The sequence below is a fragment of the Ptychodera flava genome, chromosome 1, assembly GCF_041260155.1.
Source record: "Ptychodera flava strain L36383 chromosome 1, AS_Pfla_20210202, whole genome shotgun sequence".
Classification (NCBI taxonomy): Eukaryota; Metazoa; Hemichordata; class Enteropneusta; family Ptychoderidae; genus Ptychodera; species Ptychodera flava.
In genome coordinates, this window is record NC_091928.1 from 35,488,514 (window position 1) to 35,560,602 (window position 72,089).

General features: G+C 37.5%; 2 protein-coding genes across 2 annotated transcripts; one reads left to right on the plus strand and one right to left on the minus strand.

The window, feature by feature from the left end:
• Positions 1 to 232: 232 nt before the first annotated feature.
• LOC139136007 (bridge-like lipid transfer protein family member 3B) lies at positions 233 to 42,201 on the minus strand. Its single transcript, XM_070703830.1, has 16 exons — positions 42,048 to 42,201; positions 19,393 to 19,555; positions 16,776 to 16,814; positions 16,022 to 16,098; positions 13,703 to 13,811; positions 12,638 to 13,030; positions 11,780 to 11,942; positions 10,974 to 11,060; positions 9,112 to 9,708; positions 8,690 to 8,802; positions 7,544 to 7,642; positions 4,825 to 7,170; positions 3,927 to 4,077; positions 3,179 to 3,447; positions 2,789 to 2,864; positions 233 to 2,238 (listed from the first exon to the last, which is right to left on the minus strand). The coding sequence occupies exons 1-16, from the start codon at positions 42,089 to 42,091 to the stop codon at positions 1,916 to 1,918; spliced, it is 5,049 nt and encodes a 1,682-aa protein (XP_070559931.1). The 5' UTR covers positions 42,092 to 42,201; the 3' UTR covers positions 233 to 1,915.
• Positions 42,202 to 61,652: 19,451 nt separating this feature from the next.
• On the plus strand, positions 61,653 to 70,421 carry LOC139136018 (uncharacterized). The gene is made up of 7 exons (XM_070703841.1): positions 61,653 to 61,725; positions 62,823 to 62,883; positions 64,597 to 64,774; positions 65,013 to 65,168; positions 67,328 to 67,455; positions 67,964 to 68,134; positions 69,151 to 70,421. Exons 2-6 carry the CDS (start codon positions 62,868 to 62,870, stop codon positions 68,107 to 68,109), a joined length of 624 nt encoding a protein of 207 aa, XP_070559942.1. The 5' UTR covers positions 61,653 to 61,725; positions 62,823 to 62,867; the 3' UTR covers positions 68,110 to 68,134; positions 69,151 to 70,421.
• The last annotated feature ends 1,668 nt before the right edge of the window (positions 70,422 to 72,089 follow it).

The window sequence follows — 72,089 nt, forward strand, 5'->3', positions numbered from 1 at the left end:
GCATATTTGTTATTTCTTCCTCTGTGATGGACCATGGCAATGCCAGCACTGTAGTGAATATCCTAAATCAGAACACAATACTAATACAGTCTGGAACCACACATTTACTTTGCCAGTTCTTATCAGCTACACTGCCATGCTTGACCATTTTCTTTCAGCCTCAAATACATCATTCTCTTACATCCATTCACTGTTTCCAGTCACTACAAATAACAAACAAACATACAATAAGGAAGGTATCAAGAGTTTTATTTGCTCGTTCTCACGGAATAGCGCAATGATGGAAGGCAAAACAAGCGATTGAGGCTTGCAAGTACTGAGGTAAACATGTTTTGGAGTCATATTACCACTTTGGGAGATGCCATGGATTAACATATATGTCCATATGAGGGCCATGTTATTGTTTGGTTGTATGTTGGGTAATGCATACAATTCAATTACTGAAACTTGCTGCCTTGACAGTTACAAAATCTCATTACTTTTTCTTGCTATTTTCTCTCGGTGTTTCCCAAAGTCATACCCCACTTTGGGACACCAGTATAGCCTGATTTCAATAGGATTTCTACCACAGTACAGTCATTGGACCAAAAAATAAAGTACGAAACCGTCGATGTAAAAAGACATAAAAAAATAGCACAACAAATGGAGAAAAAATAATAACAGCACATCACGTGTAAAACCATCCAAAACAGGCATGCTGAATAGATCAAAGGATTCTGATTGACACCTTGTCCAGTCTATTCTAATGCTTAATTTGAAATCAAATGATACACTTTAATTATGCATGCTCTGCTTTGCGAAGGGGAACACAAGGTCAAAACATGTAAAGTCTGAATTGAACTCCAGTATGGACTTTATCAAACGTGTCTAATCAGAAAATTTCATGATTTCAGAAAAACTCCTGTAAATGATTGAGCACTCATAATTCAAGGCAGGCAATACTGGTATTATCAAGTATTTTCCTGACAACTACAAAATGATCATGTACTTATTTACAAATGGCATGTACCATTATTCACACTCACACATATTCATTATGGCTTCATTAGAAAAATAGTCTATCGTCCTTTGAAACTTATCATAATCAATTTACTTTCTTCCAGTGTTAACTAATCTACGATAAAGCGAAGTTCTTTTTCTATTTCAGGGTTTGGGGAAATGTACAACCTATGTACATATCACTGTACAATTATTTACTGGGTCCTTCAACAGCGCCCTCTATGGCTCTGCTAAAAGGAGAAACTTACAGTAATATTGAGTAGTTGCATAAGCTATTGCACTTGAAAACAAAAAGATAATATGATTGTTTCTTATAATACCTAGACATTGTAAAACACAAACAAGGAAGTTGATCACTTCAATTTGTAGATGGTTGCAAAATTAAGTTTCCACGGAATTGTGTACTTTAGAATAGCTTCTGCCACAGACAAATTAGGAAGAACTTTACGATAAGCCAAAAAGTTTTTCTGCTTTACTGGCTGAAGATAAGTTTTACTGTAAACAGTGACTGCGTATGGTACTTCAGACAAAGAGAGGAAGGCAAACACTAAAAGCGAATTCACAATAATTGTCACTTTCCTACCCACCCTGAAAATGATGTCTTTCATCAAGCAAATGTAGACAAGTATGATCCCTTTAAAGTTTCGAGTCGTCACTAAAATCTGTAAATTTGTCTTCTCCATTTTGTACTTAAGCACCATACTTGCAATGGGCAAAACCAAAAATTTGCAAGAAGGGCGGTATAAACAGAACTACACACAAACATGCACTGAAATGCATGCATTTCCATACGCGTTTATGCGCATTGGTTTTTGTTGGTACCTCCATAACATCAACTCATCAGCGTACTGTATCTGTGGAGCACTGCGCGTGCTTTTGTTCCGTAGTAGGCCCATTGTCAAATCATGTTTGGAGATTATTTGAGTGATAAGGTGGATGACGATCGCTTCAAACTCTTCAGTCTCACGACTTCTTGTCTCATGTTCTCTCGTTCACGCTCAACATCGATCAGCTCGTCCTGTAGCTTGCAGAGGGACTTCAGCAAGGACGCCCTCTCTTGTTCAACTGTGGAGAGTGCCGACCTGGTCATCTCCAGTTGCTCCCTGAGCTGTTGCATTTCCTCCAGGACTACACTGCTTTCGCTGCTTGGGGAAGTCACCTCGCTGATGCTGCCCTCCGGTGGTGAAGATGCAACAGATGAGGGAGCGCCCTCAGATGGTGTCTCCGACACTGTTGGAGCTACAAAAACGACAGAGGCAGTACCACCTTGGTTACAATGGTTATACTTACAGGATGGCTGTGCTTTTCAGAATGAGCCAACTCAACAACAAGAATGTCCTTCTAGTTCTAATCATTTATCTATACACCTCAATATACATCAAGCAAAAAAGTGAGCATTGTGCAAGCCATAACTTACAAATACCACACAGCAAGTTTCATAATACAAATTTTAACACTCAAATACGCTTGACAATTTCAAACAAAGTATGTTTGTGCATCCACAAACACACCTGAAATGTGTCACACCTGAAATGTGTTAGACATTTGATACTGATATGATACGCTCAACCCTTTCACCCCATTTATCAAAAGTACTTCAAACAACTGTAGCAGACCACAGTATGGTGGTAAAAAGTTTCACAATATAATGAGAAACGTTGTTACATCATAACCTGATGACAGACTACAGCATAGCAAAGAAAATTGTCTGTTGTATGCACAGGACCATACAAAGAAACAATGTTTTTTCTTTATAATGTTTTCAGCAATAAATGGAAACTGTGCTTACCTCCTTGTATCTCACTATGTTCACTAGGTATTTTCTGCGTCTCGCTGGCTGCTTCATTCTTTGCTACGAGTGAGCTCTGGAAAAAAATTGAAAATAAAAAAAATTAAAATGAAATATGTGCACCAATAAATGTTTCACACTTTCATCCCAGGGTGATATAGGACTTAACAAAAGACATTGATAGGAAAAGTCACACTACATCTTGTCACAGCGATGGAGTTGAAACACAAAGTACTTCACTTTGGTATTATGAAGTTCAGTAAACTTCCTGTATAACTTTTGGCATTACGGTACTCATGACAAAATTTCGAGATTTCGGCAAAAACAACAAAGATACAAGCACCTGGTAGGGCAATACTAAATTCTACATTGAAAAATTTCAATCCTCACCAGGAGTTTAAAGTTAGCTTGCGCAACTGAAACATCAATAGGCATTGGTTCCCCGCCTCCTGTTTCGCTGTCATCAATCATTTCAACCAATCCAGTCACTGATGCCATCAGCACCTGGGCATCAAGGCCGTCCACTTGCACACCGAGATGTTTAGTGGCACCCGGTGAGTATCTTTCCGCAGCTTCTCCCAGTGACATTCGTATCCCAGCGACAGGATTTTCTGATTTTGTCAGCGATGGAAGTGGATCTTCCCTTCTCCGATTGCTTTCTGTTGATAAACAAAGTAATGCAACTTATTTTCTGTTACACTTACACCATGCTTGAGTGTGTTTTCCACTACACTGTCTGAAAACCACCTCTGAAAAGTATAGTTAGTTATTGTTTCTTGCGTTGACCATCATCCATTAGTTTAAAACCTAGCTGGGTTCTCCTCAACACTGCAAACTTTTGTGAAAAATGTACATTATACAGTCAACATTCTTTACATACATATCTTCTTTGGACCTATGTGCAGTATATTCGATCTTTACTGAAGGAGAGCAGTGCGAATGACCCATGACCTTCATGGTGATGTATTCTCTTGCTCAATGATTAAGCAAAGTGGATTTCTCATGCATCCCATACGGTTAGATTCAACATGATTAGGTTACATTGTCAAGTATAAAAGTTGTTCTCTCACAAAAGCAAAATCTGCCAAGTTAAGAAAGCAGTAAGCAAAATAGCAAGGATACTGCAAAGTCTTATCACCTGAAATTCTATTTTCCAGATATTCTTGATAGTTGACGTTGCCTTGTTCATCCGGAACCACTTTTCCTAAAGTAAACTTGATGCCCGTCTTGTCACCAAACAGCTGTACACCAGCTTGCAAGTCACTCAATTGGACATTCATCACTGATACCTGAAAGGATACCAAGGCAGATTTCCATAATCACTTCTCTTTTTCTAGAAAATGTCCATGTTCCTGTCATGATAGTTGCCATTTTCTATCTCATCTGCAGTTAACTTTACACAAAATGGTCAAATAATTCGATGAAAAGGCAGCAGCAACCCTTTTTCCTAGTTTCAAACAAAGCAAATGTACAAACTTTCATTTGAATGACACATACTGTGGTATGAGCATTATGGTGTGATATGAGCATTGTGGTTGAGATGAAACCACATGACTAAAACAGCGTACAAGATAACGTCAATACTAAGCCTAATTCTTTACACACTGCACTTGTGCACGATATGAAATGGAAAAACAATCCATTTTAGCCCGGGGTGTGAAGCAATATGATTGTACAGTTGTATGCATCTCAAAAGTAAACGACTTAAACTTTTGCATAAACTTTCTTCTATGAAACTTTCAACCATGGTCTCACCAAAACAAGAATAAAAATCAGGCTCACCATGCAAATTCTGAAAACAGAGAAACAAATTACCTGACATTTACCGATATTAGAAATTCAAAATGGCTGCCATCCCTGTGTTAACTCTATGGACAAAATAACATTTTAGATTTTTGAAAAACCAAGATGGTGGAAATTGTTCTTACACCAAGAATTTTAAAATGAGGTCCCACAAGTTGTAGACCAGTAAAGTAATGAAAAAATTTGACAGCCCAAATATCTCTCTCCAAGAGGTGTATTCTTCCTCAACTTACTAAATCTGATGACTGGCCATCATCTGCATTCTGTTTGTCCTCATCATTGCCTGTCTGAGTTGTTGCATCCACCGTCTGGTAGCCTGCATCCTGTGTCCTTTCCACTTCCAACTCTGCCAGCAGTTCATCATCATCATCGTACAGATTCGACATACTTCCTGTCCTTTTCCCAACAGGACTGCCTATCGCATCACTGTCCGATGCCGACTCACTCATCTGTGATGCAGAAGAGGTAACAGTTCCCTGACTTTGGTTCATTGACTCCAAGAAGTCTTTGGGCGTCTTATCATTTGCACTGACACTGTCTTTCTGTTCAAGAGCGTTTGCATCATCAGTCGCTATTTCTCCTATATCCATACATGTATCATCATCTCCTTTTCTGTACCGTAGGACACTGCTTCCGGACGTTGAGCCATCTCCATGTGTTAAGTTACTACCCGGAACACTATTAATTGAATTGTCATCTCTGACCAAAGAGTCAACTGGTTTGCTCTGCGAAGGATCTCCATCAAACTCTGAATCCTTGCCCAAGGGTTCCGCAGTGTCTTGGAAGCTCAAAGTTGGATTGCCAATCTTAACTTCTTGGTCATCATCATCATCCAAATCTAGGAGCACAAACTCAGAATCTGCATTGAAGGATTGGTTTTCCTCCTGATCTGCTCCCTTGTCTAAGCTTTCTGAGGAAAGGTTCATGGTTGATTTCGATGGAGTCTCGTCAGTCCCATTCAAAAGAATTCTGCCAGTACTTTCAGCATCTGTAGCACTTTCAGCATCTGTTGTATTCTCTGAAAGCACTGATGGATCCTGCATACTTATCATGGAAGATTCTTCTCCATGGTTATTGCTACTGCTTTTTTCCACATCAGTCGCTATTTCATCTTTGTCGCTAAGGGTAGCATCTTTGTCGCCATCAGCATCATCAGCTTTGCCTGGCAGAGGTGGCAACACTAGGGTCAGCTCTGCTGCCTGCAGCCTGGCTGCGATGACAATGCTTGACACTTTGTCCGACTTCCCTTGGAACATCACAATGTCCTCCTCGATGGCATCAGACATCTTCACCAAGGAGTCTACCAGTCTCATCAGGAACAGATACTGCTGCCGGTTCAAGATTATCCTGAGCTTGCCTTTGGCCTCCACAATCAGATGTGTGTCTGCGATGTTCTCATCTCTGGAATCTGAGCTGTCGACGCTGTATGTGCCGGGCTTTGATATGGAAGGAATATGAGAAGCTGAGGTTGACATGGATCCCAAGGCACTGTCGGAAGTTAGTGAGGAAGAGTAGGAGCTCTCCATACTTCCAAGTCCCGGATACGATCCAACTTCACTATTGGACAAAGCCACTCCGGATGTTAACGAGCTACTCAGAGATGAACTGCTCTGGGACTGGGACATTCCCGAATCGTGAAGTCCTTTCGATGAGGGCGGCATATCTCCACTAGGGGTGCCAGGGTGAGAATGGGAGATCTTAGGAGGGGTAAAACTGCCACTCATCCCCCGGTTGTGCAGTGGAAGGGATCCGGTATCACCTTGTGACATGATGTACCCATGGGAACCAGATAAGGAAGAGCTTCTGAGTGACTGCTGACTTCCAGATCCAGGAGAAGACATCAGATCTGACATGGAAGAGCTGAATTCACCACTGACGTCACTCACTGTTGGTGACATTGACCTTCCTATAGGATAGCTCACGGATGCAGCTTTCCTGTGACCAAACAGTCTCCTCTTGTCTAGGTGCGAAGGTTCTGCATTTCTTGATTCAAATTTCTTCTGAAGGTCAATTTCTGAACCCTCCTTGGCACTGCCCTCCTTTGAGGGAAAGCAGGCCCACAACTCCATGGGGATGGATTCTACGAATGGAACAGGTTTATCTTTGGCAGATTCGATTCCAAGGAAATCCAACCATACTTGATCACAGTGAATACACCAGACATCTTCTGCTGCTGGTTTGAAGAAAGCTTTCTTTCCAACAGGTTCTTTCTTGTATTTTTCCACCGGGGGCGGTGTAACTTTTAATGGCACAGAAGGAGTCTGTGGACTGCTTTTTCCGTGGACAGCTATCGGAGCACTTCCGTTTCCTGCGCCATTTCCATTAGTTTCCTCATGTTTGTAGGCATGATTCCAGAGCATCTGTGGAAGGGCATTCAGATCCCATGGTTCATTAGGAAACTGCTGGAGATTTGTGAACAGCTTTCCGCCGTAGATGTTCTGCACTGCAGAAGCCAAATCAGAAATAGAGGACTGCGTTCCAATGCGACAGTTCGACAGCGTCACTTGTGAGAACTGTATTTGAAGGGCTTTGGGCCTCTCTGGTTCATCTTTGACCTCTTGCTCAGATGGAATGGTTATCTGTGAAAAAAGAAAGAAACGTGAAGAGGACCTATATTTAATATTTCATCTTAGTTTTTAAATATTTCTACCCCAACTTCTTATGTTATCAGGATGATTACACCTGGACTAGCATATTAAAACTACATCAAACTTGCTCATCGAAGCTAGGGTCTTGGATAGGGTTGCATCCCCTGGACTTCATCCTTGTGCACTACAAGACTGATTCTGCAGATATGGAATGACCAGTACATGGACTGTTTAAGTATCCAACAATTGACGTCTGTCATGAGTAGTTTATGCTATAAGGTGAATGCATATATCGTACTGGCTATGATGTACATAGAGTATACCGGGTATATCAAGTCTGTGGCCTTCAAAAGATCAGCCTTACCTTGGGCATCAGTGCATCGATGCGGATGTCCACGTGGTCCATGTCTGAGCCAATACTAGAACCAGTGGTTGAACTAGTCTCACTGTCACTGTCTGATTTCTGCAAGAGACAAATGTTCACATAGATGAGTGGCAGGCGAACAGATCAAAGAATGGTCTACAGTGTGGCTTTACTTATTACCGTACTGGCCTGTGAAAAGAAATCAAAAATGATGTGTTCAAATAAATTGATATCCTATCAATAAACTTGAATTTGTATTAATAGCTCTGTATGATCTTTCATGCAACTACTTTTCAACAAGAAACTCTAAAATATTAAAACGTGTATGTGATCTCTTTACATGCCTGGTTATACATATGGCAAGCCCTGCTTTTATGATTTCATTACAGATGAACATGCAAGTCCTTATACACAGTACACATACCCTCAAACTAACAACATTTCCGGACTCACAGGGTCAATTTTGGAATTTTTTTAGTTGGGCCCTCACCAATACATGCAGATTGAACATTTTCTTGACTTGGCAAGGACATTCTTAACCAATTTGGCTTAGCGAGTGTGTTTTTTTTCTGAATTGGAAATAGTATAACAATGGCCGATGAATTGCACAGGTTATTAGGTGGATACTTCAGGTACATGTATCTCAAACCATACACTCTGAGTTCCAAAACCGAGTCGTACTGACATTTCAAAGTACTGGTACTTGCATACACCCAGTAAAACTGCTTACTCAAACTTGTATACGCTGAGTACATGGCCTACTCAGACTTGAATGTGCCATGTAATACATGTACCGGTACCTATAAATACATGCATGTAATATACAATATATCTCTGAGCTAACAGATAACTCATTCTCATAACACAGAGGATGTCAGAACCTGTCAAAACAAGACCCGATCTTTCAAAACACATTCATTTTATTACTTACAAAGTTTACTGCTCGATATGTTGACCATCTGCACTTTAGAAGAAAAGCATTTCATTTTTACAGTATCTAGTAATCTGTTGCGCAATGTAAACAATCAGAAGTTTTTGAAGGAGGACTTCAGTCGTCCAAGGGCGACTTATTATGATATTTTGAAGTATGACACTGTGCAGCATTGTGCTGGTAGAATTGCTAAGAGCCTGAACTCTCTCCCTTACCGTTTGAACTCCTGTCGCCATGAGGTTGGCAAACTGATTGATCCACAGGATCGTTGTGTAGTCAATGTCTAGGCGGAGTGGGTTTAACTGCCAGAACATGTTAGCTTCAGGAACTGAAAGGAACCAGCAAAATAGTATTATGGAGATGTAATGATTTGTGGTAATTGGTATTTTGTACTTGATTTTGTGTTTGGATAACACTTGTTCAAGAGATAGTATTATTTATAATTTTTCCATTCGGTATATCATTGTATAAACTCATTATGATATTTGTATTCGACTGTAAAAGACTCTTAAACTTGTACCGCTGTAAGGGTTTCAACAATAAGATGAATAAATTGCAGTACCGGGTGTAAAACATCATCAAGAAACAAATCACTTAAGCTGTAAATGCAAGGAAAAACTAGATAAAGGTCAGTCACCTGGATATTCCAGACCTTCTGGAAAATAGTAGGAAGTGATTTCCATGTGGATGGATGACATTTCCGGTGGAAGAGAGAACGTTTCCTTATCAGAGTAAAAAAATTTCTTATTCGCATCAGTTGAACCTTCTGTAGACACGGCATAAATTGCAAAGTCCTCAAGACGCAAAATCATACAATTTTCCATCAACTTAGGCTGTCTTTTTTGCTTCCTTTGAGTTTGACCCATGATTTGGTGTTGACCTTTAATTGGCTGATTGGCTGGCTTGAGCTCGCTCTGACTCCGTGGTCTGTTGACCTGCACAACGTCCATATTTCTGTTATATCCAATCGTCTGTGGCCTTTGGATTTGTCTCAGAGCCTGCTGGGTCCCAAGTTCACTGTTAGTCCTAGGTCTTGTGACCTCTGAACTTTGACCCCTTAGTCCTCCCTGGTTTTGTATGTTATGTTTTATATCTTGTAAATATGGTCTCCCTTGCTCCCTGGCAATTTTCACTTGCTGTCTGAAGTTGGCTAGTAGGTGCTTGGCCCAGGTATCTCTTTTCTCCATGGTTTCAGAAAGCAGGTCATAATTTTCCCAGTGAGATCTGTCCGTGTCTGAAATCGAACGGCGAAATGAAAGTTGATCTTTGTGCCACAGATACATAATTATCCAAACTGAAAAGTTTAAACAGTAATTCCTACAGGAAATAAGAAACTTCACCAATTCAATTCTTGAAGTCTTGTCTAATACTGAATGAAGACTGTTGTGTAAGTCTTAAATTGAGGTTCTATTAGATACAGTTATATTATTAATGAATCCATATTTTGCATTAATTTTGACCTGTTTGTAAACTGTGCTTTCTTTTTGTACCCTGAAATCATGTCAAAATGTCTAACTTTTAACTTGTAAAAATTGTTAACAACTGCATTTTAGTCTGAGTTGAATTCATTTATCAGAAGCAACAAGCTTACCGTATATTGTATTCAATGTGTTGCATTTGCAATAATACTTTTTCTCCAATAAACTTTTACGCGAAGAAGACAATGTATTTGGTCTCAGGAGGAAAATGATCGAAATATTACCAAATCTTATAGCTATTGTCCCTCTACAGAGACAGATGTGCAATCTTGTGACAATTTCTTTTCAAAATGAGGCCCTCTTTATTTAATTCAGCCATGCTAACATATTGCTTGACAAAGCTACATGTATGGCTCTGTAAGGTATAGTAGAAATTTGAAAATGGCAGATAATAGGACGAATTTCTTCTACATTTAAAAATTATTTTTTCATGCTCTTATGTAATCTATAGGATATGAGCAGGACTGTGTTATCTGACACATTTCAGCATGTTTCAAAATCTACAACAATTCCTTTCATTCAAATACTGAAATAATGCCAAGAGATAACAAGTTTGTTTATCTAATACTCACTATAGACATGATAGAGACGGACATTTGGTTAGAAATCTATAGACAGATTTCTGCTTCTCAAAATAGACATAGTATTGATAGAAATCTAAAGTCAGATTTCTGATACACACAATAGACATGGTATTGATAGAAATCTAAAGTCAGATTTCTGATACTCACAATAGACATGGTATTGATAGAAATCTAAAGTCAGATTTCTGATACTCACTGTAGACATGGTATTGATAGAAATCTTAAGTCAGATTTCTGATACTCACAATAGACATGGTATTGATAGAAATCTTAAGTCAGATTTCTGATACTCAAATAGACATGGCATTGATAGAAATCTAAAGTCAGATTTCTGATACTCACTGTAGACATGATATGGATAGAAATCTAAAGACAGATTGCTCATTCTCATAAAAGACAGTATTGATGAAATCTACAGACAGATTTCCCATACTTACTGTACACATGATATGGATAGAAATCTAAAGACAGATTTCTGATGTTCAATTTCATGGCACCACCTTCTGTTCTTCTTTTGTATGTTTCTGAAAAACAATGGATGGATGTGTATTGTACATGTATCATTACAAAATTAAGCATTTTCAGGTGAAAGTTCATGTGTCTCTCTGCTATGAATAACTTCACGTAACGATGAAAATGCTTTCTGTAGACCAAGTTAAGGAAAAAGAAAGATTTGTTTCTGGTACCTGATATCAAGCAAAAATGATGTGGATGAACCCACGGATAGACAGTTCAAGTGCTACATACATGTACTCAGGGTATTTGTACAAATGCTTACAGTGTATTCAGCTGCCATCCCTCAGCAAGTCTGAGTGTCCAGAAAGTGGAACAACAGAATACACCGCAAGCCCAAATACCCCGAGTATGATGCGCTTGCAGTCTTGCTATGGGGTATTGCTATTATTACATACATGTATGTTACAACTGAAAACACAAATAACGACGCCTGGAACAAGGCATTTTGTTGACTAAAATTTGGCGGAATTAAACACCAGTATATCAAGTTCGCATTTATTGTCATCAGATTTGATATACGATGATGTCATCAAAATCTAATTGGCTGATCGCACTATACCCCCGTTCTGATTGGATAGGCTCTGATGAAGAACATTATTAAAGGGGGTGAAAAAAAAAAAAACCGTGCAGATCTCAAAGTGGTGAGGACAATGATCAGAAACAAGTCTTAACATTTTTGCATGACTGGTAAGTTCAATTCCTGGAGATAATTGCTCTAATTTGTTACCTTCTTTTCCCCTGTTCTGTTCATCAACAAGATGCATGTCTACTCTCTCTATTGATATGTGGTAGGAGCTCTCGATGATGTCATTCTCATGGAAATACTGCTCCTCTTGTGTCCGTTGTGCTTCTTGATTCTTAGACGTGGCTTGTTGTTCTATCTTCTTAGACTGCATGGCAAGAAAAGGTAAGAAAAAAGTTTAAATTGAGGTTATTTTGGTGACGCTGTAACTACAAGAAAAGGGGAAAGTCAGGTTATTATAATATCGTTAACTCATTGAGCTTCATGTTTACTGCCTAATTTATTTCGTCAGTGCACAAAGTTGTATCTACAAATTTTGTTACTTAGAGGTGTACCACAAACAATTGGGTAATAGAATAAAGTAGACACAATATATATGTAAAACATATACCTAAAATAAGATTGTACTTCATTGGAATTTTACCCTGTGTATGGTGTCACTCAAAGTCATTTCCAGAAGAATAGTGATTTTAACTAAATCTCTGTTGAGACCTTCTTTTACTGGTATGAACAAGTCATTGCTGATGACACAGTCCCTGCTGGATTATGGTGCACCATTAATTGACTTGCACATGAACACTACAATGAAATGTCTGTGTGCCAAGTTTGAATGAAATCTGTTCAGGGAGAGTTGAGTTATGGTTCAAAACCATGAAGAAAAAATCGCAACAAAATGGCCGCCCGGCGGCCATATTGGATCGCATCATGAAATAAATTGACCTCCACAATGCAAATCAGGATAAATGAGAAAGATCAAGGACAACTACATGATATCTTTCTCAATGATAAATTGATCTTGATGTAGATAATAAATAAACTTGTCAAATAAAATGTGTTTTTTACCTGAGACAGGATATTGGTATCAGCTTTGACTAAATCCTGCGCTTTCTGATTGAGACCACTCATCATCTGCAAAAATTCAACGGCAGCTTTCAGCTGCGAGTCCGTCAAGACTAGCAAGATGTCCGTCAGCACCACTTTCACATTGGAAGTTATCACCTGGCAGTCCTCCAGCCGTTTCTTTATCGCGAATCGGATCTTGGCGTCGTAAGTGATCACAAGAATCGGCGTCGTCTTTTCATTCCTCAGGGCATCTACGTTGATGCGCACCGTCTGGCATTGGGCCTCTTTGAAGTTCAAGAGTTCACCGGCAGTCTTGTCTCGGATGCGAGTGTCGTGCAGGTCGTTGGTGTACGACCAGTCCGGCTTTGTGCTTCGTATACTGAACTGGGACATCTACAGAAAAGTAAATTAAATATTTAAAAACTCTTCTACAAAATAAAACAAAATTACTTTTGGTTTTTATCCAGAGGATATGAAGGAAGTTTCAAAAATCTTAGCAATGCACTGTTTATGTTACAAATTCTTTACTTGACAACTTGAGATTTTTTTACAGATCCAAAATTTTTCGGTACAATTTTATTTCGATCTTTATATTTCTTTATTCATGTCTTTACTCATATTTCACAATCACACCCATGGCAACAAGATCGTTTTGTTTCTGAATGAAGAAGCATATACAGCCTACCCATAAACCTGCTAACCAAAATTGCACATATTTGAAAACAGCCTGGTGAAAGCTAAGTATGACAATTTTTCTCCACAAAAGCTTTCTGTCTGAGAATTTTTCAACCAAGACGTTACATGATATTCCAAAACTTGACAAAACCAAAACACAATGGCTTTCATACAACAAGCTAGCTAAACACACATACATCAATATCCCCGGTACTCCTTTCCCAACAAAGTAATATCAGTTTTGGTGTACAAAGTACAATGTAGGCTGACATAATTTACTTTTTTCTGAATATTTGCATGGTTTGGAGACTTCATGCAAGACAAAAATGTTTTCCATGTAATTTTGATTACTTTTTGTTTCGTGTGTCTTGAATGAAGCTTTTGACTTACCAGTATTGATGCGTGGAAGGCATGGGACTTGAACGCCATGGAAATTTCATTGACGCTGACATAGAGACCGTCTATTACCCTGTCTGAGAGACTGTACTTGCCTCCAGAGCTGTTGATTCAAAAGGAGATGAGAACATATCTTGTGAAAATTCACCTTGTTAGCTGGTATGCTGATGTGTCCATTGCATAATATGACACAGGTAACTCTGTGAATATTTTGTTCAAACAGTACCAATGGTAGCATATTACACAGACTTCATTAGGGCAATGTCTTATAGAGGTATCTGGTTTGGGCTTGTCTTGTACCTTTTGCAAAATTTTGGTGGTTATTTTGGAAAACAGTGCCACATGGACCTACACTGTAACTGTCTTGTAGAAATCTGATGGTACATGTACCGGTAGTCCCGTTGGACTGACTATAGCCCTGTAGTAATCCTAATGCATTCATGCACTGTATTTCTAGGAGGGGAAGATATCTTGTAAGTTGTAGATGCATTATAATGCTTCAGTTCAGAAAATTTCAAACAAATGCTAGAAAGATACTGCACACGTCACTTAAGATTCTATTCATGAACACCATTAAACCTTTTCCTGCCAAGTCGGTGAAAATCCGCTTGAAATTCGGTGTAGCTAGAAGCTGAGCAGCCACGGCCGTTATTCTCCTAAGGCGGTGGAAATCGGGCTACTTTTTGGTACCCCCTTTCCTGCCTAGTCGACGGCACTACGTTTTGCTATCCCCTGTGCGTTTAGGGGTCATCCGAGGACAGGTTTTCTGACAAGGAACGCCTTTTCCCCTCGAAATGGGTTCGCAGGGAGTCGATAGACAGGGAAAGGTGCAGAAACCTGTCCGCCAGTCCCCCACACCCGAGGGGGGCTGGTTTTTTTTTACCGCTTTTTAGCGGACTTGGCAGGATAGCATGGTGACGTTTTCTGGCGGAGTTGGACGTACTTGGCTGCCTGGCACTATAGAGATTGCTGCCGAACTTGACCAACTCGGCAATGCTAATCTAGAAGGCTACCTCTTGCAAACGACTTGGCAGATATGCCGATGGTGCGAGACGAAAGTCACTTATTCAGTTGTGCGTGACTGAAAATGAGAACGTATTTTTGACGGGACGGCTCGACTTGTTCCTCCCATGGAACGGATATGAACGACTCGGAAATACCATTACAAACTGGTGTCCGACGTACTAAGCTGGGCTTCAGCTCTGCAAGTTCAAGCCAGGCAACGTCCTTCACTGCCTGGCCGTGCCATTCAATGGACGTAGCTTTGGATTTTTTATTTATTCCACCGTCCGAAGTATTGGCTCTGGTTTGCAGGCAAACGTATCCTCTTGCCGACGCATTGGTAACTACGTACGCTGTTTGCGTACAGAGAATTCAAAAGGGCACATGAGGTCAATATGCTACATGTACGGGGATACCGCCTGCATTAGCAGGGACTGCTTTTGTTATGCAAACCAGCTAGCAGTACAATATGGCTGCCAGCATGTGGACACGTCGATGGCTAGAACAATGGAAGCATATTGCGTTGCACCCGTGCATCGCAAAAGTGAACTGAAGACTTGGGGGTAGTGACTGGTTATCACTGGTTAGCTGCAGCCCAAGCCATGTCGGTACAAACCCGTACCTGACTGAGGACCACTCGATTAAGTCAGTAATGAACGGTAACACTCGTAAGCCAACTCCCAACTGAGCTGGCAAAACTACGTAAAGCTGTGCTTCAATGGCTCAGCCATGTCGTTAATACAACGGCAAAAACGTAGTTTTTGTGCTACACTGCCAAGTCGTTGGAGGTACGTATTCAATTGACCCTACCCTGGGGAAACAGGACAGGTTTGACGGTGCTGCTGCACCCCTAGCACGACCCTCAGGGTCTCTGACTAACAGACGAGTGAGGTGATGTTTGTGCCTAGCGGACGTACGTAATACTGAAGGAGTTTATTTCCGAAAAAATAAACATGAAACGGCAATAAAATGACGCACTCCCAGGGGCAAACAAAGCCGGTGACCTCAATTTTTTTCTGCAGCAACCCTTGAGCTCCTTCCCCTGTCTACGGGCATGTAGAAATTATCGAAGTCTAACACGTATAAGTACGGCTAAAACTACCCTGAAAATGGGCGATTTCTGCCAAAATGGCTGGCAGGATAACATGCAGGAGAGCCAATCTTTGCAGGCACATATTATGGGGCGGTTTTCTACTGACTTGGGAGAATAACGGACAAGGGCGCTCGGCAGAAAAGGGTTAAATGTAACATCTCTGTCTTTCTATTCAAGGCAAATTATACATATTGAGGACTGTGATGGAGGTATCCTACCTATGCAAGGGGTTCTGTTCGGAAGGTGTGCGGAAATCCTGTACAACTCTCATCTCCACTTCAACTCTGTCCAAGTGCTGCAAAAAAAGATTCAATAGACGTGATCATTTTAGTTCTTAGTTCTTTCACAGTACAGATAATAGAGCTATTCAGTTCACCGAATTCCACACATTTGAAAAACAAAGGCATTTTTTGTTTTGTAAATGAGGGCGCACTCCAGTTTGAACTCCAAGAAGTAAATAGTGATTTCTTGCCGCTTAACTTGTACAGCAAGCAGCCTCATTAGTTTACATGTTAATACTTTTGTTTTTCAAATGTTGGGCAATTTATCAGAAAGTGAATTTATCATGGCATGAAACTTCTGTGGTTAGATGATTTCTCTATGATTTTTCTCTTTGATTTCTCTGTGGCTTAAGAATGACAACAGTTAATTAATTTAAGTAAAATTTGACACTTTAACTTATTCATGATGGACCATCTGACTTGATTCTCTTGAGTTTACTCAAAAATAAACCATGTATATCAGGGTGATTACCAGAATATTCTCCTGAAAACAACTCATATGAATTCGGTTAATGTAAACAAACACGTCAGATTCACATATGAAGATGCAATTAAATTTGCCATTGGTAAGTATGGTAATGGCTCTAAAATGTGTAGTGGTATGCTACAGAAATGCAAAGATGGTTTCTAAGAATATTCATTAACATTTCAGATATGATTTCATAAAAAAAATTGACACTATCATACTCACTATGTGTGCAGGAGTTGTCTTGAGTTTTGTCCAGGGTATCTGATAAACGATGTAAAACAAAACAATATACATGTAGTGAGTGCAGTGTTGTTGTACAACTCTTCATGGCTCACTGACTGCATTATTACTTTCACAGAACATTAGGGAATTGACGAAAGACTGTATGGGTACTCCTGTCTGAGCTTTTCATACCACAGTAGACTCTTACAATACATTGAGTGAGTTCCCTATTGATGTCTTTTAATTTAATGAATTCGATTGCCAGTATTTCCTTATTATACAAAAGCCTTTCATTAAGGGACTGTTCTACCGGTATACAACAGAAATGGGGTAATCACGCAAACATTATAATTTTTTACCCCAGCGTTTGCACAGATATGGTTTGTGCTGCACAAGCCTGCCAGATATAAATCTGTGTTATATATGGCTGTACCCTGTGCCAGTTTCCATTTCTTCAAAGCAAAGATTTTTATAACAGATATTGCGATGACCCTGGCCTTGATGATTATTAGAATAGCATCTTTTATTTGTGTTGGAAACATGTAATGTATAAAAGTTGTTGTAACTTTATTTTATATCTTTTTAGTGTACTTTTAATTAAAGTCACTTCTGCACCATACTGTTGATGAATAAGCATACAAGACATGTTCACTTGTGTGCACATGGTTTATTTGTATAAAATTTTCTGATCATTGAAGTAACTTCACCTTACTGATGTAACACATTGGTCAAATTCAAAGAAGTTAGCTTTAAAAAAATTGTGATTTTTGCCATGCCACACTGCTCTGGAACAATTTGCAAATTTTTTCTTGTTGAAAACAAATCCATTTAATACTTAAGTTGCAAGCATCAGGTGTGTTGTAAATTTGCATTGTGTACAATACATGTATGCAATGTTGTTGTTGACAAAGGAATTCTAGCAAGGACTGTAATTCAATGTTCAATAACAATATTGGACACTGCACACACTGTCCCAATTGGTAAGGGTCTCCCCTACTTCAGAGTATTGTGGTACAATCAGCCCGTCATACAAAAGACCAAACCTGTCATCAAGGGTTGTAAAGGAGTATAACAAAGTGGGTGTGACACTGTCTATATGTTTAATTCCTCACAAAGCCAGGTGACTAATCTTATATAGTATTACTATTAGTATCGTGAGTTACATGTACAGTACTGCACAACAAACAAATGTTGCCAGCATAAGTGTAAAATTGATGTGCACGCATTGTACGTATATGTGCTGTACAATGATTATGGATACAGTAACAAAATCATACATGTACATGTAATTGTTGCAGTTTTGGAGATAATTTTGACAGGGGAAGTCGATTTTGGCTTCGTACAAAAAAAAAAAAAAAAACTATATACTGTATACCAGGGGTAATTATCATTCAATTTGATACAACACCCTCAGAGGTGACCAATGAATGTTACAATTTCACAAGGATCTCTTTAATGTGCTTGAGTGCACCAAGGCAAAGTGTTGATACAGACATTATTCCCGGAAAATAAAACACACGCACAGCTAATGCTCCATTTGAAAAGTAATTGCACACATCCACAGGAACCACCCAGCTCTGAAATTGAAGCATGTCGGCTGGTTGCCATGGAAACGTGCGTCCTCATGAGCAGTCTTAAATGTCAGTCAACACCAAATTAAACAGTAACTTATATGTCAAATATGGAAGAAGTGCCCATTAAAGTGGAACCATTTTAGAAACTCGGCTGATGTCACGCAAACTATTTTGAGAAGTATGACGTCATGCGTTTCGAGATTCAACGATAAATGAGGCGGACGATTGCATATCTGTGTGGTAAAGATCATTACCAAGGAGATAAAAGAATTACAAATTTAAGTCTACCCGTAGAGCTGTCGCAGTCACTGATGGTGAAGAATTGTAACACTGTAATTAGCTCATGATATCACTGTACGTAATCGATCGGCACAAATTATTATTCTCAACAACCAGCACATTGTAATGTAGGGCATAAAAAAATCTATGAATGTATAAATAGAAAGCACGTGAAAAAAAAAGATCTAAAAATTGTAACAGTGCCACAGAGTACAGTGATGACATCAATGACCAGTATCACAGAGCAAACTATGAAATGATCAAGTAGTCTATCTACCGGTACCATCTGCTCTTCCTCTGAGGAACTGCTGTACAATTTATACACAATGCACATTGTACCGTACATTATAAATGTACCGGTACATCTGGAAACAAATCTGCAAATTTGAGAACGATATCTAGAATATAACTTCTCCATATGGATGGCTTGATACGCTTTGACAACTTGCCGTCCTCATTTGCATATCAATACGAATCTTATCCCTGGCAATATTGTACCTTACAGCTTTGTCATTTTACCGGTACATGGTGTACGTACTCAGCATGTACTGCAAGTGACTTGGTAATCAACAAAATCGTTGAAGAATGACCGATATTTCTTTGCCCTTTCATAAATATGGCTAAAAATCAATTGAAATCCTTCCTTAATTACTTCAGAAAGCCAAAACAGGAAAAGTCAAATTTCAAACTATACATTTTCTATTCTTGTTTGAAATTGTCCTCACATTTTTTTTTAAGTGGAAAAAAATGCTAACACTCCTTACCTTGAAAGAAACTCTGTTACATTTTGCCTTTGTCAGTGTAATCCATAACGGTAAATCCATCAAATCCATCAAAACTTCTTCATTTAATTCTAAATTGTGGAGTTCCCCTTCTCCCTTCAGAGTACTGATGTTGATCTTGTCTGCCGTCAAGTTCTTGGCAAACCTTAAAGAGATAGATGTCAGATAGGGGAAATTAAATTAATGATGTGTACAGTAGTCTAACACCATCATTACTTACAGGGTAGTCTAACACCTACCGGTATATTTCATCACATGTAGGGTTGGATCGTGTAGCTTGATTTCATCACTTGTAAGGTTTTCTACCACCTCTTTTTCATATACCTTTCTCTGCTTTGTACAACGATGAAGCGCCATCAAAAATTCAGGCTATTTAAAGCAGAAGAAAGCTTATGATTGGTACCAAGTGTACTATTAAAAAAGTCCTTCTCCTGCAACTGTTTTTTTGTCGTTGTGTTCATTGAGATTATCATGCCTGTTGTTGACTCTTGTGAAAATCAGGTCGTATACTTTATGAATGAAGCCTGTTTACATAATATATTTCCTTATTTACGCACATGGCGGCGTAAAAATAAGCCTCAAAATTTAAGGTCTTTTCTACATTTGCAAGGTGGATTAGTATGTATTTATGCAAATTTTATTAATGAGCATTTATTTGGTATTACAATTATATGGTAATGATTCCTTATTCATGTACCCCCGGTATGGTACCTCGCATCTTGCATGGTATACTGGTACTTTCCTATCATTTGAAAAATTTTAGGCATGGGTATATACGGTACACATACATGTGCATGTAATAACTCAGTTATTAGCCAATATTGCCTATTCCTTGTGTCATACATGGATTAGCATTCATGTAATTTGTGCTGCGTCAGACACTCGACTTTGTCTCATGTCTGACGCAGCGCAAATGACAGCCATGCTGATACGACACCGGAACAAGCAATATTGGGTTCAACCCTCAAATGATAACAACGCTACATGTATATCTAGGAAATTCAAGCGACCTGTTTTAGGACGTCTGATGTATGCTGATCAGCTGTACCGGTACATGAACAGACAAAACAGATATGACGTCATAGCAACACACAAACCTTCCTTTGTCATGACGTCAGACAGGGGAGAAAACGGTGCAAAGTGTGAAATACGCCCACAAAAAAAAAACTACTGTATGGCCTACAAAAGCACTGACAAAATCAGGATGTCTAAAGTTCAAACGCATTAACATTCTTGCGAGCATGAGGTAATGTTTGCTGTGAAATTTAAGGCACACAATGAGGAAGTGGTATAACTTTGAACCCGATTTGATAAGCACAATTAACAAACATTTCCAGTGACAATTGTGTTAGTGTGATAAATTGCATTTTACTCAACTTCTGTTAATGTGTACAAGGACCTTTTACAGTAACAGTTCTTGGAGCAACTGACAGAATGTTTTTCAACGTTTTTTTTCCTTTTCTACCAGATGTCTCTAATGTTAAAAGTGCGTGTTTGTGAATTGCAAAAGAAAATATGAATAAAACATTGCTTGGAAAAGATAAACATGAATGAAAATGCTATTTGCTGATGAGTATCCAGTGTCTAGACAGACAACACGGTACAAACTGATAGAATTGGTTGATACTGTACATATTGGTACATGAACCAGTACATTCTTTGCAAAGTCACCATCATTCAATGTAATACCTTCTTCATTTCAGTTTTGTGAGAGAATCGGGGCTTTTTGTACTCTTTGAAAATATGCTGGAAAAAATTATAATCTTTGAAAATATGCCAGTTATGATAGGTATTACTTTACTTGGGTGAACAATTAGATGTCAAATTTTCATTCAAATACCAGGCCTGCTTGGCAGCAGAGAAGCTTATACAGAAAGTAGTTCTGTGACATAATACGTCATATTATATCAGAAATAAGGTCACTTTCAGAGTGTTCTTTTGGTTGGTGATAAGGCAATAAGTAGACCACCAATAACCATGTCTCACCAAAATTGAAAGCAACCAAAACCCACACAATGAGATACTCCTTTTTGAATGTTTGTACAAAAATTATTTCAAAAATTATCACAAGACTTCTCACAAATTGTACATGTACAAAATACAATAATAAACACACCACTCCATTATACAGTAGGTAGTCCGGCCTTTGAGAAGAAAAATGTGAAACATATACCGGTATATTTTTCCCTTCTGTGACATGAAGTGTAACTTTGTTGTTTCTGTTTAAACAAAAAGCCACTTATTTTTTCTTAAGATAATAAGGTAAATGGTTTATTGTGTCTGGATACAGAAATGAGGCCAGCAAGGTTAAAATTTGTACGCAGTAGTGATATGAATTTTTTTTCCTTATTTACATTCAGCTTACGAATTACTTCCAAGACGCCCATGATATAGCCTTCATTCAATTGATATTGCTTTGACAAGAAATGACACTTGTTACCTTAAGGTCACAGATTATCGATTCGGGACCCACTGTGAAACTCAACAATGATTTACGGACAAAGAGTTAATGCTGAAAGATGGCCTCTGTATTGACTTGAGGAGGCGTAACTGATATCCTTCATAAGGCGGGAGGTTAACACTCTGGCAATTATGAACACAAGCACATACAGAGCACAGTCCGTAACTGTTCAACCTGACAGCAGTTCCCATTTAGATCAAACGGCCAGCTGAGCCGTGCATGATGTATTTCTACACAGCCATGCAAAGATACAACGTACACTGTACAGTGTATAAACTTAAACCTACAGGACTATCAGCCTTATGAGGAAACTTGAGTTTGAGTGTATTTATTTCAATACAGGGCCTCGACCAATCGTACAGAGTATTTACAAAGGAACATAATTGTAAGCGATGGTCAGTGATCTTATAATCTGAACATAAGCAAAAGAAAAAAAAGTACAGCGACACATGGGGAATAGAGATTATTCCTTTTAACAGGAGAGTATAACAGTGGAACAGTGCATTGTAAAATATTCCCGTATAATGAAATTACATTCCACCCGGGTCAGGAACAGTATCATCTCAAAGTTTAAAAGCTGGCCATAAATACTTAGAATGTTGGCAAAATTATGCACATGGGGTTTTGAGATGATAAAATTCTGGTCAACTTATCATTTGATGGATTTAATCTCTGCGACCTGGGTATGTACTCTTCTCTAATATCTTGGTAATGTGGACAGATAAATACATAATGGAATTAATCTGCAACAGCTCTAATATCTGTTACATTTTTGCAATAAGTACATAACCCTTCTTGATATGGAGTCTTGAAATACCGTCCTGTTTCAACATTGAGTTTCTGGCTGGAACAACGAAACTGTAATCTCGTAATGCAGCGCAATTTTGACAGCATCAAAGTTATCGTGTCATGGAGAGCACAAAATTATCACAACAGAGTGGTTAGCCTGACTTGCAGTCATGATCATAATTTTTTGTTCAAACATTAACCAATACTGGCTTATGCACAGTAATGGACATGACACAGATGTCATACAGAATATTCTTTATTTCTTCTTACATTTACAGTATTCAAAAAAAGAGAAAAGAGTATTCTTAGGAGTTAAGGGCCTGTGGATCAATTCTTTAAAAGACTGTTGTCCTGATGACATTTACATGATTCCAGACCATAATCAAATCTACTATACAGTAAAGCACGGCAGAAACTTTTGGAGTTGTCTTGTTATTATTATTCTTAATGTCATTGCTACTACTATTATTATTTTTACTAGTTCTATCATTATTTATATACAATAACTAGAACAGAATGTTAATGCAGATGTACAGGTAGATTGTGCTACCCCTCTCCATGTACATGTACTATATATTAGTTTAGAGTTAGTTACTTCAGTCGATATTTGGTCCAGTTCATCAGAATTAAGATGCTACATGTGGGGGTATATTAGCATGGCTTGATAGACATTCAACTGTGAAAGATTTACTATAATCCAAGATCGTACAAGAATACGTTTTTCAGAATTCTGTCAGAAATCTCAGCAACATGAAGCTAAAATACTCATTATAACTTCAACTTTGTACATACAGCTTACAGAATTGCAATACTGTAAAATTCAGGTACAGATATACTAGAATTCAGTTTTTTGATATTTTAGTGTACCGGTATATCGTATGCTACATGTATAAGGTTAAAATAAATCTTGCTAAACGGAGAAAATAACTCTCCTTTGCTCAGGTCATGCTGTATATACTGTGGTACTCATGTATATAGTAGGCCTGAAGATACAATGCATGGATCCTCTTTACACCAAACTCATGAATCGTGCAGGAAATTATTCGTGAGCGGGCCACTGATTGAACCCATCCACAATCTGCAATGCTTGAGGAGTAAAAAGAAAAAATCCTGAATGCACTGCAGCATCTAGCTATAGTAGCTATAGATATCAAGACGTAATTGCTGCACTATTAGCAATTTGAACGTCGATGGGCCTGTAAGTGGGTCATATTCAAGCATTTCTCGTTTACAAAAAAAACTTATCCCTAATCAAAAGAGCAAAATGTCAGGGCCATTCTTTTCTTCCTTGATTTTACAGCGTACTGCAGAACGTCGCATTCACATGAATATAATTTGCCATCTCTTCCCCTTTTTTCCAACAGCAAAGTTGGAATCAAGTACCTCATTAAATGATGCACCAAATAGACAAGGAACTAATGATTCTGACAAGAGCTCTGTTATCAGCAGTGACAACCACGCATAGTAATGAGCTGATGCACCTGCCTTCAATTATCCATCTTCTTTTGTTCCATTTACAATTACATGCGGATAAGCAAGTGTAATAACCGCATGAATAGTTACACAGAATTCATTGAAGTTCTTATCTTTAACCCTTACACTGCTGCAATTTTTCCCACCAAAATTTTAATGCAATATTTTACCAAATTTTGTGAACTTTACTTTAAGTTTTTTCATAATTTTGGACCAAATGGATATCACATTTCATTGAGTACAGTTTTTTACCAAAATTTTGACAAAAATCAGAAAAAAATTGACTGTGGTATATTTTATGAAGCTGACAAAAATAGACTTTGGCACTCAGAGGTTTTGATGAAGTTTTATATTCATATACCGGTATATGGAATTACAGGCTTATAATGCATGCCTGTCTGCGTCTCATCTTACAGACACTATTAAGTATTTAAATGAAGCCTATTTGATTTTTTGATATTCATAAATGCATGAGACTATTTTAAATGTATCCATCTTTACTTCATCAGCACAAAAATAGAACTTTGTGATAGGCGTACAATATTAGTTGTGAGTTATGATAAGCATGAGGCTGATATTGGACTGGTAATTTCTGATACCTCAGGGGAAATGAAAACATATAACCACTAACATCCTAATCTAAAAAAGATATTAACAATAATTTGATATGAAAATATGAAAATCACAAAAAAAAGAAATGGCTAGAATATGGCAATGGAGTCTGCACACAATTGTAAGCCAGTGACTACAATACACAGTAACAAAATGAGGCCATGTGCCTTCAAATATCCAATAACCATCTTCTTTTATTTACCAAATGAAGTGTGTACCATGACCAATGGTGTGCAGAAAGGCTATACAATTTTAAATTTCACGATACAATATATGTATTTTTTCATATGCAAGATTGTTTTACTAGATGAGCTGAACTTTCCAACTTGTATGATGAATTCTTTTTTTCAAGGGGCCGCGGGTACTCGTAAGGTGACCGGTAGCATTTTATAAATATCGGGCACTAATTGTGTTGTATGAATTATGATACTGAGACAAAATTTGACAGAATATTACAACACAGTGTGTGACAAAACTTTTGAACTGAGGGCTAGATTTGTTGGCAGTATTTGTGTGACATAGTACACTTTCACTTTGCTGGTATAGTACATCTACATGTATTTATGAAACAAAGCAACAGCTGCCCTACATAACAATACTTACTCAACTTAGCACCGAGCAATTCTCACAACTTCATTTACTACTATTACATTTGTACACTGCAAACACGGCTAATTTTATGACAGTATAAAGGGGTGGAATTAAAAATTTAAAGATAACTTGTACCATAATACTGATAACATTATAAAAGCTTTATGCTTGAATTATCTATGAATCATGGTTTAACTTTTCAGATATGTATCAATGGTGTATCGACTACTATAAAATGGGCCACATGTCAAGAACTGGATTGTGAAACTTCAGAGATCAGGACAATAAATAAATCAATCAATCATACTTGAATGAGACCACACAATACTGCAAGGCCCTGATTGATTTGTGCCATCGTTTTGCAGCTGTAAATTTGAAACAGGGATTGAGGACTGTCGCTTTAATTAAAGGGAGGGAGTCATTGAAACTGCACTCAAAGGTCGTATGGGACCCATACAACCAATGTATTACACTGTATAAAAGGTATCTTGGCCTTTGATGAAAGCTTTAAACATGTTCCTCATAAATGTACTGTATGTCATAAAATTTACAGTTATGCTCAACGGAAAGTAGACGATGAGATTAAATGATACCTTACTCAATTACTAATTTACATCAGACACTTATTTCTAAAACTACACAAGTACCTCACAATATTGCTTGCGAGCGGCAAGTTCTCAAAGACAAGAATAACAAATACCAGACCTAAATGATTCCTTAACATAACAGTCGCTTGCCTGCTTCTCTGCCGACATGAGTGCCTTATCTCTTTCCACTGGTTTATTGCCGTAATCTTATACCACGATACTAATTACACAGCGACAAAAAGACAACTGTAATTGGCTGAAGCATGAAGTAACATATGTGCCTCTCAAACAGATATATAAAAGGCAAATAATGAAACATCTTCATCATTCATGAATCAAACGTTTTGTCTGAAAAGCTCTTGCAAAGATATCTTGAGACAGACAATAATTATATGGTTTCTCTGGTTTGGCGAGTAATCTTGTAGAGGATTATACAAATCTGTAATTGACCCTCATCAATTTTGAGCCATTGAATAACAGATAGACAAAGTCTCATTTGATTGGATATAATAAACACAAAACGTTAAACATCCCAATCAAATGTACTTGGAAGAGTATGCATGAGAATAGTTGCACCACTGTTTGACTGCTAGAAGAGATACACAGAACAGTGGACACATAGACAGTATTTCACATTAATCATCCGTAGCTTAGGTAATTGTAAAGTTGGCGATATGGTACATAGCTAGAGACCCCCATGCGTGATAACATTGCCAAATTAAGTCAGTTTTATCCAAATGTTTTTGTCCACACTTATCTTCACTCTGCCACAAATTACAGAGTGGCAGTTGATTGTAACATTTTCACCACCATGGTTTGGCAAAATACCCATTGTTATCAATCGTAAGTGTGGACCTGTTTTACAAAGAATTAGGGGGGTTAGGTCGAGGCATTTCATACAAAGAATTAGGGGTAATCTGTTTTAAGGCATTTTAGTGTCAAAGAAAATGAAATTGGCAAAAGCAGAAGTCATGATTTTAAAGATTGAAAAATCCAATCTACTTGACACTTACTGAGCAGTGTCTCAACAATGTCGGCCGGTCTACCCCGGCGATGACGTTCATTTCAGCAAGAACTACAGTTGTCTTTTTGTCGCTGTGTAATTAGTATCTGGTATAAGATTACGGCAATAAACCAGTGGAAAGAGATAAGGCACTCATGTCGGCAGAGAAGCAGGCAAGCGACTGTTATGTTAAGGAATCATTTAGGTCTGGTATTTGTTATTCTTGTCTTTGAGAACTTGCCGCTCGCAAGCAATATTGTGAGGTACTAGTGTAGTTTTAGAAATAAAGTGTCTGATGTAAATTAGTAATTGAGTAAGGTATCATTTAATCTCATCGTCTACTTTCCGTTGAGCATAACTGTAAATGTTGCGGCTGTATGTTGATATAATGCACCTAATTATCGTGCCTGAAATAATTTGTTTGTAAACAAGAAACTCACACTTGTGCACTTCCTACAACCCCTCTCTGCAAATATATACATATTGTCTGGTGTTAAAGTATGTTACTTGTATCTCATTCTAGAAAAAATAGTACATATCAGTATACATGTACAACATGTAAGGTATCTGTCTTAAATTTGTTTCAAGAAAAGTAACTGTTTACAAATTGCGAAGAAATTCCTAAGATAACACGGTACCGTTGTTTTTTTTTTCCAGTAAAGAGATAAAATGAAGATATATCCAGGAAAATGGCATGGCAACAGGACTGAAATGACTTTTTAATTTGTTTGTCAACAAAATATGGTGTATTGGCCGGTTTGGTTGTGTACGTCATTGTTTAGACGCATGACCACGGGTTCTTTTGAAACCCTTTCACCACCACGGTTTTGCGCAAGCTCAATTGTTATATTAATGGTGCACTGCTTGTGGGCCTGTTTACATGGCATCAATGGTGAATATCAATATGGGTAAGTTACACCCTTATGAAGGTAATTACTGGTTGCTGAGGGAAAAACCTCTAGAAGTTTTTTCAATGCACTGGATTCACGATCACAAGATGGTGAATGTAAGGCCTACAGACGACGATGATGTCTTGCCTTTGGGCAAGGCACTACATCATGGTTTCTCCTTCACACAGAAATAATCATGGTTACCTCATCCTGTCATTGGATGAGCACTTTTCCCGGAGCCTATTAGACAATGCATGGAATGAATGAATGAATGAATGAATGAATGAATAACAAATGAATACAGGAATTAACAAATGAATCAATTAATTTAATTAAAAAGCAGGTACCAGTACCGGTATATGTAAATAAATATACCACAGCTACAACTTTTATTCACTTTTGAAATTCCCAGTATATGCCACTTACATGTAACACTTTCAAAAAGCGGCTGCATGTCTTTGCCAGAGTGCATGTCTGCACACATTGGAATATGCTGTACCACTGTCGCTTGTGATTCCATACACAATGAACGCCCCTCTGAGCAACACAAAGATTGAAGTTGGGAAACAAAGTGGCCATGATACACAAATATTGCCAATTCCCAAGACTTATTTCCCTCACAAAAAGGCACAATTTATTCAATAAAACAGCATCGACTGATGACAGGTATGAGTTTAGACATGGGAGTGAAAGCCAACAATGCTGGTTTATTGAATAAATTGTGCCTTTTTGTGAGGGAAATCAGTTTCCAAACTTGTCAATACATACATGTATGCATCGTGGCCGTTGTTTCCTAACTTCCAATCTGTCTCATGCTTACATTGGCCATAGCCATGTATGGAACCACAAGCAAAGTTATGTGACTGCTGCACCATAAAGATTATGTCCTGTAAAAAATGAGCTTTAACTCCTCTACACTGTGCCAAGGCACATCCTTTTTCGAATATTTCTCTTCGAATTGGCAAATAAAGTATCATTATTATTATTATTACAATCACACACATTATGATTTAATAGCAGGGAGACTGAAAACCCATTATGTGAAAAAGTATCCACTGTTATTGCGCCATTAACTTGTTTGCAATTAAACATTCAATTAGCAGCTCAGGCTTATTATCAGCATTGACAACATACCTTGCTAAAACTAAATGTGGACTTGAAAACCGTTCAATTTAGGTGTTAATTAAAGTTCCACATGCCGTTTTGTGAACTGACCTGGAGTAATTAAACTGTACAGTGACTAATGTGTTCTAGGATGGATATGTTTACTGAAGCAAAGCATCAGTATTTTGAAAACTGATATTGAAAAATGAATTATGGCCACTGGAACCTTATAATAAACGGTTAGTTGAAAAAAATTAGCAGGAATTGTGATAGAGTACTGCCACCATGTTAACAGCCATATTAAAATTCAATATTTTCCCGTGGGGTACTTACATAAATGTATGTGTTTTTACGCTGTAAATAATACTGGTATCTACATTACAGGAAGTGTCTGATTAGCGCGAGAGTAATTGGGCCCAGTATTCTGCATGTTTGCAATTTACATGTTTAGAGATCAGAGCACAAATTTAACAATGAATGACATACAGTAGTTCTACACCATTTCCCAACAGCTACACATACATGTACACCAAACCACAGTCCAACCTCCATTACTGAGAACACTTTGCGGCACACTCAGTGATGACTACCTTCATTTCCCTGAACCATAGACCCAAATTCTTCATCAGAAATAGTTGGATCATAGACCCTTGAGAAAAACGAGGGTCTATGTTACAACTGGTACCTGATCTGTTACAACTGGTACCTGATCTGTTACAACTGGTACCTGATCTGTTAGTCCCCTGGACAAATTACCATCTAAGTTCAGTACCTTATCAATACTGTGAAGTCCACAGGCGTGATGTTACTGGGTAGTTTGTATAAGTGTAGTTATGTACATTCCGACGTTCTCTTCCGTAGCCTAACACAGGTAAGAAACAGAATTATCCGGCCTGCAAAGAAAACTGCCCTTTCTAGTCGAAAAATAAACACGAATCCTACAGTCAGTTACCTCGTTCGACGCGGAAGGCTCTCTACTGTCCAAAAAACACTCTCATGTCACGATCAAATGAAAACTTTAGGAGAAATCTGCTGCGATTTGACAACATCGGCGTTTCTGGTAGCCACCATTGTAATAACGCAACTCATTATCATAATGGACGGTGTCCCCACATAGAAAAAAGGTGAATCTCAGTCTGATGCCGTTGATGGCGTTGCTCACGGACCAATCAGCTGTGCGGACGGCGTACAATTATAATAATGAGTTGCGTTATTACAACGGTGGACGCCAGAAATGCCTAGTTGGTGAAAACACGGCAGATTTCTCCTAAAGTACATGTATAAGTGTAATATTAGCGGGGACTATATATTATTATTATTAGCGGGGACTAAAAATCAATATTTTTTCCTCTTCATTTATTTGCTTACACTCCTAGAAATTTCCTTCAACTCATAAAATCTTTGTGCCATGGCAACCATTTTGAATGATTGACATCAAGTGCTTTCAATATTAATCAGCTGTCATGAAAACTTGCTTAAAATTAGAACGGCCATTTGTATGGTGTTATTTGGGTGTCTGTATTCTATATTTACACTTTAATTCCTTTGTGATCAAGCAATTTTGTATGAGCACAGGTCAGGCTTTCTTGGCATATTATCCATTGCAAAATAAACACGAGTTTGTGAAGGGACCATGCATAAGTGCAAGATCTGAGGAGTTTACGTCAACAACTCATTCAACTACCTTGCTCAAAAATAATGGTGTTGACATCGGAAAAGTGGAATTAATTGCAAATATAGACCACAGCTGTTGCACAGGTTAATACGATTGGTACCATCTAAATGGATGGACGGGAGTTTTATTAGCTCCCATAGCCATATGTATATATGGCAATGGAAGCTATTCTTATAGGCTAGGAAAATGTCTGTATGTATGTATGTATGTCTGTATGTCTGTATGTCTGTATGTCTGTCCGTCAACATCAAAAACTCCAAAACCGCTGCACATTTCATCTTGATATTTGGTGTGTACAGGATGATGGGCTGTAGATGAGATTTTGTTCAAATGAAGTTGTCATTGCCAAAAATATGCAAATTAAGTGAAAAATGTAAAAACAGTCAAAATTGAAAAAACTCAATAACCACTGAGCAGATTACATGAAAAATTAGCATGTAAGTACTTTGGGCTGACATGAAATGATTGTGCGCATCTTGGGTCAGTATCTTGGACTTGCTATTTTTCATGAATTTTTTTTGTAATTTTCTCCCATTTTTGGTCAAAAAATCTCCTGCTCTGAAACCACAAGTCCGACTGATTTGAAACTTGGTATGGAAGTGCATAGGAGTGACCTTTCCCAAAATGGGGCAAATCGTGGTGAAATTTGCATATTTTTAGTTTACACGTCCATAGACTCCCATGTATAAGGCAGATCTCCATAGACTCCCATGTATAAGGCCACAAAAAATAAAAATTTAGTTTCTCATCGTATTCATATTGCAAAAAGGATGCAGTGACACAATTTTTAGTCCCCACGGATGAAGTCCAGTGAGCTTATAGATTGGGTCATGTCCGTCTGTTTGTCCATCCGTGAGTCCATCCGTTCACGCAGATATCTCGGATATTTTGACAAAATGTCATGTGACCTTGATGACCTTTGATCTCAAATATACATATTTGTCCATAACTCAGTAACCACAAGTGCTACCACCCTTCATATATGGTATGATGGGACAGCTTATGACGCCACATATTGTACCTCATTAATTATGCACATATCTAATTTTGAGCGAGCCAATAGAGCTAGAGGTCTGATTTTTGGTATATAGGGATAACTTAGCAAAACAATTTTTTTGACAAAATGTCACGTGACCTCGGTGACCTTTGACCTCAAATATACATATTTGTCCATAACTCAGTAACCACAAGTGCTACAGCCTTCATGTATGGTATGATGGGACACCTTATGACGCCACATATTGTACCTCATTACTTATGTGCATATCTAATTTTGAGCGAGCCAATAGAGCTGGAGGTCTGATTTTTGGTATATAGGGATAACTATAGGAGAGAATTTTTTTGACAAAATGTCACGTGACCTCGGTGACCTTTGACCTCAAATATACATATTTGTCCATAACTCAGTAACCACAAGTGCTACAGCCTTCATGTATGGTATGATGGGACACCTTATGACGCCACATATTGTACCTCATTAATTATGTGCATATCTAATTTTGAGCGAGCCAATAGAGCTAGAGGTCTGATTTTTGGTATATAGGGATAACTTAGCAATACAATTTTTTTGACAAAATGTAACATGACCTCGGTGACCTTTGACCTCAAATATACATATTTGTCCATAACTCAGTAACCACAAGTGCTACAGCCTTCATGTATGGTATGATGGGACACCTTATGACGCCACATGTTGTACCTCATTAATTATGCACATATCTAATTTTGAGCGAGCCAATAGAGCTAGAGGTCTGATTTTTGGTATATAGGGATAACTTAGCAATACAATTTTTTTGACAAAATGTCACGTGACCTCGGTGACCTTTGACCTCAAATATACATATTTGTCCATAACTCAGTAACCACAAGTGCTACAGCCTTCATGTATGGTATGATGGGACAGCTTATGACGCCACATATTGTACCTCATTAATTATGCACATATCTAATTTTGAGCGAGCCAATAGAGCTAGAGGTCTGATTTTTGGTATATAGGGATAACTTAGCAAAACAATTTTTTTGACAAAATGTCACGTGACCTCGGTGACCTTTTACCTAAAATATATGTTTATGTCAATAAATAAGTAACCACAAGTGCTATGTCCTTTGTATTTAGTAGGATGGGAGACCTTATGACAACACACGCTTTACCTCATTAATTATGTACACATCTAATTCTGGGCAAGCGAATAGAGCTAGAGATCTGATTTTTTGGCATATAGGGATTAATTAGCAATATAATTTTTTTTTTCAAAATGTCATGTGACCTCGATGACCTTTGACCTTGATTATACATATATATGCATATTTCAGTAACCACAAGTTCTATACCTCCAATTTTGATAGGATATTAGACCTTAAGATGTCACATCTTGTACCTCATTTATTATGCGCATATGTATTTCTTGGCTGGCCAATACTTCTTGAGGTCTGATCTTTTTTCCCGATTTAGAACCATAACTTAGACATGCCTCATGTTTTTCAAATTGGGAACAACGACATAGACCTATGTGCCCATAGATCTCAACATATACACTCCAGTGATACTTCTTAATGACCACATTTCCTGCCCCATCAAGACTAATACCAGGGCTCCCCCTAAGTCACCAAAATGATTAGCCACATCATTAGCCAAATCAAAAATCTTTTAGCCATTTTGAGTAACTTTTAGCCAGTTTATGATCTCAAGTGTGGCAACAGCTTTCTCGGCATTCAGGAGTCCCTAATTTTACAAATCAAGATGTTTTGTATGATGTTCATGATGGTTTTTACATTAAAGAAATATGTGTTTAGTTTTTGCATTTATAATCTGTGTTTTTATGACTTTTCAGGGATAGAAATCATTTTTGGTGGTTAACTTTAAACACCAGAAATAAAATTAGGTAGCAATTGAATTCTAAAAATCTGGTAGCAATGTTAAGTGTATATTACAAGAGGTACAGATTGAATATTTCTGCCACATTCAGTTAGTATTCACAGTATGATAGCTTGTCATAAGTTACAGGCTTCTCTTGTGGCAAATTTATGCAGTCTTCCATAACCTAAATGTTTGAGCCACACAAGTAAAACAATTTTCCATGCAGAAGACAGCATTTATGGTATAGCACAATGGCAGTGTAGATACGATTATTGTGGTATTTAAGGCCCCGGTTTTACTTGTATGTCATAGTTGTGATCAAGCAGGCTGAAATAGCATCTTGAGTATAAGTACTTTTCTTGAGACAAAAAGGGCTGGGCCAAACAAAACTCTTGTAAAACAAGACACAACGATATATGTTCATTTAAATTACTCACTGTTTGAGGGCATTCATTGTTTTAATGATTATGATAACATTTTAGCCCAGATATATTTTCATTTGATATTTTGATATCATCAAGAAATGTCTGATGATGTTCACTTCTAGATCATTAAACTGGTGGAATCTACAAAAATATTAAAATCATTCAGAATCACATAATTTCTTGTATAAGTTATAGCAGTTTGAAAGTAGGCCGAATGGGAGTCAGTCAAGCTGAATGCCATTTAAATTGGAAGGCAGCAAAATTACCTTTCACCTATTGGACCACCCTAGGTGGTTTCTTGGGAACCATAATTGTGTAATTAGGGGGTCTTCATGCATGACATCACATGATGAGATGACCTAGACTTGACCTTTCAGAAAACCTCAGATTTTCTCCTTGTCCTTTGTATTATGGCTCCGTTTGTGAAAGTTTCCTTTGAAATTATGGTTTTTACTATCAAACTGAGTAGTTGCAGGCCAAATTTTGATACAGCAAAGAAGGTAAAACTTTTGATAACTCAAGGATGACCCAGGACTCACAGAAGCAAAGCAGGCCTCAGTGTATTCATGGACGTTACGTTCGTGATGTATTGTAGTATCGAACAGCAACAGTGTTTGTTTTACGTACCAGGGAATTTGTAACTTTGTAGAAAGGAGATTAAACTGTTTCAATACATTGCAACTTTGTAGAAAGGAGGGTAAACTGTTTCAACATCTTACAACATTTTATTGTTAGGTGTAGTTTTCTGTTGAGGAGGTCTAAGAATTCAATAGCCACTACATTCGCCAAACAGGAATTTTTGTAGCCATTTTTAACTTTCTTTCGCATTTGGCGAATTGGCGAATAGGTAGCCGGGAGCCCTGTAATACTCCTATTACAAGTGGGGACTATGTCTTTGTAAATGACTTGTTGAGTTAATGGTTGTACACAGTATTCGATATATCTAATTCTGTATTTTTTCCATTTTATATTCTGAATAATTACATTAAACATATTTCACTGTCTCCAGTACATTTCATTTAAGTATTTCACTTCATGCACTTTATCCCTTTCACACATGTTCAAATATCTGACCAGAGAACAAACACTAAATAGTCCAGGATGGGCGCTACAGTGTCATTGACGCTATTTTTACAGATAAATCATACATCCATGTTAGATTCAAAACCGGGATTCAAAAGCTGTAGAAAAGAGAATCAATGCTCTTGTATAGCAGCGTTGCAGCCAGGAATGTTAACCAGGGAACACTGTGTCCCATTGCTGCCGATCCGTAGCCCTACCACTCCCTTTGCTGGTTGTGTTGGGGGACCCACTCCCCCAACACAACCAGCTAAGGGAGTGGTAGGGCTACGGATCCGCAGCAATGTGTCTCACTACTATTTATTTTGGGGGACATTTTGCACATTTTGGGGACAACATGCATCAGTTGTTAATCAACTTTTGTATTATTTTATTATAAATTAGTTTCACAAAACTAAGGTACCGTTAACTCATAATATCTGAATCATCTGTATCTGATGTAGCAAAGAAGGCTTATGATATGAGTAGAATATGGATGGCTGCATGCACAGCCACATGTACATCACTGTACTATACTGGTACAGTTCAAAGTGGAACAATAACATTAGACAATCAGCTGAGAACGTCCCGCAAAAGAATTGCAAATTTGTCCCAAGCATTACCGACTGACTACACTATAGTAGATACCAAGGTCATATTCCTCATTTGTATGGCTGTTACCGTGGTAACAGTTTCACAACTGTGTACACACTTAAAATGTATCTGCAGGGTAGCCGAAGAATTGAATTTGCAGGGGTTTTGAAAGAGACAGGGATGTCATTTGACCCTGGGAACGTGTGACATATGGTGTATCTACGTTCCAGGGCTGCAAAACGATGCCATGAAATGGTATGGATACACTGCATTCCAATGGATCGCCAAAATTTCATAGCTGTGCTATACACAGTGTAGCGTTTGATATTTGGTCGCGATACATATTTCAGCAAAAAGCGCAAAATTCCCCAACATCATACTGATGTACTGTGACAGCCACCCCCAGGGCACTTTTCCATGAGTCATACCATGTAAATAATTCAATGGAGCTCTTCATATCCGCGAGATCTGATATACATGTACCATGCCTGGTACACAGCAGGACATCACGATCAATGTAAATTCACCTCAATTCCCAATGAACAAAGATACAACTAACCACACCAATAGAAGAAGACAAAATCTATAACATGCTTCAATACGAAAAAATTTCAATATATATAGCCAGCAACTAAGCTCAGCTTGAAGTATGGCCCATAAGATGTTAATATTGAATATCAATGATAAAGCTGTGACAATACACGAGTGTGCGATCGGAAGCCTCTACGTTACTATTTCCATACATTTTTGATGATTTCAGTTGCATATCAAAATGGGACCAAACTCAACGCATACATGTACCATTAATACTGTGTTCACCATTCAGAATGTGTTGCACACACTAGACAAGGCATCCACTTATGCAGGGTGTTCAATAATGGATCATGGCAAGAGGCAAGTCCTCTTGTAAAATTTGCAGTTCATCCAGGGAGGGGGGAGTAGTTGACACAGGGTGTTTCCTTTTCCATGGATGGGAAAAATTTCATACGGGAAAATCACCTGACAAAATACATGTACAGCATTAAAAAAACTGTTTGTTTCTCCAGTCAGAATTAACAGTGTTTACATGTACACACACCAGGTTGCACACCTACGGGCAACATGTTAAATTTGGCACATACATGCACGCAAGCGTAAAATCTAGCTGCACGATTTCCATTCTATCCAAAAGCAGGGTAGTAGGGTAAAGAGCAAACAGTGAACAGAAACACGGGCAAAATTAACATTTTTTCAATACAAAGAATTTTGGAGTCAAATTTGTGACAGCCTTTTTGAAACTTTACCTGTCACATAATGATGATGAGAGTGAGAATATAGTGTAATCTGTAAAATGTACGGTACATGTATGTAGTAGAAACTGCAGTTCAGCATACCGGGGATAATTTTGCCCCAATTCAAAATTTAGGACTGTCCACTATTCACTGCGTGAAGTACAGAATGTTTTATGTCTATTTTTTGTAAAAAAATTGTAAAATCCTTTTGTTTTTCTATGCATTGATGTAAAGGTGTTACGAGGTCAAAGGTCAAATGGGATCCAACAACACCTAAAATTATTGTTCTCCATGTCAAAGTTATCAGACCCCCACATCCTCTGATAGCAAACCTTAAGTATATGACGAAAATCCATAAGGTTACAGACGCAGGTGTATAAATTGGTGTTATTATTGTCCATAACCATTCGGAGAACGATAGAATTGTGTGTGTGCACTAAAAAGCTGTATAGAACACCTATGCCATAACGTTTACCATTTGTACAGGTAGTCACCACCCCCCCCCCCCACCCCCCCGCCCCCCCACAAGTGTGGAGAATTCTGCGACTGTCTCCTCACATTCACTATAGAATAGCTAGAACATGTCTCACATTACTCAGCCAATGTGATGCCAATGTCACAAATACTGTATAAGATGTACAATAATAAGGTTATTACAGAAACACCACAAAGGATGAACTTTGATGTTGGAGCCATGTACATGTACTGCCTCCAATCCATTCCGATACACCGCATCAAAGTCCTAGTGCATCCTCTGTGGTAATTTTGCAATAACCTCATGATCTTGGATATCATATCCAGTATAGCCGTTGCTAAATAAAGTATTTCCCATCATTTCTCCTGTGTTTTTCTATGATACACATTCTTGCTCTACTTCAAAAACTATGTCAAAATGTCCGACGTCACTGCTGACAAATGAATTCTAATCTGGAGTTGAGTTTATTTGTCAACCTCATTCATTTGTCAACAGTGTAGGACAGCACATTGTACCCAATGAATGAATGTGTACGAATACTTTATTGAGGGACAGTTGTAGAAACAATATAAAATCATGGAAATAAAATTGGCAAAATGTGTAGCTTTTGTCCCAATATGTATAAATTTCTACTGAAAGCATTATCAATAATTGTTCAAGCATTCTGCAAACTCTAAAATAATTTCAGAAAACACAAAATACATGTTTTTGCTACAGCTACATTGTACTTCTTTTTCAATTTATTAAGCATACCCTTCGTTTGTAATCCTGACATTAAACTCACTCCAGTCTCTTCCTGATATTTGTGAAACTTAAACATGTTAATTTTCCCCCATTTCCCAGAGCACTGGTCCACACCTCCTCCTGAAAATAACACAGCTACCTTAAAGAATGGGATGACGTACAGTTCAGAAGAAAAACCATGTTGGAAAACCATCCCTTCATTCATTCAATTCCCATAAAGACTCTATCAAGAACCTGGATATTCCATTTGCAGCAGCATCAAAATCAACCCCGCTACTACGTCCTGTTGTTTCAGCTCTGAGGCAGGCAGACACTTGAGAGGGGGTCAATGAACTTTACTCAATCCGACATATCACAGGAATATTTTGGAAGGAAAATAAATGTAGATTAATATCGGCTGGTGGTGTAAGGATTTTCCCCAATGCAGTTAATCAAATAAGCCTCTTAAACTAAGGCAATTTCAGAAACGTGACAATTTCCTGATGCGTTTTTTTGTGTACCATTTTGGAACAACAATCGTATATAAAGCTTACGTTTTGGTTTTTGTTTTGTAAAAAGAAGAGGCTTTCCGTATAATCGAATTTTAAAATCCAGATCTTTATTTGAAAAAAACAAGAAAATGAATCATTTTCTCAGTCACCTATGATTATTAGATATGATGCTCAACCTCTCTGATCTGCAAATCTGGTCAAACTATTGATGTACAATACACTTCAATGTTCCAGTGAATTACACAGCGTACAGACAACACAATTCCTGCCACTGGAACAACAACAAAACATTTGTCAAATCACAGGTCAATAGTTATCTGGTTTTATTCACCCATCATCTAGTAGGCTTGTAAAAACATTAATTTTAAAAGTACATAGTTACCACAGTGTCAATATGGGATCATATTGTTGTGTGTAATTATGTAGTTATAATAGGAAAATTCTTTGGCACACATTACACTCAGGCACATGTGTACAGTACAATGTACATAAACACATGCACACAACAAAACGACCGACCAGATTCTAAACTATCCTGGAGCAGACAGTCTCAGGCAACAGTTCCCAAATACACATTCCAGTAATGGCAAATGCCGTGAACGTATGCAGGGCTTAGACCCTTTGAAGGAGGTAAAATTCTAGAATTTCAAATAAAAAAAAAACGATGATATCATGGAGGCAGGAGACATGCCATGAATTCAGAGCATCAATGCAATGCAGTGTCTGCATACTGAAGACGTACAAGATACGAATTCACCACTGTACACAACTCTTGTCTTGTACAGTAAAAATCTGACCGCCAGGCAACACAGGAAGTATAATAGTTTGAAATTAAGTATTCATTCTGCTGCTGTCTGCACACAAGATTGTACATAAGCAGAACTCCATGGCTTGTAAACTTTCACAGGTTGACCTTTCCCCTTTAACCTCTGCTTCTCCAGTAATTATATGCCCTCACATCAGACTGGCCAAAAGATACTTGTATACCCGGCTTGTACAAGAGGTGAAAAAAGGGTCAAATAGAGTTTCTATAACAGTATAGACACTCAAAGATAGTTTGTTTCAAGAAAGTTGCACCAAGATACAAATACATTGGAAAGATGTAACCTAGGTTTATATTGCGCACAACCCCTTCTCCTCTAAGCAAAGATCCCGTTACATTTTATCCTGGGTAGGCGATTACAATCGGCTAGGGTAAAAGGTTACACATGTGTACTCCATTCACTCTACATTTGGGAAATGTGTAGCAAAACAGCAATCCAAAAAGACAGCATCATTTTCATGAAAAATAGTTGACCTTTGACAGTCAGCCCCTATAATTGTTTCATTCCACATCTTAAAAGGGTCACCCTCATCCTCAGCATTTTTAGCCATGCATGCGAATGCTGCATGTTTGTTGTTGTTCCTTGAAATCAAAATAACACCGACTGTTCGGGTCATAAGGGACAGTCTCAGATTGTCGTATAAGTTTAAAAAGCGAAATATGTTCGTTTACGGGGGTAGGGGTTTGACCTCCATTCAATTAGTGACATTCACTTTCGCACGATCACAAGTTGTCTTTACATTGTTATGTAATAATGAACAAAAACTGCACACTTGTACCGACAAATTTTGCTGTAACTGTTTCCAGCTCGTTTGTGAACTTTCGTTTAGGGGAAGGCGGAATTTCGTTTCTTGAACTTATGCGACAATCTGAGACAGTCCCTAATTTATAGTTATTAAAGTACATGATTTCTCATGTTTTCTATAGTTTGTGCTATCACATCCCCACGTGGTGAGTTTTACACATTTCAGACTTTTTTAACATACAAGTTACCAAGACACCAACAAACACTGCAATGGATCATAGGCTGAAAATTACAAACACTACTGTAAAATGGGTCTTTGTAGGATATTTCCGTCAAAAAACTATTACTTGTGAACCAATTTTACAATTGAATAGAAAATTCAGAGAGTACAGTTGTTTTTTTTTCATCTTGTGGGCAAATTTTGTCATTTACATATTCTTCATCAGGCACAGTCACATAGGCATTCTTCTGATATGACGCTGAAGCTGAGTAGCCTCATTTTCAGCAGAGGATGATGATGACGCCAACTTAACCCTTCGAGCACTGTAATTTTCCCCCAAAATATCAGGGCAATATTTTACCAATTTTTATGAATTTTTCTGTAATTTTTTCCAAGATTTTGGACCAAATGGCCATAAATTTTCATGGACTACACTTTTTGATCAAAATTTTGATAAAAATCAGAAAAAAAATTGTCTACACTGTAGATCTGAAAGAATTTGTTTGGCGGTTTATTGTATAAAGGCAACAAAAATAGACTTTGGCACTCAAAGGCTTAACGCTCGTTGTAAAATTTGTAACACCATTGAAAAGAAGTACTTTTGTAAAATTCCTAAATAACGATTAAATTTTGAGTTTTGTCCTTCAAGATTTGATTTATAAGTGTCAAGGTAAGTATGACACTGATAAAGGATAAATTTACATTTACACTGTGTGGCAACCAGGGACAAGCAATTTTTTATAAATGTCAATGGTGGCACCTGAACAGTCTAAAACCCTCCAGAAGGTCTGACAGAAACTATTATATCCAGTCAATTATCATCTTAATCAGTTGAACTTCCCAAAATATTTTCTGGTCAATAATTGCTGGATGTCAGTACCATTTTGGTTGGACATTAATCCTCAAGTTAGTTACTGCTGTAGCTTAGATTGTTTAGAGTGGCGCTCATCGACCACTCCTTGTAAGATGCAGTGATAGTGAGTTTAAAGGTCACGACCTGTACTCGTAAGTTTGACCTTATTTACACAGGTCACATTCGAGTCAAGCACCTCTGGTCACACATTAACCTCCAAGGGGGAAGGTGCGCGGCAAAAAAGGGATACTGCAAGACAACAAAAATCTGTTGTCAGAAAAGTGGTGCTGAAATCTCGTTTTCTGACGCTGATGGCATCCGACTGGAGGCCTTGACACATATTTTTCGTGGAGAGTTAACACAACACCGCTTGTGAAAAGGCAGGAAATTCGATGGACATTTATCGGTATATTCCGGGAAATTGAAATTAGACTGTCAAAGAATGTATGCAGTATTACATAACCCTATTAATATCACTGCAACGTAAACAGACGCATACCAATCTAACTAAATAATCCAATGTATGCGGACGTACAGTACACATATTACACACGAAAACGTTATCGGGCTGCGATTTGCCGTCCTTGTATTTCGGGATTCCATACAGACATGCCCGATCGACACTATGCTCTGTGAAGCCAACCTCGTCTATTGATCGTCGATAAAACCAAATAGCACTTCTACAAATTAAATTAATATCTTGTAAAATATTTTACGGCATATTGTCGATAGGAGGGGACATTCTAAGCTCTCCACAGACAAGGGATTCGGTGTGAACGAACTGTGATATGCGTGACCTCACGATCAACGATCAAAGTTGCCCCAACGGTCGAGGTGTGTCGACCGTTTAACTTTGCACTGCGCGATGTCGTCAAGAACGTTAGCGAATACTCACTTAGAAAGGTGTTTTGTGATCTGCTTCTTCAGGATACCCGCCATGGTGTCAAGGTGACGGAAAAAAATACCACAATGTAGACAGGAAGATATCAGCTGTTAGTCATCATGTTGTGGCTTCGAACTATGGTCAACTGGTGTAATGAAGACCCCTTAGCTCACTATAAATAATACAGGTACTCTCAGCTGGTGCGCTTTTACACTATAGCTGTAGATGCCAGACGGGACTGGATCAAGTGTTTTTGTTCAAGGACAGAACGGTTTTAAGTTCAGACTCCACAAACTGTCACATGAAATTTAGACTTTAGTAATTTTAGATGATCTGAATTTACTTTTTGTTAATTCTATCTCTCTTATAACGTTTACTCCGTAAAAACACGTCGCAATCACTTCGTGAGCTAATGCCTTTGTTTAATGCTTTGTACGAGAAAAACTTGAATATTCCGGATGTACGGGCATTTCGTAAAAAACGGTGAACAGTTAAAAACAGGGTTTACTGGTAAAAAAACGAGCGAATATCTTTAAAAGGTGTGATTTTAATCGAAGGGAACCTATGATAAATCGAAGCGCGCGTCATACTCTACAGGTGCCGACGCCCACAGATAACGGCGCACCTAGCTACACCATGACACCGACTTGTACTGTCTAAACATTAATTTTGAATTCAAATCGGAAGATAGAAACGAAGCTTTACAATGTTTGATAAGATGGGTATGACGATTTTGAATCGCTAGGGAAACGATGAGGCCAGATGTTGATTTTTATTCATCTAGATGACTTCGCTTCCCGCTTCGAATTAACGCCAGGCTTTGAAGACGCGACCGGAAACGTATTTGCGATAAAATATTAATACCATCCGTTCCAAATATAGGAGTATTTTGAGGGCTTGTTTCTAAGGTTTCACAATCCAAATCAATGCGAACGATAATGAATCTACAAAACTAAAATCAAGTATACTTAGCGATCAAATTTGATCTGAAAAAATATAAGCTTAACGGCAATCTCCTAAACAAAATATATAAGTTATAATTAAGTTGCCTGTGCGTTTGAGCATTTCCTAATATGACAACATCGGACGAAGGTTAGTCCCGGTCTCATGAAACAAAACATAAAAATATCAAATCAAAGCAAATTTGACCAGAAAGAATAGCTGTTATATTTGTAGCAATAAACTCACAATGTGTACGCCAAAAAAGTTGGCCGTCAATTTTGAAATATATATACAGCAATCTTTTTGTTAATAACCGCACAGTCACCTAGTTTTAGGCTGAGTCACAAACAATGGTTAAGGGGAGGTGCTGGAGGAATTCAGGGGGATTCGTAAATTTTTGGGGTAGTAGAGGGGGGTCTTGAAAATTTTGCTCTGCCCGTAGGGGGGATTTGAAACTTTTTTGGTTCCCTTTTACGTTTTACATTTTCCAATTCCAAGTTGGATTAAGTTGGCTTAGATTGATAAATCAAAAAAGTGATGCAAAAAGTTCACTGATGCGTTTGAAAATGAATCAATTTAAGAACTTGCCTTAGGAATATGACTTTACAAACTGCTAATATAATAAAGTGTAGTGTTGAACATCTGCGAGCGGAACGGGGCCGGCGATATGTGTTTATTTTTTCTGCCCGCACATCCTGTACTGATATACCGGCTTGTGAGGGGGGGGGGGCGCTTGAAAAATTTTGATCATATAGAGATGGGTTTGGAACGTTTTTAAGTGTATTGAGGGGGGTCTGAAAAAATAAGATTTCAATCACGATTCCTTTGGCCCCCAAATCGTTATTTATGAACGCAGCCTTAGTATACCACTTTATAAGTATCATATCGACAATGGGTATTAATTGAGAGGTTCGAGATAAAGCAAGCCTGCAGCTAACAGGTAGACACAGCCACTTCCAGTTAAAGTTTTCGACTTACAGAATTCACATCCATGCGAATGTGTAAAATACAAATATATATATATATATATATATATATATATATATATATATATATATATATATATATATATATATATTTGCCGTTTATTGCTGGCGAACCTTTAAAGCTATATACTCCACAGCTGTACTCATATATATATATATATATATATATATATATATATATATATATATATATATATATATTTGCCGTTTATTGCTGGCGAACCTTTAAAGCTATATACTCCTCAGCTGTACTCCCATATATATATATATATATATATATATATATATATATATATATATATATATATATATATATATATATATATATATATATATATATATATATATATTTAAATAATAACACATGAGAGCGAGGGCAAGATCACGATTTATTGCCTGCCCAAGGGATGGTGGTCATGATCGAAATACTGATGATGCCCGAGCCGTAGGCGAGGGCATCATCAGTATTTCGATCATGACCACCAGCCCGAGGGCAGGCAAAAAATCGTGATCTTGCCCAAGCTCTCATGTGTTATTATTTTTATTACACCGAACAAGCAAACATGCAAAGAAACAAAAACACAAAGACTTCTTCGAGTACAGTTCGCCTTCTGAGTCCGAACCTCAGCGTAAGCTTTAATGTTGTCAGTGCCGAGTCTAGGGTTGCCGCTAAAGTTTGCCGATCTCCTCGGTGGCGTATCCAAATTTGTTGCTTGTATAGTCGCTGAACACGGAAATTGCATTCCTTTTTGCCATTTTCGTTCGTTTGCTGTTTACCTGCATCAAAATATCGTCTAACTGTGCCGGTGACAGCTCTGCATGACGTTTCGCAGCCATAAGTTCAGTCCGGGTCAGCTCCAAAATTGGAGACGCTATACCATAATATTTTCCCCCTCTCATTAGCCAATCAGCGGCCAGCGCGCCATCAGTAAAAATGTATTTCCTGGCAACCTACACATGCGTCCTTCGTTACGTACGCCATACTGTGTCGAACTCCCGCGCCGTATTCTGTCATAATGTCGAACAGTTGTGTGGCCACTCTGTCAAAACACAATTTCAAATCGCGTACCAGTTTTATTCTGGCTAAGACAACCAAACCCCATATATCGCTGTGATTCCTAGATTCTGGCTTGAAGTCCTGCGAAATATAAATCGTGTACCTACACAGATCGTTCAGAATACCCCATTTGTATCGGAGATGGCAGCGATACAAATTCTACCGTATGGGGAACAGTTGTGTGGCCACTCTGTCAACACATTTTCAAAATCGCGTACCATTTTTAGTCTGCGTTTGACAACTACAAAACAGGTATCGTTTTAAAGCTCTGACATTGCTCTTCTTTCTTGCAAAATGTTATACGCGTACCTACACAAATAACCTTTATAACAGTATTTCTAATAGAGATGACGAACATCCACAAAATGATTCTCGGTACTTGAGCGAAATCGATAACTGGGGGTAGAAATGAATCGTCAATATTTCGAATATTTGTTCACTAATCGGACTCCTTGTTGGACATGACCTTCTGCAGAACACGTGGATTATGTTGACTGTCGAAATTCGTCGAAATTCACAAGACAGGGGCTTAATAAGCGGCCCAAAACTGCCGATCACACTTGGTGGGTAATTTGTGACCCAGCGTGACCTGTACTTTATTAATGATGTAATCTGGTCGATGATTGGCTGAATGCCGGAATACATTATCATAATGAGTCTCCAATTTTGGAGCTGACCCGGACTGAAGTTGCCAACTGCAAAGTACAACAAGCGAACGACAATTTGTTTTGCGCAGAAAGGATGCGCAGTAAGTAAAATGACGTCATCCATGGAATATCAAATGCAGAGGGCATCATCAAGTTCGCAGAGGGCATCATCACATTCGCAGAGGGCATCATCACGTTTTGTAACACACCTCATCCGCAGTCTGTATTCTAATTCGTCAATTGCTAGTCACGTGGGATGCGTTCTTTTTGTGCTGATCCACGTAAACGGCGTCATCAGGCATCATTTGCTTGAACTGTTGCCTGCCAGGCATCAGTTCCGAAAAATGATGCCCGCTGACGTCAAAAACGACATTGACGCGAACGCGGACCGGAATGTAAACAAAGATGTCGTCTGCGGCCGATCGAAATGATAGTCGAGACATTTCTTGGTTTATCCTACTTTCTGAAGAAGAATTGAATGCTTTGGTTTCCAACAAGGACTCGATACGGACAAAAACTATAATCAAAGGTGAATTGAACGTTTTGCAGAAGTATTGCGATCCTTTTGGGCAAAACTTTTTCTTACTGAACGACATCATAGGCCTACATGCGACACGTTTTGTGTATAGTACGTTCTTATGCATGGCTATGGATGAGGTGTGTTACAAAACACATATTGACTGGCATGAGGGCAACAGCATACGTCTTTAACCCCTCGGGCCTGTGAGTCACCCCCAAAACAGACTGTTTCCCTCGGCCTACGGCCTCGGGAAACAGTCTGTTTTGGGGGTGACTCACAGTCCCTCGGGGTACAGACGTATGCTGTTGCCCTCATGGCCAGTCAATATGTGTATACTTTTACATGTCACGTGAGTCGTGTTTAACCAATGGCAGTGCACGTTGAATGAGTGAGGTGTAATAAATATATATATGCGATAAGATTCAGAAAGGCTGCGATGCCTTTCGGCCTGACAGTAATTGATCAATTACCAATCTTTATATTGATTTCAACTTCTTTGGTTAATCTTTATGTCATAACCTGCTCGTTTGGCGCAGAAAGTTCGCAAAATCATCCGAGTCGGACACAGGATACTCATTGAGATTTACGCATACGCTAGTTAATTTGAAGTAAAATAGGTATACGTTTCATTAGGTTGATTAATAAACACCTATTAAGTGGTCATGCGGGCTATAGCACCCGTCCATTACCCCGAGGGGCCGTTTGTTACCAGAAACACATCGCTATTTCCCGAGGCCGTAGGCCGAGGGGTATAGCGATGTGTTTCTGGTAACAAACGGCCACGAGGGGTAATAAACGGGCGCCATTGCCCGAATAAAAACCAGGTTATAGGTGTTTTTAATATAACACAACACACACTCATGATTATATTATGTAGTTTTTAATCCATTGTGACAAGTTTACTTGGCGATGTTTTCACAGCGGTTTCATTTGTACGTGGTACCACTTTCTTTCAAAAAATATTCTAAGCAATGGCGACATCATTAGTGCACCTTGATCTTTTCCGTCGATGACCTGTTCACGTTCCTACTCTGTTGGAATGTTGGAAAATGTTGGAAAATCTGTTTTAGAGAGAGTGTCGCTGCTTATCCCGGATGCACATCACGTTCTAGTCACCCGCCATCGTTGCAAAGCTGCAGACGACACTACGGTCACGTGATCGGGTACTTTCCCAAATTTGGCCAAAACTTTTTCCCTAGGGAAACAGCTTTTCAAAAAATACCCTCTGACGTCACTTTTGTCGATCAGATGGGGACTAGACGTATCTATTTTATCGTCACGTGATATATTCTGGCGAAATGATCGCGACACGGAATGAGCATGTGGTGCGTTGAAAAATGCTACGCTAGTTATATGATGTGAAAATGGCTTAGGGACGGACCATTAGATCTTGGGAGGGGGTGGTAAGAATGAAATTTGGAAAACTTTTTTTTTACAATTGTAAATTTCAAAAAAATTTCAAAATGAGAAAAGCTGTGCTAATTTTTTTTCTGAGTAACTTTTCAGATTTATAATTATTTTTTAGTTCGACGCTGTCTGAGGATACGATGTACATCCATATCACTATAATAAGATTGCGTGCTGTAACCCAACATACATATGGCCTAGTGATTTATATTGGTGATAGATTTCGCGAAGTGTTGCAGATCATCTTTTGACAAGCTGAGAAGCTGTTTGCAAAATACGGTGAAATTTGCATATTTGTGTTTTTAGGACAATTTTTGCCTTTTTTTTACCAAAACATCTATTTCTCTGTAGCAGCATGTCCAAAATTGATTGGATATGTATAGATCTGGTGAAATTTGCATATTTGTCTTTTTAGGGCAATTTATGCCATTTAAGGTCAAAAAATCTGTATTCTCTGAAAGGGCTTGTCCAATTTCTTTGAAATTTGCTACATAATTTGTGGTGGAAAAAATTTTCAGGTAATTGTCATTCAGCATTTGCTACACACAAACGATTAGTCATGTAGATTTATTCAGTATTTGCTAGAGAGAAATCAGTGTTCTCCCCAGGATTTTTTTACAAGAGGGCAAAGAAGTGGTGCAAAGCACCACATGCGACCGCGTAAGCGGGGGGGGGGGAGGTCAGGAGGGGGATGTCCCCCCCTCCTGCCGTTGGAGCTTTTGAAAACACAGATTAAAATGGTGTTATTTGGTGGCATTTGGGGAGTATTTTTTCAGACTTTTTTCGTATAAAAAACTCAAAGGAAAAGAAATCTGAGACAGTGTTCCATAACTTTTATTCCAGTTCATTGATTTCAATGAAGATAACGACAAACATACATTTATCTTGTTCACCCATTCTTGCATTCATCATTGCAATAAAATGCTGTGAAAAAAATGAACCTGAACTTGATCTTAAAAGGCAAATATAACTTTCTGTCTTGACAACCATACCATAGTTTCAATGTTTTACCCAGTGTACCTGCTTGGTTTGTACACATGAAACAAGTTTATAATTTTCAAGTGATCAGAATACAAAAGTCCTGAAAAGATAAGATGATCACAACTTCCAGTATAAGGGATACAGTCACTCTAAATGTATACAATAAAATTAAATGTGCCTGGAGGATGTACTAAAAATACAGAAAGCTGCTTCCTGTCGGTAACATCTAAAAAAAATCAAGATTTTAAAGACTTTTGCAGATTTTCTTTTACGCATTTGTCTTCTTGTTTATTTTTTTCATTTTGCAAACTAGTTTGAAGATTTTTTTTGTTAACTTTCTGCTCTGAATTTTTTTTTCTGTTTTTGACCACCCCCTTCCAAGATCTAATGGTCCGCCCTTTATGTCAGGAACTATTACAATATATACCTTTTAAGTCTTTTACCCTCATTTATATTTTCAATTCTCCATGTAGGAAGTTAACTTCAAGAGCACATTTACGAAAAAGTGATTCATTATTTTTTCGCCATTTCTGAGGCGTTGAATGAATAGCGAGTCAAATATACAAATATATATGCGAACGTAAGTCGATCGTTTCACATGCGTAGATCAATAAAAAGACAATTGGTATTATGCCACGATGTGATATGAGAAGAAACAAGTGTAGCTTTGACGTGAATGAAACCGTAGAAATACATTCCTCCTCCCACTGTGTCACCAAACGTCACGCCATCCGTTTCGATATACCATAGAGCTGATCCGCGCGGGGAGCTCAGTGTGTTGCGGCGTTTCGTAAGAGATACAGTTCTGCAAAGAAAGACGGTTGAGGGCGCATCACCATGCGCTTGGAGAGAGGGTCGTAACAAACGAGGGCCCTGGTTTGAGAGGTCTACGCAAAGTATAGCCATGTTGATCTTGACTGAGATCAGTTTTATAAATTTGGAAGCTCGCATAGATCAACTTTACTTGACATGAGCTCCAAACGTCGGTAGTATGTTTCATCTGATTCACCAGCGAAATTAGACAGAGAAGCAGGTCACGTGATAGATCATGATCAATCTTAACAGCGAGATGATACGTCATAATACGACTACCATTATGAGCGGAAAACGCATTTATATTTTTAATTAATTTATTTATGTACTGATACATTTATTGATTTGACTATTGCATGTTTGTTTTTTGTTTATTTTATGTTTGTTTCCTTGTTTGTCCGATGTACACCGCAGAGTAAGGATAATGTTTTTTGTTTTTTTTGTTTTTTGGGGGGTTTTTTAAATCATGGCTCAATGAGAGGCTTTCGTGTAAGTTTGTTGACAAAGGAATCCAGATTCAGCACATTCAACGAATGGAATGCTTTGCAATGTTCTTGTATACTAAAATATATTTCAGAAACGACATATCACAGGTGAATCGTTGGGACACTAATACAGGGGACAGCATGATGCAATGCCCAACGACTTGAAATATGTCATTCTTTAGGCTGTATATGACCCCAATGAACTTCAAAGGGGCAAGCAAGGTGCTTGTCCTGCAGTCAAGAGTGCCAGGACCAAATTATCCACGATGACGTGTCACTATGATCAAGTGAAGTGAAGTGAAGTGCAGTGAAGTGAAGTGAATTCTATTTCACCAGAAATATTAGACAAAATGTATACATGTGCGAAAGAGAAGACAAAAATAGGCTTAAATCTGGTGTGGGTCACAGAAATAGTTCTCGGGGAACTAGTCGAGTCCGTGACCCTAATAGTCAGGTGGCTTAGCAACAAAAAAACAGCAAGATCGTTACACGGATGACAAAAGTACCAAATTTGCTACAGAGGTTCACATATATGTCTAGATCAAAATTAGCTATTGCTCCAAAAATTTGGGCTACCGGAAAGGCTCGATGACGTCATAAATTCAAAATGGCCGCCATTATATTGCTTAAAAATGGTAAAATACGGTTTATTCGGCCAGTTATCAATATTTTTTTGAATAAACTGACATGAACATTCTCATTTATAAATAAAACATTAAACTGACGTAAATCAACATAATGATGACGTCATAAAGCCAAAATGGCCGACCAAATTCAAAATGTCTGTCGTAACATTTTCTAAATTGTTAAAGCACTGTTAATTTAGCGTGTTTCAGCGTTTTATCGCCTGAACTGAAATTAACACCCCAAATTACAGACAAAACATATAATTGATGCAAATTAATTATTGTTATGACGTCATAAAACCAAAATGTCAACCAAAAGTTACAAAAAGGCCGATTATCAGGTTAACTGTGCTTGGTACAATAGCCCATTTGCGTGACAAAATGATAGTTTAAAGGTAATGTACGATTGTGTATTAATATTCCATATACTAAAAATAAAAGATAAATATACCAAAACTTAGCCAATAAGTTCAGCACAAGTAACAAACTCTTATGAGATTATTTTTATTAAACAATGGTCCGTGTTTGAAAAAATCGAATCAATATAAAAGGAAATGAAGGCAACTTCACACACTGGTTCTACCTTTGTTTGTGATACGGTATAGTGCGTCGATCAATGTGGTTTCGTTATAGGGAAACATGGTAAGAAATTAGTGAATCGATAGTGCTTTGACCCTCGTAATGTGACCTTGGTCCCAGAAAAAAGGTTTTATGTTGTTGGTGATTCCTCCCAGCGGTGTTTTGGCAAAAGTTGGGTCTCTTCTTCAGTCACTTGAATGGTCTTGTATTCCAACATGCGTAGTTCGATGGTAGCCATCAAAGAGAGATGCTAAGATCATTATGTTGTGGTCTGATTGTTGCGTGAATTGTTGCTCAGACCTTTCATTTGTACTCTCTTTGTGTTTGAATTTTGCTAGAAGGAGGGTATCTTGTATGTTTTTCTTCCTTTTATACGTTACTGTAGGTTTTCTGGAAAACCATGGCCAGCGTATAATCGCCCTTTATTATTTTCCAGTTTCTTATCACATAGTTTGATTAGGCTGGTTTTGATGAGGTTGTGCTGAGAAGTTTTTTGTTACATCATTACTCTTATTTTTGTTGATTAAGGAAGGCTCACGTTTTGTTACATTAGCTTCTTTTTGATACAAGCTATGTCTTTCATTTTGTAATCTCGTAGTTGAAGTTTTTGCGTTGAGAAAATGACCCTCTTTATGAAGTCCATATTGTTGTTGCATGTGCCAACATATCTGAGTAATTCACCTTTAATGAAGCATTTGAAGGTTGGTGACAGATGAACATCGTGAGATGATTTGGTGTGGGTATTACGGTCGAGCAATCTCTCTCGAATGCGTCTCTGGCATTTGAAGACCACAAGGTCAGTGGGTATGAGATTTTGTCGATAGAATGTTCAATTATGAATTCCCAAGTTGAACGTAGGCTACAGGGTGTTGCACTCCCCTACAAATATTCCGAATGTTATAAGCTTATGTTCTGTTCCTGAGTAAATTATGAAAACGTCACCTTTTAAACGTTCCCATACGAATATTTGACCGGATTGGGGATTTAATATAACTTTCTCAGTTTCATGGTATGTGATATCAGCTATTTCTGGTGAGCCCATGCTTCATCCATAGATTTGTTTGCATTTTTCTCAGTTGAATTAAAATATGCTGCGTTTCAGAAAAATCGACAGTAAGGCTTTCATGTACGTTTTCTACATTGATACAACGTCTGATGTCACCAGAATAGAGTTTGTTTGTAATTTTATTGTTTCTAACTAGTTAATGAAGTTTTTGTGTCCCTGACATATGTAAGTCGTCTTTGCAAGATTGGTTTTATAACAAAGTCTAGAAATTCCGAGATTTGGTTTATTGGGCTCGAGCAGCCATTTCCATCGAGACGTCGGATGATGATTGTTCCTTCTGCTTGGGTTTTGTGTATTTTTGGCAGGAGATACCATCGTGGTGTACAAATTATTCTGCTTATGGGGATTGGAACACTGTAAATCACTTTGTCAATGATCTTCTTGTCGCAGATAAATGTTTTCATATACAATTTTCACCGTATAGTTAATGTCGCCAAGTGTTGCCTTACTGTACAGTAATAGTGTACATTTCGCAGCTGTCTATAAGTTGCTTTGAGGACATTTGTCGTATTCATGTTTGCTATGCCTCTTCCATTATTGATGGGTTCTATTGTGATTTGTTTGTTTTTAGACAGATTGTTCAGAGGAGTCTTTTCTGCTAGAGTTATGTTCTTTCTGATGTGGGTTGCGAATTGAATTTCCTCTATCGATCTAAGTTGCTTCGAGAAAATTTTACAATTTTGGGTTTTCCGCTGTTAGAAGTGTCGACATTGGACTTATTAGAACATAATGCTGATTGATTGTTTGATCGTTTGTTTCTCATGATATTGCACAATCTTATGATGCGAATGAATTTGTTGATATCTGATAGGACAATTTTTCTGTACAGGCACTTCGGAATGGGAATAAATTTCAAGCCTTTGCTTAATACTTTGATTTCAACATTTGGTAAGGTTTGATTTGCAAGATTTTTGATGAATCTGAGAATCTTTCTGAGTTCTTGTTTTTGTTTAATCTTCGAATTTCTGTTTATATTCTTCCTGGCGTTTTTTTATGTTTTTGGTTTCCAAACAGCAAAACGATACCAAAAACAAAAGGCAAAGATGCTTTTCATAAAATTTCTGAAAGCTGCAAAAAAAGCAAGATAAGCTAGCTTAAAATTAAAAGACAGAAAAAGTCTTCTCTTTGTTCATAAAACCCTGACGAAACGGTCTTTTTAGGCCAGCACATCCTCCAAAAAGAGAACGACTGTAGCACAAAACTATGTGTCTGTCACGACACATCGAGACATAAAAAACCAGAAAATTCAACAAACGAAACAAGCTTCTCAAACAAAGGAAGCAAAAGACCAAAATCACAAACATAAAACCTTTTTATGGGGACCAAGGTTACATGACCAGGGTCAAGGCATGATTTATTCACCGGTTTTGTCGCCATGTTTTTCGTTATCATGAAATCACACTACTATTGATCTACTCACTATATGGTAACACTTTGAAAGGTAGAACCGATGCGTAAAGTTGCCCTCATTTCCTTTACACTGATTCAGTTTTTCAGACAGAGGCATTGTTAAATAATCAATCAATTTATAATAGTTTGTAACTTGTGTTGAACTTATTGGCTAAGTTTTGGTACATTTATCATTTATTTTGAGTTTATGGATCAACAAGGCAAATTGTATATTACCTTTAAACTATAATTTTGTCACGTAATTTTGTCACTGGCTATTGTACAAAGCATAGTGGACTTCATAATAGGCCATTTTGTAATTTTTGGTTGCCATTTTGGTTTTGTGACGTCATCACAATAATTAATTTGCATCAATTATATGTGTTGTCCGTAATTTAGAGTGTGGACTTCAGTTCAGGCACTAAAATGCTGGACACAGGCTTAATTAACTGTATTTGAACATTATCACACGATATTATGGGGGATATTTTGAATTTGGTCGGCCATTATGGCTTTATGACGTCATTACAGTAATTGATTTGCATCAGTTTAATGTTTTATTTATAATTGAGAATGTTAATGTCAGTTTATTCAAAAAAATATTGAAAACTGGCCGAATAAACCGTATATTACCATTTTTAAGCAATATAATGGCGGCCATTTTGAATTTATGACGTCATCGAGCCTTTCCGGTGGCCCAAATTTTTGGAGCAATGGCTAATTTTGATCTACACATATATGCAAACATCTGTAGCAAATTTGGCACTTTTGTCATTCGTGTAACGATATTTTTGTTAAGCCACCTGACTATAACAAAAATATACAGACAGATAGTTATACGTAACTGTGCTGGATGACAAATTTGTGTGTACATGGTGAAAACGTAAAACATTTACTGTGCAAAAGGAGACAACTGAAGAAAAATCTCAGGCTCTTTTACATGTTTACAATAAAAGGTATAAAAATATCATGTTCAAGAAAATCGTACAGACATTAATCAATGGTCTAGAAGGTAAGCTTTCAGCGTTTTTTTAAATACATTTCTACTTTAAATACTTTTGATATCCCATGGGAGCGAATTCCAGTGGTAGGTAGCTGCGTATTTTATGCCATGTTTACTTTGTGTCAGATTTACTCAGGTACATAAAAATTTTCTTGTTTGGAAAAGCGGGTTGGGTAATCATGGGGTATTGAATCTAAATATTGATTTACATCATGGGCAAAATGGCCATGCAACAAATCAAAAATAAACATGCAAGTATGAAATTTACATAGTCTAAAAATATCTAAAATACCAAGATTTTCAAATAAAGGTGCGCTTGGGGCATGGAAATCAGAGAAACTTATAAGACGGACTATCTTTTTTGTGGTAAAAAAATCGGTTCTAAGAAGGTCGTAAATGTGTTTCTCCAAATTTCAATACAATAGTTTATGTGTGGAAGGATCAGTGAATTATACAGTAAAATAAGTATGTTTTTAGGGACATAATGCCTTCTCTGTGAGATAATGCCAAGTAGCACAGGTTCACTGGGCGAGAATAGTCAAAGAAACATTATATTAGTATGAGATTTATTAATATTATTGATAAAATCGCATCATGCTCTGAACTTCCTATCTGCATGAAGGTTATGGTCGATTTCGAACAAATGGTAAAGGCACAAATAGTCAATACAAAAGTTTTATCATAATTGTTGTGTTGATAAAACTATAAATTGAACATTGTTGATATTCAAGGGGAACTGTAAATTCGGGGCAAAATTTTGTAGTATAACATGCAATGTGTACGACAATGCGCGTTCAGTGTTGTTTCCACCGTCTCTGAACAGGCTATTATGCACTGTTCAATTTTCTAGTTGTCGACTTTAGAAATGCATTTTATCAATGCCATCTTAATCTTCGAAGTAACATTAAAATTGTTTATTTTGACACCAAAATTGCGCTGCGACCTGTTATTTTACATTTCACGTTCATTGCATTGTTTTGCATTTACTTTGAAAGTGGACTTCCTTATTTTCATCCTGTGATATCAACAGTGACTTACCTCTAGAGATCGCTTTGTGGGTCTTGTAAATACGGATACAAAGTCATATACCCCGATCAAAAATTCACAAACCTGGTATTTTATCATGCAACAGCGACCTCCGCGTACTGTATAAGTAAACTTTCGTTTAGAGATGGCTCGGTTTACGGTCGCCATACTACAGTGTTGACGGCAGGCGTCGACGGATCAGGAAACGGATACATTATTTGCATATTCAAATTGTCTACAGAAAACAAAGTTTATTCATAGACCATGTAGACGGTGGAGCGGAAGATCTTGTCTATGGCTCAACAACGATTTATTCGAGGCAGTGGCCGAGTTCTAAATCAGTGTGGAGTCTATTTCGTCTCAAACGAAACATATTTTCGTTTGACGAATGCTCATTGGTCATTTGCTGTCTTTACGCCTAAGTCGTGCGTATTATCTCATATACCATTCTCTGGGGTCTATGATTATGTGAACAATAGCGCTGATCGCCAATGACGTCATTTTCTCTCTCATTAATATTGAATAAAAATATTTCTTGTCCTTGTACTTGTCCTTGTATTAATAACGACTTCCACAGCCAAGGCTATATATGGAAGACTGTTAGAAAAATACAGATACAAGGTTGAAACATGTAGAAGAAACATACAAGCTTTCACAATTACTGAGAAAAAAATTAAAATATCTCTAAAACCATCTAAAGTAATAAGAACAAGATCTATGTCACTGTAGTCATTCACAGGCGAATTACATTATCTCGGAATTCAGATAAAAAGAGAACCATGAACAAAATTGACTCTACCGAACTGCTCATGAAACAAAGGAGAACGTTGAAAGTAGGGGAAGATCAAACTTTTCATTTATCACTTCTTAAAATTATTTCTGGAGTATTTTTGTATTCTGAAGCAAGACTTTTGTACAGGATGAACATGTTTCAAATCAAGTGAGTCCTTGCTGACTGCAAATGACCCCTCCCCTTTGCAGTTTACCAATTTTATGAGACCTGGATTTTGCCAGCGTCCCCCCCCCCCCCCCGCAATACTGACTGAACGCTCATTCCCATCTCATAGGTCTCGTTCTCTGAGAGGACATTAACAATACCACGTCGGGCATAACAGTTTGAAAAAGAATTATATCAAATGAACTGATATTTTGATAAATGCATTAGCCTAGCCTTAATCGTCATCGTGCCAAAGCAACGCCAAGCCAAGATTACCTCTGCTGATGCTAGTGGGTGGTGTCCAGGTCATACACGATCATGAACCTCAAATAAAATTAAAGATACTATTTATTGTTATATAGGCCATACAGAATACCAAACTAGGTCGCTCAGATTTTGTTATCGAAAGAAATATTTTGCTCGTTTGAAATGCAGACGTAAATCTCACATTGTTTTCCAGAGTCACGGTTTGATTATCTGGAAGAGCGAACGTCTACCTCGATCTGTCGGCAGACATTCTCCGGGTTTTCTTCTTGTGAACACATAATTTTGATAGGTACATTTATCTCTCTGTTAAAGTGATGCGTCCATGATCACTGAGGTAGTACTAATGGGCTTTACCCTTCATGTTGCGTGCAATGCTAATTTTGGCCCGATGCACTTCAAGCACAGCATGATGACATCTGGGTACCCGTCACATTCATAACATCCTGGTTACACACGCTGGTGTGACACACACTATCCCCATTCGGTCGATTTAGAGAAGGGCACCTCGATCGCATACTTCGAAGGTACAAACCCGGGAACAAAACGACCGAGTTTGCAAATCATGGTTGTGTGTGTTCTCGAATGTTTAAATTTGTCAGATCGGTAATGCCCAACTTTATTGGTGTAACAAACTTGACCTGTGAACCAAACAAGAAAGGTGATTGATACGCAGGTATTTTATGTATTAAAGTGTCTGACTTTTGTGTATCTGACAGAGTCTATACAAGCTACACCCAGGGAACTTTTCTATTCGATCATAGTATGTCTATACATAAAAGTGCTAAGCAAAAAATAAAGCTTATTTACTTATATCATGATCGCATTATTGGCGTGAAAAATAATTGTAAACATAATTTGTACACATGTGCTTTTGTTGTTTATCTAGCTCCTGTTAATTTCACCTTAGATATATACATGGAATGCATCAAGATCGTCGAGGATATCATACACACGGTGCTATCGATTACCTTTTTGTGCTTGAAGCTTTTCATGCAAGGTTATTTGGTAAACAAAGACAACAGTAACAGGAAGCCCTCTAATATTTGCTAATTTTAATTTACAATTGCACAACCATTTGACCATTTGCTCCGGTCCTGTCAAAATATTTAACAGGATCGGAGCAAATGTTAAAACGAAACGTGGGCTGCATTATCTTGCTATAGTATCCCAAAGAGCCAGTAATGCTAACTCTTGAAGATTTGTTCATTATTTTTATCTTGCATGTCAAATTTCAAGTTCTTATTCAACTCCAAAAATGATGTTGAAACACACACTATTAATAGCTTGCCAACGTCGCATCTATATGTGAAAAAAAGCATTGTTATGGTTTACACTTGAATACTAGTCCGGGCCAGAAATTACTTGTCAACAATAGCAATGCAGTTTACAAATGTGCAGGCTTAGCTGACAAGCTGAATACTGTGTCTCTCAATATGCTTTTGGGAGACAAACAAGAAATTATGGTTGACTTTAAAAACAAAAATAGTGAAAAAATCATCAAACGTTAGTATTAGGCCTACTGGCCAATTAAGGGTTTTGTAAATTTTGTCGTATATAAATCAAGCCTGTTGATGTTTCACCACCTATTCGAAAAACATCGATATTAGCATGATCAATAATAATGTTCGAGGCACAAAATAATCTCCATGGTCAGTTACCTGCGATTTTGGAGTACAATTCCATGTGTAGAAGAATAAATGAATCTTATATGATTCTTTGTCAATGCAGATTTAATGTTGGTTTTCACGTCGTGCCATCGACTGAGAAATGTTATGCAAATGAAACTTCACCCTCTGGCCATTTATACAATAGCAGTGAAGCTAAAATTACTTTTGCTGGTTGCCTGTGTCAACATAACGGTTATATATCTGTGGAATTGTTCATGAAGCTGGTACTTTACAGTTCAAGTGACGGAAACAGAGACGGCGGCTCTATTTCTTTAAACTTTATTACTACTGAGCTATTTTGCACTAACGCTACAATAACGTAAGGTATCAGTTGGGGATAAGTGGCGACCAGTTCCAGTGGTGAGCGATGCGCTCTGAGTATACTCGTACGCAGTGATGCGTACATACACTAAAATAAAGAGATTAATTCAGGCTGCGATTTGGCCGGTTTTGGTGGGAAAGAATAGAAGTGTGTTTGACTTTGATTGGTTAGAGATCAATAATATCAGAAAGAATTACAAATGTGTGTAAATATAGGATTTATACAATAGCAGTGAAGCTAAAATTACTTTTGCTGGTTGCCTGTGTCAACATAACGGTTATATATCTGTGGAATTGTTCATGAAGCTGGTACTTTACAGTTCAAGTGACGGAAACAGAGACGGCGGCTCTATTTCTTTAAACTTTATTACTACTGAGCTATTTTGCACTAACGCTACAATAACGTAAGGTATCAGTTGGGGATAAGTGGCGACCAGTTCCAGTGGTGAGCGATGCGCTCTGAGTATACTCGTACGCAGTGATGCGTACATACACTAAAATAAAGAGATTAATTCAGGCTGCGATTTGGCCGGTTTTGGTGGGAAAGAATAGAAGTGTGTTTGACTTTGATTGGTTAGAGATCAATAATATCAGAAAGAATTACAAATGTGTGTAAATATAGGAATTAGAAATTAACTGACAAGATGGGCAATCTGTCTTCATTGTCTAGTTAAGAGGTAGCTGTTTCTGCATAACATTTCTCAACAATATATGGCAACGCATTACTTGGTTTTGAGAAGACTTGAGAATTGCGTATAGAAGTTGTACAAGCAAAAAGTGGTACTTTGTTGTTGGATAAAGACCTATCAGGAAAAAATAGCATATATATTGCGCGAAATACAAATCGGCCGAAATACTATTTACTTCGCACAATGATATACATGTACCTATTGTCGTTAGGAACGCGATTGAGCTATCTGTTTCGCGGCAGTAGCTTTATGATTTGCATTGCCTTTCATTCAATCTCCCGAGAGATGTTTAGATTCCATTATTAGGCAATTTCGCCTTTGAAAATGTCCCTGCTCGCAGTCTTTACCTGTCGATTTGGTCGATTTTTCACGCTTTTGGGTGGCGGTAACATATGACATGCAAGTAAGAATCATTTGTTTATTTGTCAAATTTAAATTCAATACCAAAATTTGGAAAAAGTTCAGTCACTGTAGTCACACTAAGATATTAAGCATTTTTACTAAAGAAGCTTTTGCGTTCAAATTAAACCATCGTATAAAACATACAAAGATACAGCAAATTTGGCTTTCAGTGAAGTTTATTTAAGGAGGACGGGCTAAGCAAATCAGCATCCCCATACTTGCTCATCCTGACATTCATGTGCCACCCCTTTGGGTCTATTAATATTGGCTATATACATATTCATGAGTAGCAAAGTGATATAATTCTGTTCCTCGGCTTTCAATAGAGGTGTATCTCATGACGCAGAAGACATCATCTCATACAGAATATGACCTAGGAAACCCAAATGTTATAAACAAATAGCAGTATATAGCCTGTTTTGGCGTCACTTAGCCTTTTCTTGTTCTTCAACCGATTTTAACATGTATCTTTTGACTATTATAGGGTTCACCAGGTTATTGTGAAGTAAGCCCCATAGCATAGAAGGGTTAAGGGAATTTTTTTAGCTATACTGTTCAAGCCGATTACAAACATCTTGATTATGTGCAGGTCATGTGGCAGGTGCAGAGACTTCTAAAATATAAAATGTCCCTATACTTTTTACCGCACATCTGAGTTCTTCTACATGGGAAATCTAGCCATATCCATTGGAGTAGCCTGAAGTCTTTGAAGGGTAATAGCTGTCAGTAAGATTGTACTTGCCTCATAAATTTGTCTTTCTGTTGGGTTTGGCGTGTTTTCTGAAGAACGCAAAGTTCCAAGTTGCTTTGTCTAACATTTAGTATTTTACTAAGAAAATATAGTTGACTCCAAAAGTGTCCTTGTGACCTCAAAAGTGCCCCGGATTATTGTCACGGTTATATGATCCCTCTGCTATTATCAATCTACCGATACGTAATTGGAGGGATTCTTTGACTTAAAGAATGTGTCAGGTGACCTTTCAAGTGTTTGTTACTTCAAGAACTATTGAACATTTTCAATGTTTTGTCCAACATTTTTGCATTGAATTAAGAAAATATATTTGACTCTAAAAGTGTGCCTGTGACCTAAAAGTGTCCTCGAATGATTACCATGGTTATATGATCCCACGGCTTTATCAAACTGCCAAAGGTATCTGTAAAGGATTTGTTTGACTTCAAAAATGCGCAAGATGACCCGTGAAGTATTAGTTGCTAATGGGACTATAGTACAATTCATTCGCTTTGTCCACAATTTAGTATTGAATTTAGAAAATAAAATTGTTCCCGTGACCTCAAAGGTTTCCCAGAAAATTCTGATGATTATATGCTCCCTCTGATATGTTAAACTATTTATACATACTTGAAGGAATATGTTTGGCTTCGAAAATGTGTTGGGTGATCTGTAAAGTATCAGTTACTGATGGGACTATAGTACACTTCCTTGGCTATGTCCAACATTCAGTATTGAACTAAGAAAATAGCTTTGACTCAAAAAGTGTACCATGACCTCAAAAGTGTCCCCTGGATAATTTATTTTGTTATATGATTCCACTGCTATATCAAACTACCCATACGTAATTGGAGGTATTTGTTTGACTTCGAAACTGTGCCAGGTGACCTGTCAAGTGTTAGTTACCAGTAAGATTATGGTACACGTCCACTGCTTTGGTATTGTGTTGCAAAGAATACATATGACTGTGGAGACTTAAAAGGTAACACTGTTCCTCTCTGCTCCCCTTCAAGTTTTTATCCCTTTTGGCCCTCCCTGGGTGGTCCTCTCCTCTTTATTTCGATTCTCCTAGAGGGTCTCACTAAATAATCACATTCATTTTCAAATCCTCGCCGTGCACAACCTACTGTTTTTCCTCTCTCCCGTCCAGGTAAGTCTGCGGTTTCTCCGTTTATCATTGGCATGAATGCTTCTAGGACTATTCTCTATATTTCTACGAGGGCCTTTATGGCCACTTCAACAGTACTTTTGGCAGTAGAGATTTAATTGTATTAGCCTTAATTATTTGTTTCACATACTATTGTATAACCCGTAGTGTCAGTGTACTCCATTAATACTCAATTAGTCTCTGTTATTATACGCGCTGTTTTAGTCTTAGGGACTGGACAGAATTGTAGCGGCGTTGTTTTTCAAAATGACGCTACGTGAAATAAAGTGACCTTTCAAAGGTTTTTACACGAGAAACAGTCCCTCAATGTTTTATTTGCTGCAATGATCGCCCTCACATGTTTTATTTCTATTTTTCTTAAATTTGGCTTCCGACTTCAATTATTACTTTTTATTATTTTTATCATCTGTATACTTATTTATTGTCGGTGTTACCTTAGTGAAGGTATAGGTTATTAGTTACCATTGTGTTGTGATATAGAAGAATCTCTTTAGGACGGAAGACTGATTGTACCATACGCCTATCCGCTCAAATTAATTCAAACGTTTCTGCTATGCTGCAGGCGAGTTTCCACACACCCCTTTGTAAGTTCCGCGGTTGAAGTCGGATGAACCACTTCCGAAGATACAAACTGTTTGTTTTTAATCAGCTAGATACATTTTTCTCCACACAATGCATGTACAAATGTTTATTCGAGCAAAGTATGGTGAACGCTTGGTATAACCGTTATGTCTCGTGGTCCTTAAGCATTCCATAGTACATTACGGCTTTTTAAACGAAGAAAGCACAAACTCGATATCGTACCTGCTTTATCATATGCCCACATATGCACAATATAATTCTACTTGAAAATCATAATATGATGGAACAAACGGACTTGTCAATGCTGTATACATCAAAAACCATATTTCATATTGTTCGATACATAAATAGGGGGTTTACTAAATCGACACATATTCAGTTCTTCATCGTTGAAATATTTAAGTTAGTTGTCTTGGCAGACTAGCTAGTATCATAAACAACGTTGATTCTTTTCTGTCGATAATGATGTTTATTGTATAACCTTTTGCACATGATAGGTTATTGTCATCTTGAGAACGCTCCTTTTGCATAGCTAATGCAAAATGGAACCTGAGAAAGGTAAGTAGATACATTTTTATCCTGTCTGTTAAGGTAGATCGCACCTCGGGGACAGACATTCGGACTCTCAAACTTTTACAATTCTCTTCTGATATACCACATGTGGGGGTTCATTTAAAACTCTTGGTGAAAAAAACTTTTCCATGGCTTAGTTTTTCGAAATTCGAAAATTTTATTTTTCTCCATAAAGTTAACACAGGGATAGCGGCCATTTTGAATTTCTAATATCGGTAAATCTTGGGTAATTTATTTCTCTAGTACCAAAATTTGCATGGTGAGCCCCTATTTTCATTCTTGATTTTGAAAGAGAATGATTGAAAGATTCCTTGAGGAAAGTTAGAGCAAAAGTTTAAGTCTTTCACTTTCGAGGTGCACACTACCTTAATATCGCAATTATTGATTATATATTAATACGTCAAGTCTAATACGCCCGACAATCATTTTTTGTTAGATTCGCTTTTAAGACGAAAGAGACTTACAGTTATATATTCTACACTGCACTTCGAGCCGAGTGGTGGCGCTCTAGCGAATGCACTTCCACTGTTGACTTACCATATCGTAATAAATGAAAGGTAGTATGGGCGCTTCTTATAATGTTGAAATGTAGTACGATTCAAAGTTTTTTCAATATGACAAAACTACACATATTTAAAAGGGAAAACAACAAACACGGCGCATAAAGGAAAACCCCTCGAAAAGAAAATCCTCCAAGGTAAATGAATAGAGATAAGGCAATATGCAAGGGCAGTTTCATGTTGGATGATTTCTTTTATCAGAGTGCCATTTCATGAATGCAGCTAATCGACAGATGTAGGTCAGTCCTGGGCAAGGCAACACCAAACAATCACTACATTTTGTGTCGTGTCGGCGAATTGCAATGCCGGTTATGGCTGTGTATGCTGCACATTGCGACAAATGTGTAGATATACGTAAATGTATGGATGAATTACAGGTGTTCGAAATGTTAGTACAGAACGCTGGACTTAGTTGTTTTGGATTTTGCAGGTAAAACATGAAGCCCTTAGAAGGTCCCTTAGTATAGCTCATCAGAATATTCGATGTCCGGGTAAATAGTGTCACCTAATAAATAAGTTTATAGAAACCTTAGATGACGAATGTTTGGAGTACTTTTTGTATTCAAGTTTTCAATTTTGTAGCTAAATTATTTATTCAGTCTTATATGACGAAAGTGTGTCGCAAAATCATTCTTATCATTATTCTTTGGTCTGGTTTGGAAGTTGAGTGTTGGGACGGGGTTGTTTTCAAAAGTTGCTATGGGATTAACCTGTTGTTGTTTTATTTTAATTTTCGTGCCAGTGACCTTTTGATATACGTTACAAGAAATTCTCATACATAAATTCAGAAGAAACTTAAAAGTTTTATTTTTATTTTCCATCAAGGCGTAAGCCAAGTTTCGATTTACATTAGAGGTACTTTCACCATTTTCACAGATACTGAAAAGTACCTCACTCGTCGAAGTTTTATTAGTACTTCATGATTTGCTTATTGCAAATGTTCGTTGGTAAATCAAGATTTAAACCTGTAGCGAGTTCTGCATCTGCCATATCATATCACTCTTTCAGATTTGTACATCTCTAGTTTCAGCATTGGTCATACAAAGAAGTAGTAATTAATCTCCAAATTAACATGACATCACAATAGTATGACTACTGTTGAACACTGATATGTTTTTATTGTATATACATTATTCAGATCAGGAAAAGAGACGCAGAGACTTCTGGGAGGAACGAGTCTATGCCTTCGAAGGAGACAAAAGGGTGTTTAATCTCCCGAATTCAGAAGAATTTAGTCGAATGGAAGTTCAAGAGTTTGTCAAAGCGTTGCCAGCGTTGGAGGGAAAAGTCGTGTGTGATTTAGGGGCAGGCATAGGGTAAGGACAAATGTTTGAGAGCAGAGAGTGTGACGAAACCAACTGTCCAAAAACCCGACTATCCTTTGGATTCTCACTTATCCATCTTTCTGCTATAGGACTATACATCTAAAGTTCGACAATTTTTATTCGAAAAATACTCCTAACCTTGCTTTTTATCGATTGCCTGGCACGGGAAACATGCGGTTTTCAAAGTTTGGGCCTGCTCAACTCCTTTTTTGATCATTTCATCCCACAGGCGATACACCATAGAATTGGCTCGGAGGGCTAAACATGTTACAGCCGTGGAATTGGTAGATGGCTTTACTCAAGTGAACAAACAATCCCATGGTGCAATGGGAAACATCGAATTCATTACCGCAGATGTGGTGAAAGTTGACTTCCCGCCGCACAGGTACGACATGACTTTTTACAACATAGAAGGGCAGTCACGTGATTCACGGGATCGATTGGATAATACTTGACATGTGCCTCATAGTGACTGTGAATTCGGCCGCCCCTCTAGATTATATTGTTCGAGACGATCAAAGGCCGACTTGAATCGACGTGATGAATTTAATCAATGACTTGAAGATGGTGAACTGGAAATTTCGCAAGATGATGCGACCTATCAGTAATGAAAGCGCTAAATAGCATAGAATTACCTTTATTAGTAATCCATCACCCCGTACAACTGCATCATATGTCCTCAATGTCATGACCAAACTGCCTCAGATCAGTCAGTTCATCTACAGCGAATTGAATGGTCAGTTGTGCTTTCTGTGGACTCACAGACAAAGACAGACAAAGACACAGAGAGACACAGAGAGATAGAGACACACAGAGACACACAGACACACAGACACACACACAGACACACACACACACACACACATATAAATATATATATATATATATATATATATATATATATATATATATATATATCTGTGCTAACAATTGAATAGTACGTTAAAAATTGAACTGAATGAGTGGCTATTTTGAAATATGTTGTAATTGGCTTGACGTTTTTCACTGGCTTATGTCCAGTTTTCCGATTGGCTTATGTCCAGTTTTCCCATCGGCCTATGTCCAGTTTTCCGATTGGCTTATATTCTGATGAGATTCAAGCCTTGTTTTGAGTTGTACCACTTTGTTGAAGGTATATCAGTAAAGGAAAGTTGTATTTAATCAGTAGGGAGATGCTTAATTCTGTTAGTGATAACATTAGTTTGTAGGTGGAGATAGAGGCACGTACAAATACTGTAAGCTTTGATAATCTAGGGTTGAATTTAAAATGTCATTTAAAAAAGGCCTAACACAGTGAGGACTTTGACACCTGTACCAGAATTTGGAATGGGCCAGAGCAAATATGGCGTCCAGTGATTGCACTTGAGCAGCGATACTAACTACTTATTCTTACTGCCTCATGCAATTAATTTTCTAAGTATCTTTCTTCGTGATTCATATTTGAAAGACATTCTGTGTGTGTGTCTCTAGATTAGTTGAGCAAATATTAATGTGATTGAGGGTGGGAGACAGTTTTACTGGCAAGATCGATTGCTACGGCCATGGAAGTATTATACTTCCATGCTACAGCTGTACTGCGTGAGGGGCGCCCTCAAGGAATCCATCAAATGTTGTAATGGAAAGTTTTCCTTGTTGGTGTACAAGTCTAATTAGTACGCATAACACCAAATAAAATATCAAAAACTATAGAAGCTGATAAAAAGGATCTTCAGACTGATTAAATAACGGTAGTCAGAAGGTTTGACAAACTTTACAAATATAAATAAGGGAGCCTTCAGTAATTATAGGGGGCTGGGCCGGAAAAATTGGGGGCAGGGTCACTTTTTAGAAAACAATTCAAGGGGGAGGGTCACTTTTTATGAATCTATCTTGGGGGGAGGGTCACTTACGACAGAAGCTGATTTTATGGCCAAAACTTTGATTGTCCATGTGATATTTCCTGAATAGCAAATCACCAACAAAATACATGCACATTATAGACCGCTCAAAAAAATCATAGTTTCATCATAGACCACAATGCATAGTGAATCGACATTACAGTTAAATTCCAAAATCAAATGTGTTGCACAACCATAGACCACTCTAGTCTAATCAAGAAAATTAATATCAATAATCAAGCATACATATATGCACAGATTAATCTAATTTTGTACTAACAAAAAAATCATTCACAGTTTCATCATAGACCGCAATGCATATTGAATCGACATTTCAGTGAATTTCCAAAATCAAATTTCTGCACAACCATTGACTTGTAACCACTCTAGTTAATCAAGAAAATTTATATCAATAATCAAGAGTACACAAATGTAAAGATTTACCTATTTTTGTATTGGAAAAACTATTGATAATTTCATCATAGACACCATGAATAGTGGTGTGCGCGAAATTCCCCCAGGCCAAACTCTCCCTGTAATTACTGAAAGCTCCCTAAGTTATTGAAGTTAAGTTACTTTATTCAATATTACAACATATATATATATATATATATATATATATATATATATATATATATATATATATATATATATTGTTATTTTTCAGCTTCGACTTTATTTTTTCGAACTACCTACTTCAATATCTTGATGATAAAGAAGTAGGAGAGGTGGTCAAAAATGTTCTTAAATGGGTGACTGTAGGTGGATGCTTTTTCGTCCGTGAAACATATCATGGTAGGTGTTACTTATTTCTTTTTTTGACTTTGTAACAATAATTTTAAAATAGAGTGGTACTCCCTGGTTCTACGAGGAATCAGTTATTTGGTTTATTTCCGATGAGTCATTTCGTTCGTTTCACCCCTTAGTGATACAACAACTAGTCAATGTATATATAAGTGATGTAAAGTCAACACTTATAACATATGACCATGAAACTAGGTGACTAATAATTACATCACAGAATTTGGAGACCTCGCGTTTGCACCTTCAAAAAGAAAGAAATTTAAAGAATGAAGGAATTGCTGGCGTTTCAACATAAAGAGTGAGCCGTCATATATTCCGATGAACCGTCCGTAGACATGCTAATATTATCATTATGTCGTTGGAACACTCCATTTGAGAAAACAAACCAGTCCGTCTTTCCTTCACCATTTTGATTTAAATAGCCTTAACTAGGCACTATCCTGCGCGAAGTCACCTGTACTTCAGATCGTATTTCGTGATGCATTCGTTCCTTTGCTAGGTTTTCCTGAATATCAAACTAAAATAAACCACGAAGATCCTGTTATTTGCCGCCCACTTGCGACCTACTCTCAGATTTTTAATGATGTTCGTTTACCGGTCGATGGGTCGGACGACGAATTTTACAAATTTTCTCTGATGGCCTGATGGCCAAGTTCAATGGATAAAGAAGGTATGCAATGATCAAAAATGGCTTTTAAATAGAGTATGTAATAAACGTAGTTATCAGCCCTTCGGGTAAAACATGGTTTCTTTTCCCATGGACAGTACTGGAGGAACATAGTCTGTGATATGTACGTTGGAATGAGACTCGTCACTGTTTCAGGAGACTGTAGATCGAGGTAAATAGTCGGGCCCAAGGGAACACAACTATGCTGTTAACCGAAAACGGCAAATCAAAATGTGTTTTGTAACACCTCACCAATGTTCTCACTGAGATACCAATACGTTTAACTGCTATCACTGCTCTAGGTTGTGCACGTGAGTGCAATTTTCTTTCATTCGTTCAAGACTCTAGAATGTACGCTTGCGTAGCCGGCGTTTTTAAATTGATAAATATTTGATAATGTCGCCACCAAAACAAATATTATTTATCACATTTTAACACTACCGTCAAATAGAGTGGTAAAACCAAAGGATAAAAACAGAGTGATAAGCTAAGCATCCTTTCACTTCATCTGTCTGATGATTGCAGGATGCATGAAACTTAAGTAACAGATATTATGACGTTGTACTTGAAGTACGGTAAAAATTGATAACAAGTAGAACACAGAACTATATATATATATATATATATATATATATATATATATATATATATATATATATATATATATATATATTATATATATATATATATATATATATATATATATATAACCGTACTCTCTGTGCCCAAGTTCAGAGGTTGCCATAAAGCCATTATGGTGATAACCGGGAGGGCACATTGTATACATTTTGTATATATATATATATATATATATATATATATATATATATATATATATATATATATATATATATATATTAAAAAGGAATTATATATAACAATATATGTAATCGGTAATGAAAGTGTTATTGGTACGCAAATGAGTAGTCTATAATGATTGACAGAAAATTCAAAATTGTACTATGTGTGAAATGTATTGTTTTTACATATCAATTGTTTGTTATTTTATTTCTTCTCAGAGTCTCTCAATTGATGTGGACTACTACATGCTTTATCAAAAGACTCGTTGTCGAGACAACAATAGAAAATAATTTTGCCGAACGAATGTCATCGACGAATTAGTGATATTACATAATAGTATGGAAGCCAGATGATGTGTGTAGTTTAAACTTTGTATCGCTATTTGATTGTAAATTTGAAAACATCCGCAGTTATGTTTGTAAGGGTTGTAAACGGTTAGGGGAAATTAAGATACAGTCATCTAAACCTTTCTTAATAAGTTAAAAGTGCCACTGAATGTAAAAGGCTGAATATATTGTGAGCATATTCAAGGAAACCTATCATATATTATGAGATCAGAAGAAAGAAAGAATCTTTAGGTAACAAACTAGCATACACGCATACACGAACAATGGACGAAAATGAGAAATTTTTAACACAAACAAAACCAATTCCTGTGCCCTGCCTGCAAATGGTGATGACGGAGAAGCTTATTTGATATTGCAAAAAGGTGAAGTCTCATAGTGATTATGTTTTACTCATCAGGCCCTGCTCCAACTTTAAACTTACAAAGTCTAATATGCATTCAGTGTCATCTTCTTGTTCTCCGAATTAATCGATCTGTAGGATAGGTAACAAAATACATTGCTAACCATTATTAGATAAATAACTCATTAATATGTAAGTAATTAAGTAAATAAGTGAGTGAGTGAGTGAGCGAGCGAGCGAGCGAGCGAGTGAGTGAGTAAGTAAGTAAGTAAGTAAGTAAGTAAGTAAGTAAGTAAGTAAGTGAGCGAGCAAGTAAGTAAGCAAGCAAGTAAATAAGTAAGTAAGCATGCTTCATTAATAATGTGTTTTTTCGTTAAGTGCTCTGACCTCCTTTTTCTCTTTCATTAAATAAATATGTTAAAACAAATCATGTATTTAAAGAAGAAGATCTGTGAACAATTTTAATGAAATGAATGTCCTTGCTAGTAGAAAGTAGTCAGCTACCATAGAAGTCTGCGTTTTGATTAGGCAAGTAAGTAGTTGTATTTAAATATTATTTATTTCTGAGAACATATTTCTAATCTTACTTCCAGGCTTTTTGATATGTTAGTATTGCATTTACTCGAACGAATTATGCATTATTTTTCGTCTATTTAGTTGTTTCTGTATTGTGGCTTTCCCCATAAAGACACTTTGTCACCTCTTTAGCGATAACAGTTCTAACATTGGTATTTATGTAATAAATTGTCAGGTTATAGTGTTACAGAATATTGTGCTTCATGCACATTGTTTTTTCACTTACTTATATAGCTGTACAATGGGCAAGCGATATTTCAAGGAATGAATTTAGTCCAATATTTGCTGTTAGCATGCCTGTTCGACAGTAAATTCCAAACCCCAAGTGGTGATTGCAAAGTGTTGGCGGGTATAATTAGAGGTATGTTATTGACGGCATGTGAGGGTTTTGGTTGCGCGTATAAGACTTCTGGGATAAAATAATCACCGACCATGCATACGTGTTTGGATGGATGGATGGATGAATGAATGGATGGATTTCGTATACGCACGCTCTCATGTACACACTTACGGAATAAATTACCGTACCTCCTTACAGATAATAGCAGATCTTTTTGACTGTTTATGTAAAGAAAACCCTCCTTTGTTGATTCGAGAGGCATTCTAAGATCATTATGATAATATATCCACAATAATAAAGAGAATAGATACACGATTTGTTTTCAAAAGCGCTGATTGCGCGGTTTTCGTGGTTTTTTTTTTCAAAAGTTACTCGCAACGACGTATTAATGGCAGGAGAGTTGCTCTATAAGTTTTTAACGACAATTGCTATGTTAATAAGGATTTCAAGATCAGATATCGGAGAATTCGCCAATGCTTTTGTCAGGTATGACCCGGATATTATAAATTTCTTACTTTTTAGCGTCCCTGTTTGTATCGTAGAAGGTGTGATTAAGCAGTTAAATAGGCAATCAAGCATGGATGTAGTGAGGAACTATTTGAGTAAATCAGTTAAAATGCAAACTTTCCATTGATTTGTATGTATCGATTTCAGTATGTAGTTTTTCCTTATTTTGTGACTTGAATTAATGCAAATTATTAAAAATTAGAGAGAAGGATAATTGCTGACAAAATAGACTATTCTTATTATAAGATGTAATTTCAAACATTGGTTGGACGCAATGTATTTCATTATTATATTAACATCGCTGGGAACAATCTTCACTATCTTCCATCTTGCTTAAGTTTCCTATGTATGTTTCAGCGTTGACACTTATGACGCCTTCCAGTTAGATGGAATGTTTATGTAAAAGTATGTTGTGAACATTACTGTAATTTGTTATCTGGTACTAGTCTTGTATTATGTGAATGTGAAATTTCGAGATTAATGCACAGTAACGGGTTTGATTTGATCATGAAATATTTGTTACTTGTTCGCAGGGTCTGATATATGTAAACGCGTACCATATGCATACAAACGTTGTCTACTCAACACATCAAAAATATGGTATATTCACAATGTTTGTCATGGAGATTCCATTCGGCAGACCAATTTTTGTCTTTAGTTCCTGGGAATTTCCTTCTGGAAAATAGGCGGCATTGGATATCAGTTAAAGGCATAGTGTATATTAGCTCAAACAAAAGCCAGTACAACACTAGGGAGTTATTTGGGGTAAGAAACAATGACGTAACAGCGTCCAACAATTTCCCCATCCCCATTCGATGCATTACCTTCTGCCGGAAAAGCAAGGTTTAGCCCTCATGGGGTGAAAAGGGGTAAACAGGCGTCTCATAGGGTGTTTGTGGTCTTTGTCATAACATTGCCATTTTGTCAATTAGCATTTAAAACGCTGTACTATTCTCCGATGGGACACAGTGAACAAAGGTCCACAAAAATCACTGACTATACACTTTTCCGCTTTTGACACCCGTTAATGTCGTCCTTGTATGCACA

What these genes read in the sequence shown, in the direction of transcription:
- LOC139136007 (XM_070703830.1), bottom strand. Translation starts at nt 42,091, where the DNA reads ATGGCGGGTATCCTGAAGAAGCAGATCACAAAACACCTTTCTAA. An exon ending in ACAGAACAGGGGAAAAGAAG is followed by an intron (nt 11,061 to 11,779) that starts GTAACAAATTAG and finishes ATTGTTTTTCAG; the next exon opens with AAACATACAAAAGAAGAACA. An exon ending in ATGGCCAGTCATCAGATTTA is followed by an intron (nt 4,078 to 4,824) that starts GTAAGTTGAGGA and finishes GTATCCTTTCAG; the next exon opens with GTATCAGTGATGAATGTCCA.
- LOC139136018 (XM_070703841.1), top strand. An exon ending in GTTGACTTCCCGCCGCACAG is followed by an intron (nt 65,169 to 67,327) that starts GTACGACATGAC and finishes GTTATTTTTCAG; the next exon opens with CTTCGACTTTATTTTTTCGA. An exon ending in CGTCCGTGAAACATATCATG is followed by an intron (nt 67,456 to 67,963) that starts GTAGGTGTTACT and finishes TTCCTTTGCTAG; the next exon opens with GTTTTCCTGAATATCAAACT.